A 72089-nucleotide genomic window follows, 5' to 3' on the forward strand; every position below is an offset into this window, starting at 1 on the left:
AAATTTGTCTTTAGAGGGCGCTTCATAATATATCGTCATTCAATGTATATGTGTGACGTGTTCTTCCGTACGCTGTGTCCATCGCCGGTGGTGGGGTCCGCCTTTCAAGACACTGATCCGCACTGTGCAATAAATAATCAGTTGCTTGTTAGGTCTACAAATGTGCTGGAAAAGTTTGAGAAGAGGGACGAGAGATCACTTTGCATTTGACCTATCTTAACGCTTTAGGAGCAGCGGGCAGCCACGGCACGGTGCCTGGGGACCAACTCCAGATGTAGAGCCAATCGGTGCCTTGGTCAAGGGCATCGGCGGGAGAGGGAACCTGACGTGCATTTACTTTAAGCAACTGTCGAAGCAACCCCACATAAACACGGGGAGAACACGCACTCCAACTCCAGACAGAAAGGCCGGGTCGGATTCAAACCAGCAACCTTCTTGCTGTGAGGCAATGCGGCTACACGCCAAGCCACCATGCAGCCATTTTGTCGTGAATATGAAGTGAGTGTAAGTACGACTGAAAAATCGACCGCACACGAAATTCATGAATGAGACCCATTGTGTCTATAAATCCACGAACCAGGGCGGTGCAATCATAGGATGTAGGTGCAGCCAAAGTTGGTGACGACAGCTTTTTGACGTAGGACACGAGTTAAAGAAACAGCAGCTGCAACCTTGCCAGTGGGCGGCAGCAGGTGGAGAGAGACAGATAGAGAGAGACGGAGACAGAACAAGAGAGAGACGCTTTGAAGAGGATCTCCGCTGAACTGCAAGCGCGCCTGTCCATTCACAGCCTCACCTACGACCCCCGAACCCTGGGACTTGGATGTACGCCCTCCACCGGGCCTTTGATGTCCCGACGGCAAAGAACACTCAGAGGCCGAGGGCGGAGGCACGGCACACGGACGCAAGCACAGTTTCAGCGATGATGATGAAAGTCCGAGCGTGCCTGGGGTTCGATGTCGAGTGAGGCGGGTATCTGGGAACGGCCGTTTTATGAATATCTCGGATCGGCGGCTTCCTTCCCCGGTGGTGTTTTTGCCGCTCATATACCTGCGGAGAAATCAGGCGCGGACAAGGAGGAAAGCAACAAAAGGCGGGCTGGGCGCGGAGACCGTTGAGTGGAATGAAGAAAGTTATGTTCCCCTAGCACATCCACGTTGGGATAAGCAGAGTTCTGTATATACACTGCTGACACTTCAACGCTGGGCTTTCACGTGAGACCAACAATATTTACACTACTCACAAAAAGTTAGGGATATTGGGCTTTCGGGTGAAATTTCAGGATGAACCTAAAATGCACTATAACCTTGACAGGTGAACTTAATTTGACCTTCTCTAACCTTTTGAATGCACATGTCCAACTGTTCAATGTTTCAGTACTTTTTGCACAACTTGCTGTTCTCTAACAAGGAGCTGAACGGCAAAATTCACAACAGGTGTTTGATCCATGAATCGACCAATACATTTCCTGGTTCAATTAGAATTGGTATTTAAACAGTCCTCTTCATCATGCTGTTCACATTTTGACATCATGAGACCGAGATGACACCTAACAACTGATCAACAGTACCTCGCATTGCGAGGCTTCAAACAGGATGTTCTCAGAGGGAAGTGACCATTAGAGTGTCACAGAGTGTCATCAGCAGGTTGCAACAGAGATACAGAGTGACTGGAGGAGTGACAGAAAGGCATAGACGTGGATGTCCTTTGGCCACATCCCACACTGATGAGCGCTTCATTGTGAACAGTGCCCTGCGGAACCGGATAATGAATGCCACTCAACTCCAGGCACATTTAGGGGAGGTGAGAGGCACCCAAGTGTCACGTCTGCTGGAGACTGGGGCACCTCAAATGGAGTGACCTGCACTTTCTCCAGACCTGAATCCCGTAGAAAACCTATGGGATCAGCTGAGTCGCCGTGTAGAGGCTCATAACTCTGTGCCCCAGAACCTCAATGACCTGAGGGCCGCCCTTCAAGAAGAGTGGGGGGCCACGCCTCAGCAGACAATAAGTCGACTTGTGAAAAATATGAGACGTGGTTGTCAAGCTGTAATTGATGCTCAAGGGCACATGACAAGTTATTGAGACATTGACATTTTTTGTTGTGGTAAACCCACCACTGTTGTTGGCTTTTGTTTCAATAAATTGTTTGAGATGAGGAAATCACCATTGCATGCTTCTACTTAAATGCCGGTAGTAGCGTGAACTTTTTACATTTTCCATAAATTTCACCCGGAAGCCAAAAATCCCTAACTTTTTGTGAGTAGTGTATATTTAGAAAGGGGGTAGCTGGACTGTAATACACACCTCATTCGTCTTAGATGGGTCTTCACCACGGCTGACGGCTCAACCCCATGGCTTTCTGTTTATTTATCTGTATGTTTACATATTTCTTTATTAAAGTGGTTATCCATAATATCGTCTGTGTTGGCCGGAGGGGGCAAGCGTATTTTTTTTCCATCCCGGGGGGCTGTTCATCCACATCAACAGTTGACTGACCACAGCTCGCCATGCTGGTTCATCACCACCGCCTTTCAGTTCTTGCGAGGGCCCAATCACCACATTCTTGCCGGGAAAGGCGGACCCCACCGCCAACAATGGATTGAGTGTATAGATAAGCACATGCATCACGCAAACACATTTCATGACTGACTGTTTCTTCAAATGTGCCAGCTAAAAAAAGTATCAACTATGGGATTTATTTTTACAAAATGTTCTCTTTATTCTCTTTAACCACTTAAAGTGCATTTTTTTTGTCTGATAATTATCAACATTATTATTGATTATGATGATTGTTGTTGTTGTTGTTATTGTTATTATTATTATTATTATTATTATTATTATTATTATTATTATTATTATTATTATTATTATTATATGAGCAATAACTGCGGGCTTGACCCCTAATAATAATAATAATAATAATAATTATTATTATTATTATTATTATTATTAGGGGTAGTCCACCCTTCGCCAAAGTTCAATGGACAAGTGTGCTTTAGTTCTCTGCAATGCTGCTTGGTGCATCATACTGCAAATGTCCAACTGTGCCCCGTGTATGTGAATCTACAACTGCATAACATGATCCCTGCGTAATAATTGCACACATATTGCCAGAAATTGTTAATAATCATCCATCATTATTAACCAGTGTTCTCTGAATGACTTTACCAATTGGCATGGCTATTTTCAGCACCAATACAGCCAGTCACCACTTCAGCGTACGTTGTTGTGCCAATGTTGTCTGTCTTCCAGAAGGTATGTTGCCTTGGCGATTCTGATATAAACTGTGTGTATTTCGGGAGTCTGTGTCTTAAATTCCCTTTTTTTTGGAAAACCCCGTTTCTTGGATTCGCATGACTAAACTTAACATTGACAAGAGGTTATTTTTAGAGCTTATACAGCTTATTGTGTGTAATCACCGGGTGTCATGACATTTCACTGCATATATGTATGACCGTATGTATATGTTTGTGACAAATAACCTCTTGAATCTTGAACCCTGAATGACATAAACAAAAACACACAAAAGGAAAAGGAGAACGTCAAGCCGGTGCCTCTATGCGCGGCGCCATCTTGATCAGATCACTAGTAATCCAATCAGTATTCTGCAGTGCTATCACGTGACCGTTTTGGAGATGAGAAAAACACAGGTTTTTATTAACTTCCCGCACAAAAATGGATAAAAAACTCGGACGACAGCGTGTCTGAACTGCCCCGAATACGTAAGTCCAAGCTTCGTCTCTCGGCGCTCATCTGCGTCTTGTCACTTGAGAGCGCGACACTTAGACAGACAACCTGAGTCGATGCTGCGTTTAAATGAAACTCGGAAAACTGTAACTCGCGCTGCGTTTTACAAAAGCCCGAAAAACAAAAATTGTTCAAAGGAGATGTTTTCAAATCGCAGAAAGTCCTAAAAACCTTTGGAGGAACGGAGCCTTTCTTACGTGTCCGCACTGTGTGATCCAGGAACGATTGTAATTGTTGAAAAAAAAATAAAAAAAACGTTCTGGAGGGTTATTAAAACTGAACGGCAGAAACGAAAGGTTCAGTGACGGAAGTGCACCCTGATTGGTAAGGAACGTTTTTAACTCGTGCTGCGTTTCACAGAACCCGGAAAACTGTAATACGTACAGTACCTAAAACGACTAATCTGGACTCTGTGTATTGCGCCTGCAGCTATATTTATTATTATTATTATTATTATTATTATTATTATTATGACTCATGGATTACCACTTTAAAAACATTTTGCTTGTTTGATTATGATGATGATTATTATTATTATTATCATTATTATTATTATTGATGATGATGGTTGTTGTGGTTATTATTTGTCTTCTAGTCGGAGTCGTATGTTCTTAACTCTAATGGAGTGTATATAATGTTTCCATGCGTAAATGTGGCGCAAAGGCGCTTTTATCTCGACGACAGGGAGCGCGCGCGCACGCGGCACCGTCCCGAAGTCACTTTCTCGTGAATGGGACCCGGTGACGTCACGATCTGTGGCGTAGAGCCGCGCCGCACGCGGCGCGAGGGAGACTGCGCGCGCGGGGATGGCGGCGGCAGGACGCACGGAGCGACGCCGCTCGTAACGGCGTCCTACCGGCTGACGGAGCGGCGCGCCGCCTGACCGATCGGGACACTTGTCATTTTTTTGGACGACGCGCGTTTTCCCTCCGCAAGTTTTAATTGAAGGAGGCGACTGGCCCATAACGTCGCACCGCCGCGGAGCGCTTCACCTTGCGACGAGAATGTGAGTATAACGCAAACTACAACCTGTGACGTGCATTTACCGTGCAGCCCCAGGTGGCGCATAAGAAAAGGAAAAAAAATTTTTCATTAGAATACAAATGTTTTATGATAAGTGCATCGTTGAGATCTGCGGCTGTCGCAGGTTTGCTTAAACAGGCGCAGGAAGATGGAATTTCTGAAAATGAATGTTTGAGAAATGAAAGAGAAGCAGAGTCCAAGTCAGTGTTGCTTTTTTTTTTTTTTGTTGTTTTTTTTTGTTTTTGTTTTTTTTTTTTGCTCCTCAGTGTTGCTGACGGAATCTGAAAAAGAAGACAGCGAATGGCTGATATAATGGACCTCTGGGATCCCGTGGAGTTGGTAAAGAGAACGAGCTATTTAAGTCGACCGCCCCATGGGGGGAAAAGTGCCACAATAACCCGTGCACTGCGGCTCAAAGGATGTCGGCGGAGATACACAAAGTGCACGAGACAATGAGCTGGCAAGAGAGGGTTTGCCTCCAACGACTACTGCTTCACCATTAATCCAAAAATACGGACATACATCATAGGAATTGTTTGCATGGATGGAGTTCGGAAGCTTCATAGATTGTCTGTTATGCAATCCTATGGCTTCACTGCAGCCTTATTTATCAGAATGACCTGAATGAACGACCACCCCCCCCCCCTCCCCACACGTGTGCAGGGATGGATCTGATGAACTTCACAACTGTCATCGACAACGGCTTTTTGGACGAAGCACCGCCGGGCCGGGTCCTAACCGGATGTTTCCTCTCCCTGCTCATCCTCATCACCTTGGTGGGAAACACGCTGGTCTGCGCCGCGGTCACCAAGTTTCGCAACCTGCGCTCCAAAGTCACCAACTTCTTCGTGATCTCGCTAGCCGTGTCGGACCTGCTGGTCGCCATTTTGGTCATGCCGTGGAAGGCGGTCGCAGAGATCGCCGGCTTCTGGCCGTTTGGCTCCTTCTGTGACACCTGGGTGGCCTTTGACATCATGTGCTCCACCGCATCCATCTTGAATCTGTGCGTGATAAGTGTGGACCGCTACTGGGCCATCTCCAGCCCCTTTCGCTATGAGAGAAAGATGACACCCCGAGTGGCGTATGTGATGATCAGCGTGGCCTGGACCCTGTCTGTCCTCATCTCCTTCATCCCCGTGCAGCTCAACTGGCACAAGGCCCACACTAAATCTTCTCCCTCTTTTATAGGCTTCTCTGGCTCCCTGGCACCCAATGCTACAGCCAGGGCTTACCGCAGCTCGGGGAACTGTGACTCTAGCCTAAACAGGACCTACGCTATCTCCACCTCTCTCATAAGTTTCTACATCCCGGTGGCCATCATGGTGGCCACCTACACCCAGATCTACCGCATTGCCCACAGGCAGATCAGGAGGATCTCTGCCCTGGAGAGAGCGGCGGAGAGTGCGAAGAACAGACACGACAGCATCGGCGCCGGCACCAGCATCACCGAGTCCGAGAGCTCTTTCAAAATGACTTACAAGAGGGAGACCAAGGTCCTTAAGACGCTGTCGGTGATAATGGGGGTCTTTGTTTGCTGCTGGCTTCCGTTCTTCATCCTCAACTGCATGGTTCCCTTCTGCGAGCAGTCCAGCGGAGGGAAGGCCTTCCCCTGCATCAGCCCCACCACGTTTGACGTGTTTGTGTGGTTCGGCTGGGCCAACTCCTCTCTCAACCCCATAATCTATGCCTTCAATCCAGATTTCCGCAAGGCCTTCTCCATCCTGCTCGGCTGCCACAGACTGTATCCGGGAGGCCACAGCATAGAGGCGCTCAGTCTAAACAAGAAGTGACTCGCTGCTCTCTCGCAGCTCTGACTCAGCCTGGATGCTACGAGTCCGTCATCCCTCGTGTAGGGCGGTCTGACTGACTGGAGGAAGCTGCTCTGCGCTCACCCTCTGTGCCTGAAGCATACAGTGACCCCATGTGGTACCCATGTCTGCAGAGACCCGGTGGCCGGCCTGTGTGTGAAGAGCCGGGGCTAGCGCGCCCGCCCTTGGTTTGGCCCGGTCGCGACAGTGTCTCCAGCTGAAGGATGCTCCAGAGGAGGGCGCGGAGGTGACCTGGGATTTAAGATTAGGACTCTCCTCTGCTGTGCCATGGAGTGGAAGAGGTGCAGTGCTGACGTGCCTTTGGGATTGATAATCCCAAGACTGGGCAGCACACACTCTAATGCTGTTGGACACTGCTCCCTTCAATACCATCACAAAACACATGCACACACGCACATACACACTTTTACTACACACACACACACAACATTTGACCACAATACAGCCACAAAACACTCTGGATAAAGCTGTAGAGTCTTATATACAGCTGTACACACACTGATCAGCCACAACAGTAAAACCACCTGCCTAATATTGTGTAGCCCCCCCTTGTGTCACCATAACAGCTCTGACCCGTGGAGGCATGGACTCTACAAGACCTCTGAGGGTGTCCTGTGGTATCTGGCACCAAGACGTTAGCAGCAGATCCTTTAAGCCCTGGAAGATACGAGGTGGGGCCCCCATGGATCGGCCTTGTTGTTCCAGCACATCCCACAGCTGCTCCATCGGATTGAGAACTGGGGAATTTGGAGGCTGAGTCAACACCTTGAGCTGTTTGTCAAGTTCCACAAACCATTCCTGAATGATTTTTGGAGTGTGGCAGGGCACATTATCTTGCTGCTGAAATAGGCCAGACAGGGAATACTGTTGCCATGAAGAGGTGTACTCAGTCTCCAACCATGTTTAGGTAGCTCGTACGTTTCAAAGTAACATCCACATGAATGCCAGGACCCAACGCTTCCAGCAGAACATTGCCCAGAGCATCACACTGCCTCTGCCGGCTTGCCCTCTTCACATAGTGCATCCTGGTGCCAGCTCTTCCCCAAGTAAACGATGCACACGCACCATCCACATGATGTACGAGAAAACGTGATTTCTCAGACCAGGCCACCTCCTTTTATTGCTCCATGGTCCAGTTCTGACGCTCATGTGTCCATTGTAGGTGCTGTTGGTGGTAGACAGGGGTCAGCATGGACACTCTGACCGGTCTGCGGCTACGCAGCCCCATACGCAGCAAGCTGTGATGCACTGTGTGTTCTGACACCTTTCTATCATAGCAGCATTAACTTTTTCAGCAATCAACTTCGAGAACTGACTGTTAACTTTCCACCTAATATATCTCACCCCTTGAGAGGTACCATTGGAATGAGATGAGCAATGTCATTCACTTCACCTGCCGGTGGTTTTAATGTTGTGGCTGATTGGTGTATACACTACATGAAAATAAGTTCAGCGTTCCCTGCTCTGCCAGGGTGAAAGCATCAAACCAAACCTACGTCAAATATTTCTACATGGTTAAATATGTAAGTGAAGTGAATCCACAAGTGGCTTAATATTGCAATTAGATTGAAAGTAGATTTCTTCCAGATGAATGCTCTGCTCAAAGATTACCTGTAATGTACAAAACGTAATGTGATATTTTATTTGACAATACAGCCATAACAGTAGAACAACAATATCCCAATATACTGTATGTCTCCTCTGTTGTGTTGAAAGCTCAGTCAAAGTGTCTGTGTGCTTTTATTTATTTATTTTTGTCGATATTGTATTGTCATTTTCAATGTAGCCTAGTTCACGCCCCAGGAGAAATTCAATGAGATTTTTTTTATTTTATTTTTTATTTTTTTAATCGAAATCAGATCAAATTTACGAGAGCGACACCCTATAAAAAAAAATATCTGTTCCAAGGGTGCGTTGAAAAGAAAAAAAAAAGTCGTTTTATGGATGAGCATCTCAGCTTACGTTATGTGCTCTGTGATTGTTCCAAAACAACAGCAGGTGGCTCGATCGCTGATACACAAATCTAAACGCGGGTCACGGTACAGTATTGTCCTGGAAAGGTATGGCTTCTGACTAACGTGATTAAAGTGAGGATGTCATTTATGAAACTATATTTCACGACACGATATGAATACTTGGGGGTATTGCCAACATAGTCAGCCCTTTTCCGTGGCGTACCTTCAAGTTGTCGTGCGGCGTCTCTTATCCAACATGCCTCACCGGGAGTCACGATGCAAATAATGGCGGATACCGCTCGTGGATATTTGTATCTTCCGCAACGCAGTCTATTTAAAGATCCGGAAGTTGCCGTAAAATGTGAGCCAGCGGATGCTGTATTACCACGTCAGTCGAGGCGCCCATGCAGTGTCTGCGTCGCTGTTGTGCAGATCTGTAAAAGTAAAATAAAAGTGTGTTTGTTCCTTGTCATGAAAAACTTGTGTTTTGTAGTTGAATTAGTCAATTCATTTTGGAAAGTCTTATCTTTCTGAAGCCCTTCTAAAAGGAAAAAAAAAAAAATCTGTTTCTGTGTGTGTGTGTGTGTGTGTGTGTGTGTGTGTGTGTGTTCTCTGGAGGGTTTCAGATAGTTAAAGCAAACTGATGTATGATATACAAGTCATTAGCAAAGTAAAGGTCCAATGTATGAACCAGAATTGTTGTACCTAGTGTCGTGCCACTCACAGCCCCAAAACTGTATTTATTTATGTGATTACAATTAAAATGAATTTGTACTTTCTATATGATGAATAGCATTCTTGATAGAATAGGTGATGTCTATCAGGCGTGGACATTGTTTGAGCTCATTTAGGGCCACGCACAGTCGGTCCTCGGGGCAACAGAACATGAGGATTTCCAGGATCATATTTCCAGAATATAGGTTGTTTCATGTAATGGGCTCTGAGCTCACTGCAGGAAGGGCTGAGCCTGCGCACACACACACACACACACACACACACACACACACACACACACACACACACACACACACACACACACACACACACACACGCGCACGAGCACACACACACACACGGACACACATACAACTTCTCCGAATGCCAATTCCACGGCGGGAACACAGAAGACAAGACGATTGGGGTTGAAAAACAATGCCTCCCAAAAAGAAGGCTCAGACAGGTCCTTATTTGTTAAGTGCAAAAAAAACAAAAAAACAACAACTTGGAAGCAAACTATGCAAAATAAAAAATAAAAACATGTCGACTTGGATCATTTGATGACCTACCTCCCTGGATCTTTGTGGGATTTACAGTGCAGTCCAGTCATTTCCTCTGTTTAATGAGGAGTAAGGTGGGAGGGGGGCGGTTAGGTTAAAACAGTTTCTTTGTGAAGTTAAATTCAGCATGAGCCCTAAATGTAAAGGAAATAATAACAGAGCCGTGATAACAGAGCTCTCGAAGTAAATGCCATTCAAATTGTGACTCTTATGTTTTGTCCGGACAAACATAGTCCCGCACAAAAACTCCCATCCTGCAGCACGTTTTCCCCCGACATTCGGAGGGGAGATCCTTTCATCGCCTTCATGCTCGTTACAAATGCAAAACACTTAAGGTGCTACTCATCAACACGTACCCACTGCATCAACGCAAACTGCCACCACCCAACACTTACACACACACACACACATACGTACGTACGTACACGCACGCACACGCAGATGCACACACACACACACACAGTTGCCCTTTAAAGCCTGTTTTCTGGGGACTCTGGACTGTCCTTGCCTCTACCAAACCTCCTCAAGCATGCCACAGGAAGGAAACAGCAATTAATTTGACTGACATCATTCGGAGTGATGGCTGAGGTGGTTGCAATGCAGGGTGTGTGTGACTGTGTGTGTATGTGTGTGTGTACACGCGCGCGTGTGTGTGTGTGTGTGTGTGTGTGTGTGTGTGAAGGGAGGAAGACTATTCACTATCACCTGCTCCAGAGACCAAAGCAGAAAACCCGCAATGTCATGGTCACACTGTAAACACGGAGAAATCGCTCCCATCCTCCCTTCTTCCCTTCCTTCCCTTCCTCGCTCCCTTCCTTCCTTCCTTGCTTAACGTCTCTCGGCCAGAGCCGGCGAGCTTCTCCGAGCAGCGCTGTCCTCTCGCATCAACGCATCAGAAATGCGATGTCAGACGTGGCAACTTCAGATGATGCTAATGACTGGCCGTGGGGAACCAGTTTACTGAGACACAGGGAGAGAGGAGGAGAGGGGCCGTTACATAAGTAGCCGGCGATGCGAAAAGAAAAAAAGTTCAAAGAGGATTTAACGGTTCGTCTAGATCGCGTTACCCTTTCAGACAACAAAGTCAGAGGGTCCACAAAGGCGGGAGCATTTGTTTTGAAGTCGGCGGCGGTGGGAGCCGAGGGTCCGTGGTGGACAGGTAAACTAAGCAGAGTGAGTTGATGAACGGTCGCTCCGCCTCCCTTTCTCTTCGGGGGCCAAATCTTTGGGAATTAAAATGTCATTAAAAGAGCTTGCGGCCATCAGTGGAACTCCCCACCAAATGTGTGCTATTCACAACCGGCAGAGCTATCATAATTGCTGCTGGGGCCCCGTTGCAGTAAGTAATTATTCGCACCACAACGCGATAAGGATGATGGAGAGCGAGCGCCGCGTGGACTTCCACGGAAATGCTGACAAACACAAACGTGGTCCGCGTCTCCCGCTGCTGTTTCCACCCCCGTCAGGTGGTCGCAGGAGACATTAAGATGGCAGTCGACAGGATGCCGGGGCAATTTGCAGGGAGAAAATTGCTCGGTTGGGGGCTGAGTGACCCATCGGCGGTGTACATTAGGAAATAAATTGAAAAGCGAAGATATCTTGAGTAGAAATATGATCTCTGGTGCTGTGAAGACGACCCCGGCGTCGGGCTTTTTTTTTCTTGCTGGTCGTCACGAAAAATGAATCTGTTGAATCGTGTCCCGGAGCACGATTGTTCGACTTTTTTTGTCGCGCTACATCGCGCCACATTTAAACCCATGGATTTCCATGGAGCATTTCTCAGACTTTTTTTTTTCATGCCGGATTGGCTATGGGAAGGAGGGGGTCGGCGCAGATACGCAGTCAGTCAGTGCACCCTCGTGCTATTTATACGTCAAATTTAACAGTATGTATAATATAAACAAATGCAATACAAGGGTAAATGCGGTGTGTTATGGATACTGTGATCGTTCTGATTTTTGCCCCAGGCCCTCTCAAAAATGAACTGACAACGTGCAGTTTCGGATATGGTGCAATTTGGACATGTGACACGTGTAATATCAATAAACTTTCAATGAAGAGCGAGCCAGGCTCTTTTCTTTTCTCTTTTTTTCTCTTCAGGGCTCTGCGACTGTGTCACCCTCTTTCCCCAGTGTGCGACTTTAACCGGCAGTTTCATCTTCCACGGTAGAAAACAGGACTGAATCGTTGACATTTTTGTGAAACTGTGCCGTTGAAACGTCTGAGAAAGTCCTTGATTTTGAACGGACGTGCACTAGTCGGTTTAAGTGTACTTGAGAAGCGCTCCCAAATTGAAATTGCATGGGTTTCAATTTCCTCCTGTGGAGCGCGAAAAAAGTCGGATAATCGTGCACCGGGGACATGATTCGAGAGATTAATGTTTGTGACCCTGGGCGGGAGGTAGCGTGACGCCGGGCTGCGTAGAGAAGGGCAGATCGGCCGCGGCCGTGGGTGGTCTCAGTGGCTGCTTGACCCTCCGGCTCTCGCTCGCCCTCTGGGTTTCTCCACCCCGCGCCATCTCCATCCTTTACTTTGGCTTTTCATTTCCTCTCTCTGACGGCGTACCTTCCACTGTCTTCCTCCTCGGTGCCTCTGTTTACTGCTTATGCTGTGGCTCCGGCTCGCTGCCGGCGCCGCCTTGTTCCCGTGCATCACTCAGACTCGCCGTCGTCGAGCGGACAGACGGCCGCGACCCCTCCCCGGCAAAGCGAGCGGGGACGGAGGGAGAGGGAGAGCGGGAGGGTGCGCCTCACTCTTAGACGGCGTGTGCGGGAGGGAAACCCTGTCGTCGCTCAAAATTCTTATTTCAACGCACAGCAACCGGATGATAATTACGGGAGCGAAACCTTGAGGAAAAGGGGGAAAAGGACACGTAGTGACCAGAAACACCATCATTCATCCACTTATTCACGCCCGTCGCACCCCACTGTGCAAAGATGTTATTTCTACTAATCCAGGTCTTTGTTGTTGTTTATCTCTCTTATCCTCCCCTGTCCTATCTTTCATTTGTCCTGCTGTTGTGTCTCAAAGGGTTGATTCTCCCCCCTTACAAAGAAAGCTCGTCAAAAACTGACGCATAGCTTCATAGCAATTGATGATCCGGTTAATTTTTTCAAATGTCAATATTTTATGGGCCGGTGAATATAAGACAGCCATTGCTTCCAGATAGAGACGCACGTTGTACTTTTCGCTGTGCCACGGTCCATAACCTTGACTGGTTAGAAGCCAAAAATGGAGATGAGATGACCTGAAAGCCGCTCAATCGTGCCCCCCCTGGGTGAAAGACAAATTTGATTTATTGTCTTCGTAATTGCTCATATTGGCCCATCAAAGAATGGCATTGGATCGGTCAGCAAAAAAAAAAAAAATGCCCTGGAGAAATGGCAAATGAATACTAAATCAATAACCACACATCTTACTATCCCATGAATAATGAGGCGAGTGCAAATGAGGTGGCCGCGATGAATAGAGCGGTCTCAACAGCGGACACAGCGGTGTGTCCACTTCAGATCCACTCCGCAGGACAGCCGGACAGAGGGGCTTGTCTGGCCGAGACGGCCCTGAGTGGAGATCATGCTAATGACGCTTATTGCCGGCAGGATGCCTGATGGGTAAATCTGCTAATGGTAATCAGCTACCCTGCAGGGGAGGCAGATGGGTCTTGTATATTTAAGCGCACTAAATCAGCAGAAGGTGCCGACACCGGGGACAGCTGATCGACAAGACAGAGTGACGGATAGACCGCCGGACTGTCAACCGCCCCGTCTGGGCCGCAGAGAGGTGGCGGCCTCCGCCCCTGCAACCCCGAGTAGGGGGCTGAACGGCGACCGACGTGACGGGTGACCTTGTGATTTCCGGCGCTCTTATTGAGCGCGCCGCTCCGCCAAATCTCACGGCGTCAGATTTACGGAGCGATCCCCGGCCAGGGCGTCGAAAATATTAAACGCCGCGGGACGGCACAAAGCACACGATGAGGGAGCGTGGAGCATCTTTGTCATCGGGGAAAGGGACAGAAAAATATAAATTTAACGCCCGCGAGGCCCAAAGTGCGGGCGCCCTCTGGCATGAATCAATGTCGCACGTCGATGTTTATCGCGGCGCGGTGCAGGGAGGAGCGGCGCCAACGAGAGAGGCAGACGCAACAAAAACAACAACATCAAGATGCAGCGCCGTCTAACAGGCTTCTGACCTCCCTCTGCTGTGCTTACATAACATTTTAGAAAGTAGGCTGAACACGCTCTAATTTTAGAAATAAGGAGATCACGATCGGGATAACGAGAGTATTATTTTGTGTGGCTTTTTTTTATTTATTTATTTTTTTTCCCCCCCCTTTAAACACCTGCATAAATAGACACCACATTCGACGTCCACGGTCCGCGTTTGCAGCCAAAATGCACCTCGCAGGTGTTGAGAGCTGGCCGGGGGCGACGAGGCAGCGCGGCGAGGTCGTGCGGGGTGGAATGCCCGCAAACCAGGAACCATATCTGGTTTGAACGCACTCCCCGGGAAATATGGAGAGAAAGGCTCACTTTAGGACGCGCTCGGTGCATCTGAAAGGGGGATTAACGGAGCGAGAGGACAACACAGAGGACCACTCGCACGCATCCCAAACCAGCGGCGGCACAGTGACAAGCTGAACAAACATCCCCAGCAGAGCGAGACGCTGAGAGAGAGAGGGAGAGAGCGCGGGGGGGGGGGGGTGAAAGGCGAAAAACAGGGGGAGAAGAAATGAGATGGATAAAGAATCCAGAGAGAAAGGGTTTGAGGGGGTTCTTTAGTGCAGTGGTGGCCAACGTGCGGGCTGGGGGCCGCACGTGGCCTGTAGACCATATGTCGGCGAAATAGGTTAATTAGGGATACTCGGGTTCCGCGTGTTAACTGCGTTAGCTCAGTGCAAGGAGGGGATCGACTGGCCTTGCTCCTGTGAAATTAGGGAAATACACCTCACAGCATTTCAAGAACTGAGTCATTTAGGCTATATATATATCGTAAAAATATATTTTAATGATATCTTATGATAAGGGGGATGTCACACTGCACAAAATCACGTTACGGGAGCGTGGAAGGCGCTGAAATTGGAGTAGCACGATTTCCAAGCGACAGGTCCAATATGTGTAATATAGAGCAGAGAAAAACCCTCCAAAACAAACATGAGTGTGTGTGTGTGTGTGTGTGTGTGTGTGTGTGTGTGTGTATGCGAGGCGGGGGGTGAGACAGGAGAGCAACAGCTCGGCTCGGATGGACCGGGAATAGGAGAGCAGGGGAGTAGGAGCAGACAGCAGACATGATTCGGGGGTCTATTTTAGGAAGAGCCTTGTCAAACACAAGCACCCGCCGGAGCGTCCGACCCCTTCTGGAAGAGGACGGGCTCGGACGGGGCTGAGCCCGGACACGCCGGGGACAACGCCGGCTCGTGCGCTCGTGCGTTTTTAGTTTCGCATTACTGTGGGAATCCGTTTCATAGCTCACGCTCGATAACACATTCACCCCTATGAAATATTTGGAATATTCCACAAGTCACAGTTCAACAAGAAGTTAAATCTGATGAATCCCCCCCCCCCCCCCCCCTGTATTTCCACTGATATTGTGATATCTACTGAGAAGGTCCCTCAAAGTGCAACCCTGTTACCAGAATTGTTTATTTTTGTGAAATACATTTTAGGTAAATCATTAGAATCTCCTTATTGTCGTCACGGCATCAGCACGAATGATAGTTAACCACATTTTGATGGTGTCACTATATGACACCATCTTCAGCCCAGAAACCCCCATTATAACATGGGATATTATTATCTGCGATGGGTAAACACATTTTTTCCCAATGGTTAAAAATGATTAAAAACAGAGTTACATTAGAGTTACAAGCGATAAATGGCAACCTAATCGTGGAATCGTCCCCAAGTACCAACGATGAAATATTGAGGAGATCACAATGGCGGGATGTGCGGTCGACGGGTAGACCCCTCACTTCCCCCCGGGGCATTGAGGGGCCCGTTCGCAGCTTCAGCGCCAACAGTTTTTAAAAAATGTTCTATGATCATGTTCTTTGAATTGAACTTGAAATTTCTTTAATTTTCTAATTTATTTATTTAATTGATTTATTTTGTTTTCATTTACAATTAATCATTATTGACTCTCTCTGAGGAGGATAATCAGAATCGGAAGAATGCGAATCACTTTATTCCGCCGGGTTTGGGTTAGGGTTAGGGTTCCGGTACTAGGAATTTGTTCTCATTTTGTTCTCATTTGTAATTTGTTCTATAATCACAGTAAATGAAATGTATAAAGCGCAAGAAGGGATTGACAAAAAATAAACATGATTAAATGGACAAAATGTTTTTCTTCCAGCTTGGAGTCACCTCCAGTTCATTTGGGAACTAACATCAAACGAGCGGCATCCACACGTATTTAATATAGAAATCTTTTTATTCCTAACCCTCCATTAATACTACTCCAGACCACGACTAAACATGGGACTTGATTCGTATGAACCGCTCGTACATCATGTACACCTGGCAGCATCCGATTTGTTCTGCATCGGCTGATGGTGCAAAGTGGAGAAACTCCATCGATTAATGACTCGGGTTATGGGTTCAAGTAGCAATGACGATGTCAGGACACTAGTCAGCGTTTTCCATACCTTCTAACCCCCCAAAACAATAGCACACGGGCCCAAACCCTTTGCTCCTGTTCCTAGCACCAAGACACGGCCAGGGGTCCGGAGTGTGCATCTTTGCATACATACTGTATGTCCTTACGAGGTAGATTTACTTATATGGCATATAGGGTTGGGCGATATTGAGTAAATGAAAAATCCCAATATCTTTTGACAAATACCTCAATATCGATAACTGACATGATCATTCTGGGGATGACTAACGGTGCTTTCATAAGATATTTACACACGAGAAATATCACGATGAGGTCATGACATTTAACAATATATCACGATTAATACTATATGCAAAATCTCATATCTGATACCCGATATCTAGTTTATATCACGTTATCGATATTATAACAATATATCGGCCAGCCTTGCATAACATGCGAGTAAATCAATCCATCACTGCCTCGCGTGTTTGCCTGTGACTCGTTTTGAAATGCTGTACTATTTACTTGACGCACGTGAAGGGCTCGGTCCCCTTCGGTACAATGGGGGCCGGGGGGGAGATTGATGAGTCACAGGATCTCAGGAGACAAGAGCGAGCGCCGCAGATCCGGCAGGAGACGGACAACGGCGAGGACTACAGATGGCACCGGAAAGGGCTCGAACGTGACGAGAAGGCTCCCACGGGGGGCGATGTGTGGACGTCGCCGCGAGACGCTAATGCGCTCCGCAACTGGCACGTATCCGCCGGAAGATTCATTGTGGAGCAACGATAAAAAAGACGTCTAATCTTAAGAAGGTAGGGCGCCCGCACGCACGCACGCACACACACACACACACACACACACACCCAGAGCCCCACTGTTGACTGTTTCTATGATGGATAAGCCGTTATAAGGCGGAGGTATGCTCTCATGCCACGCTAGGGTCCCGGAGGACGGCGGCGCGACTGGAGCCAGGTGTATTTATCCCTGGCTTTCATAAGGAACGCCGGGGTTCCGCAGCGAGCGCGTACGCAATCATCTCCACGTGCAAAACCCCGGGCGGCAGCCCGACCCCGGGGAAGATCGAAATCCACTGGAGGCGAGAGAGCGAGAGAGGGAAGGGAATCAAAGAGAAATGGAGTCAGAGAGTCGTTCCTAGGGTCAGCTTCTCTCGCCGGTCGGTTCTCCGAGATCTTCGTCTCCTCCTTCTCCCTTCTTTAAAAGGGGGCCTTTCTGCCGTATGGCTCCGCTAACACTGCGAGGCCTCCGGTGCGGGCGTGCCCCCCCCCTCTCGCTCTTTGAGTAGCTCTCTGTTTTATCCGTCGACCTGATTGAGAGAATGGGCAACGCTCAACACCGGTGACACCGGTGGCACCAGTGGGATACGATACCCAAGATTAAGCACTCAGTCCTGGTGGTACGAGGTCGGTAGTCTCCACAATACATGATGGTAAACAGTTTGTTCATGCAGACTCGAGAGGAGTTGAACGCCTTGTTGATCTGCAGCCTTCTTCAGTCACCGAGTGATTACTTAGCTGTTTTGCTGGAAACGGTGCGACAGTGGCGTTGGGTGTTGCCCTCCCTCCCTCCCAGTTTTTCGGCTCTCTGTGTATTCCGTGAGCCCTGGCTGGAGCCTCTCGCTCTCGCAAGTGAGCATTGTTGCACTTGTCCGGTCCATTATGTGGTTCTCTGGCTTAAAAATGACCCGAAACTACTCATTTAGAATTTCCGCGCTATGGTTATTGTTTCTTTGGGTTCTTTATGTATCTCCGTGTTCTTTTTGTCCGATACCAAAAGCTCTTTCATGCTTACCGATGTCTGTCTTGTTGCAGGAAGAAGCGTGGGAGCATGGGATCTGATATACTATGTTGTGTTTCTTCTCAGGCCCGGTCCTGCCTTTGGGATGGACCTGGAAACTGGTGCAGCTTCAAGTATGGCTTTTTACCAGAGTGTTTATTTGGGGTTTACTCATTCTCCTCTAATATGTGGCAATCAAAGGGCATACAGGCCGAATGCAGCTTTCACAGCCTGGTCATCCCACAAAATCCATTTTTTTTGTTGACTCAACTACAAAGCAATGAATGTACCATATTATGTTTCATATTATTATGCCATTATTACTATTACGTATTGTAAATAGGTTCTTCTGACTATAACCCAGAATTACGTATTTCTTGGGGGTTGTAGAAAAGCTTGGAAGAGGTGAAAGAATCTTCTTTAATTACAGCACTGGAGAAACATTTTGATCACATTTCTCTTCATCGCTGCCCCTGTGAGGAATGATCCTCAAATGTGTGTGTGTGTGTGTGTAAAATGTACTGTATTTGGGAGAGTGAGAGACATACATCTGGCCTCTCGGGTCTCACGAGTTGCTGAAGAATAAAAGATGGGAAGTTGCGACCTCTCGTGGATCTACTGCGACACTACAACAGGCAGGTTTGGAGCCTGGGGTTCAGAGTGTAGGGCTTCCTCATTCTGGAGAGAAAAACGTGGAGTCCAGACCAAAGTGTTACTGGGATTTTACAGTATTAATAAATCAACTGGTTAAATTAGCCAAAACATAAATAATAAATAGAATAAATATTGATGTTTTTTTTCCCCAGTCCAATATATCAGTCATTTTTATGTCATCTTTCTGTTGAATTAATTCAATGATTTGTCTTTTACATGTTTAATGTAAATTACCACTTCAATCATTCGGCTTTGCAACGGGAAATTTTTGCAACATATAATTATTAACAGCAGTATTAAGTCATGCTTCTCATTGCCTTCATACGTAGTCAACCCAGGGCAGCCACTTAAAAGCCCAACTACTCCGACTGTTGGCCAGGATTTTTCGAGCTATCTAAACCATCAGCTTAACGCTGGGTTTAATTTCAAAATGGAGCAGAGCAAATGGACTGTGAAATATGTGCTAATGGTAACAACTCTGAACCAAGTTAGGAGATGGGGGGTAGGAGCAAGAGAGTGAGAAAGACAGGGTGAGGCAAATGAAATAAAAGAAAAGGAAAGAAAGAGCGAGAGAGAGGGAGAGACGTCCGCACTCTTATCATTAAGCACACATAATTTCACAGCGTTTTGGAGTCAAAATCGGGAGGAAAAAACACAATTATCCCAGCGATCGCTCGGTATTTACCCTGACAATCTGCCATGAGAGAGAGAGAGAGAGAGAGGAAGAGAATTTAAAGTCTAAAGTTTTATGATAAGGCTTGAATCAAATAAAGCCGGCCTTGGTCACGCCGTGATACCCAAATATTATATGGAAACACATGTTTGCAATCTAGTCCCTCTGAGACGTGTTATTTTGCAAAAATGTCCTCTTCTTTCCTCGTGAACATAACGCGGGCTACTATCTTCACAGTGGACATTTGGCTCTTTAAATGTTGATTAGAGAGCACCGCACACTTGGCCACCCAGGCCACCCCTCGCACATGCTGTGTATCCTGGACCATTTGCATTTTCTACGCCTTTTCGAATTCGTAAACCTGTCACACTTTTGTCGTTGCTTAGTTTTCCAAACATTCTCGCCTTTATCCACAAATGAGCTCATGAAGCCAAACAGCTGGGCGAGATGGTCACACTGCGTGCGGCGGCGCCAAACCCAACCGCGGCAATTCGATACGTCTGCGAGGGACGACGGGCGTCGAGGCTTTCGATTCTTGTGTCCTTGTGTCCTTCACAGGTTAAATGATGTAACCGGGATGTAAACATGTTTCACTTGAGATGGGAGGGAACCTGAGCTCTGACTGCGAGTGGTTCGGCGGGACCATAAAAAAAATTTGTAGCTTGCCTTAATAAGTGCCGAGGGTATTTACGAGTCGTTTTAAAGATCACCAACTCTTATTGGTAGGCTTGGTTGTAGGCCGGTTGTTTGTCGTGTTCTACTGTGCACTAAATGTTTTTAATCAGGAAAGCACATGTAGATAATACACACTATTCATCTACATTGATGTGTTGTTTGTATTTTATTAAGTACACACAAATGCAATTGTTCACCATTTCTATGTTTTTCTTTGGAACCAATATGAGGGGGAAAAAAAAAAAATGAACGTATGGGTTTGAGAATTCAAGCTTTTTTTTATATGAAATTTCAAAACGTTCAACTTTAGGACGACTATCGTGATAAAATGCCAACAGATATGATAAACAGAGTAAGGAATCAGGCAGGATATACTGGGACCGAAGTAGGTGTGCATCCATCAGTAATACACATAAGAGAGGGATAACAAATTGTTATGGCCACATAAACATAATAATATGGTATTCATTTCTATAATGAAAAAATAGAGGTCAATGGGCTTGGCAAACAGGTTAAACTGCAAATTTGCAGCATGGGTAAAACACATTGATTGAAAAGGTAAGAAACACAAGAACGTTCTCCTGAAATAAATATCAGGGCAATTAGACAAAAGATTCAAACCCACTTCGGCCCTTTCCTGACAAGCAATTATTGCATTTGGGCTAAGGTGCATCAATTTAGGATATTGCAAATGCTGCCAACCCTCCCACCCCCACGCCTCATGAATACACAATGAAACCCAGGAGCTGCGGCACAGCTCCATCTGTGCAGACCAGCGTCTCTCAGGAGAGGTGAAACAGGCCGTAGCCCACCGGGATGGTGTACATGGCCAGGTGCGCGGGGAGGAACGGGCTGCGCCCGTAGGGGTAACCCTGTCCGTACTGCACCGAGGACCTGGGCTGGGGGCTAACGCCGAATGGGAAGGGAAAGGCGGAGAGGCCCGGCGCGAACACCGCTTTGGTTCCCACGCTTGCGCTCATTTTGAGTTTCTCGACCTCGGCCTCTTGAAGCCTCTTGGCTTTCGCCCGTCGGTTCTGGAACCAGATCTTCACCTGCGTCTCGGACAGCGCCAGCGTGGAGGAGAACTCCGCCCGCTCGGCAATCGACAGGTACTGTTTCTGTCGGAATTTCCGCTCCAGCGCCAGGAGCTGGCAGGTGGTGAAGGGCGTTCTGGGCTTACGGTTGGTCTTGTGTTTCCGCAGGGAGCACACTGCAGGACTCAGCTGCCCTAGACGTGCAGGGGAGAGCGCAACAAGCAAAGAAAAATGGGTTGCGGCTTTTTTGTGTCGGCATCTCATTTTCATACACAGCGCACGGGGTCACGGGAGAATATAATCAAAGATATGAACACGCAATGGAAAAATAATGAATGGCTTCGTTATGATAAAGTGGAAATCCATGAGATCCTCTGTGCTGGGTGACGCACTGCAAGTCCCAGAATTCCAGGCGAAAGGGCCGACTTTCGTTTTGCTTTTGCACTTCCGACATCTATCCTCGAGAGTTCGCCTTTTTTGATCGATGGATTTGTTTTTGTTTTTTCTTGGACACTTGCGGGAAAGGGGGCGGGATAGTCTTCCATCCGAGAATGCTGTTCTTTTTTGTCAGTGTTCATCCGTATTTACAGTTTACCGACGGCGACTATCTAAACTGGTTTACCAAATTGACAGCGGCTGTCATGCCCAATCGGTGCATTCTTGCTGGGAAAGGCGGACCCCCCCCCCCAACTACAAATTTAAACAGCACATAGCGGAGGGTATACATAATGAAAATACATTTAATGGCGGTGTGTGTAAAGTGCCATCTAAATAAATATGGAATTAATTTCAAATATGGGATTTAAAAAAATAATAATAATCGAATGGATTCCCACTTTAATCATTGATGCTTGACTGAAACATTTCTCAATATAAATTAAAAATATATATTTTATTCCTACTAATTACTTACGGGCTGGGGTGGACATCCAAGGCGCACAGCCCCCTGGGTGAGAAAGATGTGACTTGACAGCAAAACGCGGTGGAACCTCGTCCGGGCGGTGGCGCTGGCATCGTCCTTTATCCGAACACCGGCTTCCCCGCGGAGCCGGGACGCGACGCGAGGGCCCCTGGTCCGCAATCAGCGCCTCCACGCTGAAGGGCAGGCGGGACACCTGCGCGGCGGACGCCGTCACCCGGCGCCGGTCCTCGTCCGCCAGCCCGTCCCTGGAGTCCACGGAGGAAGTCATGCCGTTCCCGAAGGTGACATCTGTCAACGGGCGCACACAAACTCCCCGCAGGAACAAACTTTGCGGCAGTGGGAAAACTTTGTGCGGCGCCGCGACCTGGTGCGCGTCCGCCGTCGGCTCCGGGGAAGGCTTGTGATTGGACGGCTGGTCGGGGGAGGGGGCGGGGCCACGGCCGGTCACGCCCCCCCATCCTACGTCCCCCCCCCAACCGCACAGGTAAACATCAGCCTCATTTACCACCAATTAACTTTGATCTTTGCTCTAGTGCTGCCACTCCCTTCTCTGTTTTATTCTACTGTACATTCAGTTTTATTCTCTGTTTATTCCTTTCTTCTTTTTCCATCGAATTCTCTTCTTTTTCTTGTAACAAGGCAAGAAAATACATATATATTTGATATAAAACAATATGAGACATTGCTGAGCTCTCCTTGCCCGCTCCCACCTCCCGAACCCACTCTGGAAGGAAAACAGAGGCTGAAAAGGACTGATGATCCCGAGCTGTCCCTACAAGAACCAATTACTCCGTCTGACTAATTACCCAAAGAAAGCACTGTGCCCTATAATTGGGAATTAGGTGGATATTGTACCAATTAATTAATGATGATACACTCTAACCCACACTGGCTGGAACTATAACCAAAATTGTGATATTTTTCATACATAAATAAAATCACCCATGTAGCCATAAAGAATAGCAACATTGAACGAAGAACGGGGCCTTAAAAGACAACACAATCAACAATCAACCAAGAATCCAAGTGCGGTGGAAAAAACGTGCGCGTGAGCGGCGTCAGATGAGCCGTTTTTCCCGCGCACGGCAGGTTGTGCACAGTCAGAAAGGCCAAGCCGCAGCTCACTCCTGCCCTGACCCGTCGAACCTGGCACACTTGTTGTGGGAGTAATCACAATGGTAATCAATAAGACTTAGGGAGCCTTTAAAGTTTCGAAGCGAGCCGTGCACTTACCATGCACTTGGAGTTAGAGGCAGTTGGAAGATGGATTATGGTTTTGGGTAGGCTTTAAAATGACTGTCATTACATTGTTATTATTAACACCTTGTAATTAGGCCTGTGGAATCCGGTTCTTTTAAGCAGGATTTAACGGTAATGATGGAAAATTGCTACCTTCCTGAGGTGTGTGGCGCCCGCTGCGATTAGTCCAAGTCTCTGCTCTTTCTTAGTGGAGACAGAGGCTTCCTACGCCTGTTTGAAGCTCATACCTGTAGGGCTCTGCAGCATTAGGAAACATCATGAGAAAACGACAGGGACTCTCCTGTGCCTACTCAGCGCTTTTAATAACTGGGCACTCGCCAGCTGAGTGAAATCAAAGTTCAGAAGAGAAGGTAAAGAGTTCATCAAGCTATTAAAGTTTCATTTCAACTGACTATTATTGACCTATCCTCGTTGAGAGAAAAGATAGCCGGCGCGATACGTGCCTGGGCAAAACATCTGCATGTGGGTAAAGTAAGGTTCAGGGTGAAGTTGCCCAAACACATACAGTAAAGCTAATTGCCACTTTGGTCAATGTTTTCACTGACCGTCACTCCATTACTCCATGGATCCCTGATATTCTCTCTCTCTCGCTCTCTCTCACACACATAGGCGCACACGCACGCGCGCGCACACACACACGCACTCACACAAAGTACACATGTAAAGTGCCTGCTGAGAGCTTCGGCCAGTGCTCTGTGATCAGGCCCCAAAGCCCCAAAGAGGCGAAGGCTGTGTTCTCTGTAATCAACAGGATTACAGCGGTGTGAAGGCCCCCACCCGGCCCCCTCAGCATCATTAGGCTCCGTATAAAATGAGGTATTCACAGCATGGACTCGCTCTCCTGCAGGCACATGCAAATCAATTAGAGAGAATCTCCAGCATAAACTTGTAGCGGTCGTGGTCGTAGCGGTTCCTCGGTTCCTTTGGTTTCAATTAAGGCGTCGTAAATATGTAGAGAAGAAGATGTCGAGGGCGTCAAACGACCGTGGAAGTCATATAATCACAGGCTTTACCATAAGGATGTCCAGATGATTGACCAGTGACTTTGTGGCATGCTTGGCACAGTATAACAAATAAGTTGCTTCCCCCTCTCTTCCATCGCTGTATTCTTGGTTCAAAATGACAATTTTGTCATCGCTGGTGCCGTAAATACTTTTTTTTTAAGCAGCAGCATTCAAGACCGACGTTATATGATGCAGCATCCATTATTTAAGAGACGGTGTGCAGGATCTGGTATAAACAAGAAGATCCACCAATCCACAATTCTATAGACCCAGGGCCTTGGCTACTAGAGGGGCTCGTACATCTGCTTCTTAAGAAAAAGAAGGAAGACAATAATGAGTTTTAGAGTGCTATTATGACTCACGGCAACACATGGCTGCTATTTGGCAGAACAACATAGTGTAGGTTTGAAAAAAGAGAATAAAGGTTTTTGCTGGGCCAGTGAAAGTATTGGGGCCAGCAGAACACCAACAACAATGGCAGGCCTATACCTACTACCTCTTCTAGCCTACACTAGCCTACAATTTGTACATGAATGAGACCAATTAAACTATAATGATTATGCAATGTCAGCTCACGGTGAGGAACCTGCTGTTCAGCAAAGATTATACCAGGTGAGCGTCTCATGCATTGATGTCACCCCCCTATATCCATGCTCTGAGTACCTTACAGTGCGTGCAAATGCAACACCACCTATAATTTGCCTCCGCTGTAATTTGTGTGGTTGCTCTCACCATGGGGCCATTGAGCCCAATTAGCTTCTGACCTGTCTGTCCCATCCGCTGGTGTCAGTGTGGAGGTTTCCCTGCTGGGGCAGGCGGAGGCTCTGTCCAGGTTCACTGTGGGGAAGCGTTGGACAGCCCTGGTGCCCCTGCGCAATCCCCTCGAAAGGTTACAAGCTGAAGATCTGTAACTCAGCAGATCTTCAGCTTGTGCCGATTACCCCAAACACCAATTAGCTCAGCTCTCTTCTCTTCTGCCCTGTTTCATCCAGAACAGATCTGCTGGCGACAAGCACGAGACTACAGAGGCCGCTGCAAGAGGGTTGGATACTCGAAAATGGCTGTTGTTGATGATCTTGAAACAAAGCTGCTATTAAGGGAACCCTTACAGTCCCACTTTTACCTTAGCATCTACATTAACTTAAACATGCCACAAGCCAGGCTTCCTTTTGGGGAAAACTCCTTGTGGAATAAAATATCTAAAGGCGTTATTTTGACTTTAACTTGCAAGGGCACAAGAGAGGCTAGAATTGGATCTTCTTAGGCTTATCCCATTGTGCTGTGTTCCACTGGCCATCCACCCATCCTTCCATTTTATTCACCTGCTAATCGTGTTCCAGTGGATTTCACAAAAGGTCCTATAATTATAATAATAATAGTCATCATGCAGTACGGACACAAAAGAAAAGGACGGTTCCTCCAAAGGTTCTGTGGTGCGTAGACGTCTTCTGTGACCGATAATAGTCTTCGGGGTTTGGTACGAGTCAGCACAGAATGAGTTACAGTTTTCCGAGTTTCCTTTAAACACAGCATCGGCTCATGTTATTTGTCTACGTGTCGCAAATGGCTGGATGCGAATGAGTTCTGAGAGATGAAGCTTGGACTTATATAACTTCCCGGCAATAACAATAGGGAAGCTTAACTATTTGAGTAGAACGTTTTTGGGGGTTCATAAAATAATTTAGCAGCCAATCTAAAGCAAAAATACTGTACATTAAGTAAAACATTTTGAAACACCACATAAATTGGCAAGTATAGTAGTAGTGTATTATATAAGTGAAATGCATAAAAAACTGTATTATAAGGATAAGATAAAGTGTCTAAATATTAAATGAAGTTCTAAATGGGTTTAAACCTCAGCAACCCATAGTTTTTTTTACTGTAGCCATAACAAGCCAATCAAGACACGAAGGCTCAATATTTCATCTCTCGACAGTCAAAATAAACCTGCTAAAAAGGCTCATTAAAGAAGGGCTTCAACATAACCAAAGTTTGATGCAGTTTTAAGTACAGGCTCGCATGGATTAAAGCTAAAAGTAAAATGAGTTCTGAGGGTTTTTTTTTCCCAAATCCAAAGCCACTGAGAGAAAGAAAGGATTCTGAGTAATACGGAAGCACAGATGAGATTCGTGCGTTTGAAGGTAAATTAATGTAAACTGGAGAGCCTGGCTGTCCTGGATGAGGATAACCCAAATTTCATTACACTCCCCTGAGGCTCATTTAAATGGATTTAGGCCTATTTTGCAGTATCCATAATGAGTATATTTAGAGTTCACCACATATTAAAATTAAAACTTCAAATGTCAAAATCCAGGAGCAAAAGATAAGCGACAGGACCACAATGGAACTATGAGTAATGATAATGTCAAATATAAATGGTTTAATCTCAAATCAAAACACTCTGCTGTCCAGGGTAGATTTCTGAAATACTGAGGATGCTGTCATGGCTTCATTGTTTGTTGCTGGATCTTTTCATTGCATTTTCTTGCTTTTATATTGCAATTTGTTGCACTTGCTTGCAATCCCTAATGTTAAATACCAAAACAAAATAAATCCCTTGAACGACAAAGGCATTACAGTTAAATCCCTGCCTTATCGCCACTTTTTTTTTTTCATGTTTAATGTCTAATAGATATATGGCATATTTACTGACAGGCTCTTCTACTGTAAAAAACTAAGGATGTTATATCCAGCAATACTCACTACTCATACTGTATGTATAATGTAAAGGTCACACCCATATAGTTGTGGAATCCATTCCCACCCTCCATATAGTGTTGGGATTAAAATTAGGACACAATTCAGACCCGCTGCTCTGGAGCTCCAAGCGAACTCCGTGTGTGAAGACACAAACACGGAATACGTTTTAGACTGTATTTGACTCCTTCAGTTTGTGTGTTAGGAGGGCTGCCTCGACTGTCGCAGGAGGTACACGGTTAGATGCAACAGACCGTGTTTATATTTACAAAGGGCGGGAGAATAAAATATCAAACGAAACGCCCCGCCAAGGTTAAGCAGATAAGACAATATACACACACACAGGCTCACACACACCCACGCACACACACACACACACACACACACACACAGTTTGCAAACAAATTGGATGATGTCACAAAGTGTCTTACACCACAAACTCATCTCACTCCACCACCCGACCGGAAGATTTAGAACGTTGGCGTGTGGGCGACGCGCAAACATTTGGCTACTCCCGGTCCGATTTTGTTGGTTTTCCCACCATTTCCTTCTGCGCATGTGGATCGATTTGTGTGAAACTTGAACCACGAGATGTCAGCGACGTACCGGTTCTAACGACACCTCAACCGTGTCCGCAGCTGCAGCTGTTGTTCCGTTCCAGACAGTTTTAGCCCGAAAAGTGCCAGGGGGAATAAAAATAATAATAATCCAAACAATAACAATAGCGGTCCATCCCTACAGGATGGACCAATAATAATAATAATAATAATAATAATAATTTTCCCTTTTTCCTCTCTATTCTGTAGACCCATGCAGCCATACCGCTTTTTAATCTGAAGTAACCCAACTCAAGGCCCTTGTTGGTGAACTTGTGCTCTGCTGTACTCCGTGTTCCCTCGCTCTGCTTAAAAGTAAACCCCATGGCCCTGAGCTTGCTTTTCTCTTCTATTTTTACGTTTTTCCCTCCTCTCCCCCTCTCGCAGACACACACGGAGGCACCATCTGCAGTGAGTGAGAGCGGCGCCTTCCGCATGGCTGTGCCGGCTCCTCCAGGCGCATGATTACACACCGTAGAGCTGCTGGATCCAGGTGACCTCCGCCAAGCTGCTCCGCTCACATCACGGGAAGTATTTATTTGAACGCTCAGACATTCCGACACTGTAAAAAATTTTAATTCAATGATAAAAAAAACGAAAACAACACAACATAATGACAATTATGGCGTCTTTCCACAAAAATGGTGGTGTAGACTTAAGTCCCTTTCTCTCTTCACTTTTGTAGAAAACCCAACTGTCTGTTGAATAAACCTTATTCATCTGCCAAATAATACATTTTACAAATATATCACATTCACATGGGTCCCTAGACTAGATTGAATTCCCGGTAATAGCAGTGCAGATGTACTCTATGTGCATGCAGGCTGATAAGAATGAATGAATGTAGAGTGTATTTTGTTTTTTCTTACTTGTTTGTATTGTGTTAAAAACTAAAAACCATAATGAACTATAAATCATAAAATAAAAAACGAAAAAACTAAATAAGGCACAGCCTTCTCTGTTCTTCTCCTGTTTGGCTGCAAGTGAGAGATTAGTCTCAACAGTTTGTTTGTGGCTGGAGATAAGGTTTTCCACATGTTGACCTAATTAGGACCAATAAATGTGCATGACATCATGAAACTGATTGCAGGCTCATCTGGGATCGACACCTACGTAAAAAAATAAAATAATAATTACCGGGCAATTCACCCACGCTGTTGTTTAAAAAGTGCAGTTTGTTTTTGTGCCCCTAAATATGCGTTTAGAATTCTCCGAGGGCAGATATGGAGGAGTGTGAAGACGCTGTCAAGACGTGTTACTTTAATGACGCTAATGAAAGCGGTGATCAGGATCGCTGCAGTAAGGTCATCAAATAACCTTTATGGAAACCTGTTTAAACATTTCATCCATAGGACGAACAAGCCATTTTTTTTAAGTTACTAGTACTTATAGTTTAGTTACTAGTTGCTTTTCCAACAGTTACGAGTAACTACAAACCCCAATTCCAATAAAGTTGGGACGCGGTGTAAAATGTAAATAAAAACAGAATACAATGATTTGCAAATCCTTTTCAACCTATATTCAATTGAATACACTACAAAGACAAGATATTTAATGTTCAAACTGATAAACTGTATTGTTGTTTTGCAAATATTCACTCATTTTGAATTTCATGCCTGCAAACACGTTCCAAAAGAGCTGGGACAGGGGCATGTTTACCACTGTGTTACATCATCTTTCCTTTTAAGCACGCTCAATAAGCGTTTGGGAACTGAGGACACTGATCGTTGAAGCTTTGGAGTTGGAATTCCTTCCCGTTCTTAATGTACGACTTCAGTTGCTCAACAGTCCAGGGTCTCCGTTGTCGTGTTTTGCACTTCATAATGCGCCACACATTTTCAATGGGAGACATGCAGGCAGGCCACTCTTTTACTACGAAGCCACGCTGTCGTAACGCATGCAGAATGTGGCTTGGCCTCGTCTTGCCGAAATAAGCAGGGACGTCCCTTTCTGGGTGTTGTTGATATGTGGCTTTCGCTTCGCATGGTAGAGTTTTTACTTGTACTTGTAGATATAGCGACGAACTGCGTTAACTGACAATGGTTTTCCGAAGTGTTCCTGAGCCCACGTGGCAATATCCTTTACAGAATGTCGGTTTTTAACGCAGTGCCGCCTGAGGGATCGAAGGTCACGGGCATTCAGTGTTGGTTTTCGGCCTTGCCGCTTACGTGCAGAGATTTCTCCAGATTCCCTGAATCTTTTGATGATATTATGGACTGTAGCTGATGCAATCCCTAAATTCCTTGCAATTGTACGTTGAGAAACGTTGTTCTTAAACTGTTGGACAATTTGCTCACGCGGTTGTTCACATAGTGGTGAACCTCGCCCCATCCTCGCTTGTGAACGACTGAGCCGTTCGGGGATGCTCCTTTTATACCCAATCATGACACTCACCTGTTTCCAATGAACCTGTTCACCTGTGGAATGTGTGGTGTTTTTTGAGCATTCCTCAACTTTCCCAGTCTTTTGTTGCCCCTGTCCCAGCTTTTTTCTGGACGTGTTGCAGGCATGAAATTCAAAATGAGTGAATATTTGCAAAAAAAACAATACAGTTTATCAGTTTGAACATTAAATATCTTGTCTTTGCAGTGTATTCAATTGAATATAGGTTGAAAAGGATTTGCAAATAATTGTATTGTTTTTATTTACGTTTTACAAAACGTCCCAGCTTCATTGGAATTGGGGTTTGTATTTTTGTTGTACTAGTCCAAATGTATAAGGTATTAGTACTTATTTATTAGATACTAGTAACAATTCCAATGTTACTAATAACTTAGACAATTTGGACAATTTTGTCATTGAATCCTATGGGGCTCCATGTTTGAAATATTAAACATTTGCCTCTGACTAGTATCTATTCTGATTGTTACCAGTATCTTTTCCAATTTTAATTGATTCATTTTACTCTATCACTATTAATTGAGTACTCGTACTTATTCATTAGGGAGTAGTGCCTTTTCTTGCTGTTGCAATTAACACATTTTGTTTTAGCAGTAACATTTTAAATTCAACTATCAACAAGCTGTTTTGTCTTGTCATTTCTCATGACGGGTAAAAAATACATTGTTACTGGTACAACAAAAAATGTTCCTAGTAACAGCAGGAAAAGTCATTAATGAATAAGTACTAGTGCTCAATTAATAGTGACTCGTAAAATTTGAATAGTTACTATTATCTAATAAATAAGTTACAGTACCTAATACATTTTGACTAATAAAACTAAAATAGTTACTAGTAACTGTTGGAATAGCAACTAAAATATAAGTACTAGGGACTTTTAAAAAGTGATAGTTAGTCCTATGGATTAAATGTTTAAATGGCTTGCCACAGCCATTGCAGCTACGCTGTTTTCAGGGCCTATAAATTGATGCTCCCCCCATAAACCTCCGTGTGCACTTTGCATATATTTTGCATATATCAGTCATTTGACTGACCAAGTGTCCTACCCTTCTCTAACATGGAGGACAGTGACATGATGGGGAGGTGCTGCGTATTATTATAATTATGAATTATATTATTCAGTGTTCTGGATCTCAAGATTTACTTTGGGGTTAGGTCAACAATAACAAAAAAATATATAACACATATACATATATAAGAAGTTAATAACGCATGAATTAGGTAGCAAATAGGTAATATAAACATTTGCAACCTCGATAACATAGAAAGACAGGTTGATGAACATTTTGTTTCAGGTCTGCCTGGGTATGCGCAAGGTATACTGCTATGTTGTGGTCATATCTAATTCTCTCAGTTGAAGATGGAGTTCATAAAACAAAAAGAAAAGCTAAAAATCATGGGAACAAGTCAATCACTATTGGATATGCAGGTAGAAATTACTTCATACACAATACCATTTATTTAGGCTAGGCTAGATACGTTATTCATCCCAGAAGATAAATAATAATAATAATAATAATAATAAATAATAATAATAATAAACCATCTTAAACACAAGAGCATCAGAAGCGTAATTCACTATTTTGGGTTCAGACTTATTTTCATGGCCTCCGGTATACCCAATCTCTTCGCGGACCACTTTATTTTCAGAACAACAAAACCAAACAACAGTGACTTTTTCATTTTGTTGAAATGTTGCCCCTGGCGCCATTCTCTCTCTCTCGCTCTCTCTCTCTCTCTCTCTCTCTCTCTCCCTCCCTCCCTCGCTCCGTCTCTCCATGTAAACAACGCAGCAAGCCGCAGATCCAGGGGCCCGGCAGCGCTGTGGTGGCGAGGTGGAGGCGCCACCACAGCGCTGATTAAAAGGCCTGTTGCTCTCCATGCTTAAAAAACACTCAATACGCCACATGTTCAGTGGTTTGTACTGGGTACGCAGGATGGCTGCTGCAGATCTTGTAACGGTGAATTTCCGTCCAATGTTTTTGTTGCCACCATATGAGGTGTTGGAAAACATAGGCCAACAATTGAACTTTAACTAACTGATATCCTCAGCTGCATTTCCCGCGGCTAAAAAGGCTCGGGAAGCGGAGGGTGTTATCAACGACATCATTTTAAAACCACATCATTCGCACCGACATACATGTACAGTTTGAGAACATACTTGAACGTGGAGAGAGCGATTAGTAGGACGGCGGGTCTTGTCATCAGACGTTTAAAGATTACAGGTTGTAATTCGACACGTTTGAGGGTTTATGGGCGGAGAAAAACATGTGGTCAGGTGTGTGCTGAGGCCGGTGAATCGGTTGTCTTTTTTTTTTTTATCCCGTTTTTGCTTTTTATTTTTATTATTTTATTTCTAAACAAAATGTAACCCAGCCCGAAAAAAAACCTACAAATGAACGGAACATTTTTATACGAACGGAAAATTACTTTTTATGGAAGCCGTTGCCGACGCTGCGATTTCCCTCCGTCAATCTATCCATCCATCAATCCGTTAATCCCTCTGTCTATCTATCCATCCATCACCTCTGTTTTTATTCTTCTTTGTTTTTATGTCTTTTACGCCTCACGGGAAGCACTTCGCACTGCCCCCGTGTATGAACTGTACTATACAAATAAACTTGAATGTACCTTCTAAACACCTTTAAACCATTTTCCCAGCATTGTGAGTTATCAAACACTGTTCCGTTCAGCTCGATGTCACAGGAAATAGTGCGAAGCGACAGTTTGCTGAGCTGGGATTGGTCCGCCGCTATGTCAGTCACCTGCACATTTTCCTTTTTCTTTTTCTCTTTGATGGGACTTGTGCGAAGTCTGGGCAACGTACCCGTCGTCCTGAGAGAAAGATGGACCATGAAAGGCTGAAACAACTGGAGTGTGAACCCATAGGCAATGAGGCCGATCCATCACAACATTAAGAGAGTGGAGAACAATTAAACTAAATTGTCCATGGTTTAACAGCAATTATTTCACTGTTAAAATAACTACACCCACATGTTTCACTCAAGTTAATTTATAAACATAAACCCTGATAAGAGGAACCTTCCAGTCATGGGGAGACGTTCTCCATTAAAAGCCTAAAGTAAGCCGGTTTAAGTCACTTTCCAAAAATATTAAAGTTTTGAGAAAAAAAAAAAAAAAAGTATATCCATTTGAAGCTGGAATCTATAAAATGATCCCTGTGTTTAAAGATCAACTACCATAATTAAATGTTGCTATTATAATCTGTCTTTGGTGACATGTTTCACAGGTCACTGACTTATTCACGTTAAACGGGTGAGAAGACAGAGTTAACAATTTTTCAACTTTTCTGTGAAAGAAAGTTGAGTCATTCAATTGCTTTTTAAATCGTTGTCGACCTAGATGCGAAGTAACCGTCATGCAATAATAATATTTGTGTGTGATTGTGAAATGAATCGGATTATGCATTCTAGCCATTCTGACATGCCTCTAAATCCCTCGCGTTCCTCACGCTCTGTTTAAGTGGGAGGGGCCACGCTTCTCTGAGCCAATGGGGTTTGAGCAAAAGCTCCGGGTTCTTTTTTTCTTCTGCTCATTTCACCTCATCAGTCCATTAAAATCTGTTTCTGATCAAAGTTGAGGTGAGAAATAAGCAATCCAGTTGTTGAATCTTCACTGGTTATTAGATCCACAGGTCCAAACTTAAAATTTCGCTCCGACTTTCATTGGCGTTCTGCAAGCTTTTCGGAGACACAACCGGGACACCGTGGGGAATTTTTTGTTTCATGTAAATGTCAGAAGATAAAATAAATACATGTACAATAAAGACACACTACTTTTACTGATTTTGTTTGGAGAAACGTACAGCGGACTGTGCGCCGCAGCCTCCAGTCTATCTACCGCATACTTCTTTCTTTTTTTCTTTTTTCTAGAAAGAAACGCAGAATTATTTTCAAATACAGTGGTACCTTGATTTACAAGTGCCCTAACATACGAGTTTTCCAAGTAACGAGCCGTCGTTCCATAGATTGTTTTGTACTGATTTGCGAGCAAAAATGTTGGTTAGGAGGAGCGAGCTTCAGGTACGCCGCCGCTAGTTGGAGTGGCGAGCAAATCTGGCCAGCGTCCCGCGTCTCACTCGTTCACTTCACGTGGTTACCTGACCGTGGGAGCATCTCTTTTGTGTTTTGTGCTTTTCGTGCAGTTATTTTGCCAATTTTTTTTTTCTTCTAACCATGGGTCCTAATAGATTAAGTGCTGAGAAGAAGAAGCGGATGATGTCGATTGAATTAAAGTATGAAATCATAGAAAAACATGAGCAAATTCTCTTCGACACTCTTTTATTATGTTTTTATACAATATTTGTTATTTATAAATACATTTTTCTTATTTAAAAACACGTAACAACGTTTTTTGGGGGCTGGAACGGATTAATGGCATTTCAATTAATTTCAATGGGGAAAATTGATTTGCTATATGAGCAGATTGAATTACGAGCTCTGTCACGGAACGAATTAAACTCGTAAGTCAAAGTACCACTGTACTTACATTTCCATCGTCTGCAGTTTCTTCACGGACAGTCTGTATTAATTCCTATTTCTTTCAAAAGATTTGTGCTGGTCTTTCCCAGCGCCGCTTGTTATTCTCCGTGTTATTTCTACAACGGTGGGTGGAGTTGCCCTCCGACGCGGGGCAGGTCCCATTCTACTGTGTCTCAAAATGACGTAGGACTGAAACACGAATCTGAGCGGCTCGCTGAATCCCATGTTTTCTGACAAAGGCAGCAAAAAATAAAAATAAACGGACTGGGTGCTTATTGCACAGTTTTCTGCTCGTAGGTCCACCAGAGACCAAAATGTGTGTGCACAAGCACTGAAAAAGTGAGCTTTTCATAATAGGTCCCCTTTAAAACCAGATAGAGAAGGAGGTGGCGCCATCTAGTGGGGAAAGACAAGAAGTTGTCTCGTTCCCTTTAAACAGAAGACCTTATTTCATCCCTAAACTTGTATTTTTAAAGCCAGAATATGGGTTGTGTGGATATAATAACATTTAATATCATTTGATAACATAACATTCCTTCTGATGAACACAACGTGCGCCTACACACCAGTGAGGGGCTCATTTAACTCCGGACATGTTAGTCTTGCTACGAACTCAGTGAACGGAAATAAACACAACCTCATCCCCTGGGGATAATGTCCGCCTCCGTACAACAGATAAGGGAATTTGCCTTGAGCGAGGTGAAGCGAGTGAACGCTCTCGCCGTGTGACGCGCCCCGGGGCGGGGGTGGTGGGCCCTCTGGTCAGTCAAGACGGCGGCTCCCCCGGGCGAGGGCGGCCAGCCGCTCTCTGATCCGCGCGTTCTCACTCAGCATCCTGGAGATGGTTCTGAGGGCAGCGAGCTTGAAGTTGATGAAGACCCGGGGAGAGACGAAGAGATTAGGAGGGAGGCTGCGGGGAAGGTCCTGCGCGGTGGCCTAATCAGGGCGGATTAAAGGGGCGATTTCATACGCGCGCGCTGATGCCAGATCGGAGTGTCCCTCTATACGAGCCGGTTAAGACGGGACTCTGATCTCACGGTCGGTAGATTGTCGTCATTAAGGTGTGGGGGGACAAAAACAAAACAAAAACAAGGTTTCACTCCATAGTGGGTGAGCACGCCGGCTTGGATTTTAACATACGACTGTACATTTTCCTTCTGGTGCTATGTGTCAAAAATGTACGGCGGTGGTAGTGGCATCACTGTATCGCAGCAGGGACCGTCATAGGAAGGCGTGATTTATGTAAGAAAAAAAAAAAGAACCAGCACCGGGAAACCCGAACATTTCTCAACTCGGAGGCAAAAATAAATAAAAATAATAATCCTCCAATTTCTCCAATCCGCACGTACTTGTTGGGTTGCCCCTGCGACAAAAGCCGATGCTCGACTGGGGGTAGACCATGCTTCCCGTTGCAGCAAGTCAAAGTGAAATTAATTCTGCCTCTTTAAATATGAGGACGAATAGCATCTCCTACACTTAGCCCCGTAGTATTATTTACTATTACTAATATCCCTTCTCCCGATCAGTTGACATTAATATTCACCCATTTTGAGCCAGGTGTGAGCGCGGCCCCAGTGTGACACGGTGCCTTTACCTTTTTAGTCGATGTTTTCTGCCGTGCGGTCCTTGCAGAAAAAGTGAACATGTCTCCACGCACTTGGCCAGGCAAAGCTGAAATGACAACGACTGAGCGTTGAACAAGAAGTGGGACGTAAGATAGTTTTGTCGAAATCACTTGCTACGGCCGATCGGTGCGTTCCTACCGGGGGGAGAGGCGGACCCCGCCACATAAAAATGGATGTATGCGTAATGTAATGTAAATAAATCGATTCTTCTCGAGTGCCTGCTATATAAATATGGGAGGAATATAAAATATTGGGGATTTGTTTTGGGGTTTTTTTCCAAAACAAAATAATGTCACGGATTACCACTTTAAACTAGGACTGAACTAGAGGGAAACGTTACAGGGGCCGGTCGGGTGGGTGCCCTCCTCTTCCTCCCGGGCGGCCCTCTTCATTCTGGAGCCTCTGAGCTGACTCGCGGGGGGTCTGGTGGATTTGTTACAGACTTTTCCTCCGTCCTCCTCCTTCCCTCTCCCGAGTTTGTCCTCCTTGTTGGACGGCCGACCCTCGCCGCCAGCCGGGGGAAGCTCCACCTGATATTCCGTCGGCCTGTCGTTCCTTCGACCGCCGTCTGGCTGCGAGCCGAAGCGAGGGACATAAACGGCCTTCACACCACGAGGCATCCCTCCCCGTCTCCGTCGCTGGCGTGTCGAAGTGCCTGTAGAAACGTGTAGAAACGTGTAGAAACGTGTAGAAACGTGTGGAAATGGCGGTTCGCCTGAAGTGAAGGCTTGTCGGCCGGGCGCGTGTCAGTTCCGCTCCCGGCCAGCAGGGGGGGAGCGATGTCTCTGACGTCACTAGTACTAGGGCCGCTCCGCGACTGCGTGTTGTGCCGGGGGCCACATTTCCACTACCTTGTTTAGGGGTCCAACTCTTTCATTTTATTTATATATATATATATATATATTTTTTTTTTTTTAGTTGAAACAGTGATGCTAATTGTGAAACAACGAAAAGGGAAATGCGGCAACCTCACATGCAGAGTGTATTTTTTTGAACGTTACTCTCATATTGATTTATACAGCTTCTGCATAACCATGTGTGTTGCTGTATGCGTGTATTGTGAGGCATTACATTCATCTATGAACTATGAACATGAAGCATTCTTTAAATTTACCTATCAAGTTGTTGATCCGGTGTTTGATAATATGCAAATGCAGTATATGCAAACAACATTAAGACTACAAAAACATACACACATTATATATGTATATACAGTATATAATGTTTAGTTGTTTGCCTAGGCTGTAGCTTAGTCCTCAGTGTGTGCTTGTGAGATGGTTTTATTTAAAAAAAATTTTTGACCAAAACCACCTGCCTAGCTCCCCCTCATGCGGCCAAAACAGCTCTGACCCATCAAGGCATGGACTCCACAAGACCTCTGAAGGTGTCCTGTGGTATCTGGCACCAAGTTGTTAGCAGCAGATCCTTTAAGTGCTGGATGTTGGAAAGTGGGGCCCCCATGGATCCGGCTTGTTGTTCCAGCACATCCCACAGATGCTCCGTCGGATTGACATCTGGGGAATTTGGAGGCTGAGTCAACACCTTGAACTCTTCGTCATGTTCAAACCATTCCTGAATAATTTTTGCAGTGTGCCAAGGCACATTATCCTGCGGTTATCAGGGAACACGGTTGCCATGAAGGGGCGTACTTTGTCTGCAACAAGTGTTTAGGTAGGTGGAGCGTGTCAAAGTAACATCCACATAAAAGCCAGGACCCCAGGTTCCCCAGCAGAACATTGCCCAGAGCATCACACTGCCTCCAGGTAAACAACGCGCACACACACGACCATCCACATATTGTAAACGAAGAAAACGTGATTCATCAGACCAGGCCACCTTTTTCCATTGTTCCATGGTCCAGTTTGGACGCTCACGTGCCCATTGTAGGTGCTTTCGGCGGTGGACAGGGGTCAGCATGGACACTGACTGATCGGCGGCTACACGGCCCCATACGCAGCAAGCTGTGATGCACTGTCTTCTGACATCTATCATAGCAGAATGAACTTTTTCAGTAATTTGTGCTGTAGTATCTCTTCCGTGGGATCGGACCAGGGGGGCCCATGACCCGGTGGCCAGTTCACCGGTTGTCCTTCCTTGGACCACATTTGATAGGGCCTAACAACCGCACCCCACACCACCTGCCGATTTGGAGATGCTCTGACCCAGTCGTCTAGCCATCACAATTTGGTCTTTGTCAAAGTGGTTCAGATCCTTACGCTTGCCCATTTTTCCTGCTTCCAGCACATAAACTTCAAGAACTGACTGTTCACTTGCTGCCTCATATATCCCACCCCTTGACAGGTGCCAGTGGAACGATATGATCCATGTTATTCACTTCCCCTGTCAGTGGTTTTAATGTTGTGGCTGATCGGTGGATGTTCAGCTCATGTTTGGCGAGTGATCAGAAGCAATGCCTGACACAATCTTGAGCCTGTAAATACTTCAGACCCAATGTCATTTAGATTTTTTAGTTGTTTTTTTTTAAACTAGGTATACACACAGACTAAAGATTCTCTAAGCCCTCATTTGGAATTGAAATTAAAAAAGATGTAATTCCATCTACTTTGACATCGTTGCGCAAATTCTTTTGTCACAGTTATTTTATTCATTCAACATCTCACATTACAAATACTTCAAATGTATGCATACAGTTATAAATAGTTGGCTGCAAATGAATATATGACAATAGATCTTCCATCTTACTTCAATACTACGAGCCAACCATAAAAACTGACGTCTGTATTTTAGCACAACTTAATCAGAAGGAAAATATAAAAATCAGAAATTATAAATGTGAAATGACTTAATAAAAATCAAAAGAGTAAAAAAAAAGTTAATAAATAAAACATTGCCAGCATACAATTAAAAACTATTGAAAATTTGCAATCAAGTAATACTAGCAAACATATCAATATTATTTTTCATCCGAAAATGTGGAGCACAATACAGCAATTAGAAAACTAGACACGAGAGGTTTAACACATCACCCCAAAAAGAAGAAGAAAAAAAAAAAAATAGATAACAAATCTGATCAAAATTAAAGATATACATTTCAATTGAAAATATAGCAAATGCTAAATACATTATCGACCTAGTATTTACAATGTTTTCAATCACAGTAGCATGGTAGTAGCAAAATAAGTAAATAAAAGCACAAAAAACAACTAAATGTTTAAAAATAAAATTCAGGTATAAATTAAAAAGAACTTTTTTTTTTGTTTATTTTTTTTTCCCCTCTTACAGACACCAGCATGATTTATTTAATTTTTTTTTCTCATAAAACAAATAACGTGTGAACGATCGAATGATCCGTCGTGGATTAATGACTTTGCACTGCAGCGACTTCTTTCTGGAAAGAATAAGTATTGCACATAATGGCTCAAAGTTAACTTGCAACATTAATCACATTCAGGTCGTGTTTTCCTGAAGCATGCCACATCACAAAGGGAAGGGGAAGGGGGGTGTCAAGTGATCCACTCTCTCCACTTAAAAAAAACAACAAAAAAAACAAAAACAAAAAAAACAATCGTTCCTAGCGAGTGTCCTGCACGTTTCACAAAACTCCTCCACGTGTTGTCGCCATGCGTGTGTATATATATGTGTGTGTGTGAGAGAGAGGCGTGTGAAGAGACAAAAGAAGTCATCGACGGGGAGAGAGAGGGGCTGTGTGTGTGTGTGTGGGGGGGGGGGGGGGGGGTATAAGGGCGATCTAGTGCATTGCAATAGGTCCTGCGGTTAACACTAGCCATGTTATTTTGTTTTTCATAATCATGCATGCCAAGAATAACTAGAACTCAGAAGCAGCCCCAGAAAGAAGATCTAAATATTTAAACAGCCGTCATTCATCCCGGTGATACGAGGGAAGATTTCACGTCCACTCGAAAGCCAAAAAAACATTTACCTTATGATATTGTCATTGACTACAACTACAAGCAAAATATCAGAATATATCTTCAGAGACTATCAAAATCCATTTAGAAAGGTCTTTCCATGCCTTAGGATCCTGTAATAATGTTGATTAGGACTGAGAATAAGTTGTATAATGGGTTTTCTTTTTTTCCCCTCTTTTTTCCCTCCCCTCTACAGAATCACACCAACGCACCAAACAATTGAGATTTATTAGCACTTAAATATATAAAAAGCTAAATCGAAAATTATATTAATATTTTTTTTATTTTAAATTAAGGTTTACCATAAATGCAGATCTCTTAGTAACAAAAGGTACAAAAATTATTTTTCACCAAGTGAAAAAAAATGAGGTATTGCAAAAGGAGTTCTCCCATCTGTGAAAAATGTGCCTAAAATGACTATTGAAAAAAATATTTAGAAAAGTAGTGCATAATAAATGTATATATGTTCATGACAAAATAATCGGCTATAAAACACTGTACAAAAATCAGCAGGCCATGTATAAAATAATATATTTATCTCTGTGACAGCAAGTTTCTTCAAAGTGTCCAGCTACGACTGTTTTCCCCACCCACGACGCCAGTGACGGGGGCTCCAGTGGCGGTGGAGCGTGGACAGCGCAGGGAGACCGGACCGAGCCTTCCCACTGGTTTACACTACATTAGCATGTTCACTTCCAGTGCTAATATCCCTGACAAGATAAAGTGAGCAAACACCACTGCCAATACCTGAGCCCTGCGGGGCCGTTTCTCAACGCTCCGAAACCTGTAACCCCCAAACTCAAGACAACGTCAGCCTCCTCCTCCTCCTCCTCCTCCTCCCGCCTTCCTCTCTGGTCAACATCTGCATTTGATAAGTTTTTTTTTTTTTTAGGCCAATCTTTGGTTTTGCAATTTACTGGTCACAAAGTGTAGTTTCTTTTTTTTTTCTCCTCTTTTTTTTTTTTTCTCCTCCTCCTTTTTTTTTTTTTTGGACGTTTTCATTCTTTTTCTTCAAACCGAAAACATAAAAACTCTTTGCCGCCATCTCAAAGTTTAAATAAAAAATAAAAAAAAATAAAAAATAAAAAAAAAGACCGAGCAGAGGTTTTCGTCGCCATACCTTCGATGCTAGAATCTGAACGTCCGGAAAAGTTTAATTGTCAAACCATGTTAAATTGTGTTCCTACTCTGTTCAACTCAGTTGTGTTTTTGTCCCCCCCCCCCACCCCCGCTCAACCTTTGGTAAGTTGTACAGCTGTTCTCTAGTCCTGCATGCATAAAATAAAAAGTAACAAAATGCACCCTTCTTTAACCCAACTCCTGTAGTCATACTGATTTCGGTACCGCACACCACTCAAATCTCATGTTATCGACAACAAATGTAAGCAGCTTCGCCAGCTAATGCAAGAAAAGAAATTACAGTCAAGTCAGAAAAACATCTAATTCCAAATCTAATGCATCCATAAACTCATGCACTTAACTTAAAATTCTAAACATAAATGGGATTTTACTTTTTTCTTTTAAGCAATTACTTCTTTTAGAAGGCCCAATTAAAAAATAAAAAAATAAATTAAGTAGTTGTTTTTTTTTCTTCTTTTAAAGGAACCAGCAAAAAGAAAAGTGCATTTATTTTCTATAGAATAGCCCCAAGACCCTCCCTAAATGAATCCCCCCCCCACCCCGTCGGCCCCCTCTTTCGCCCCCCTCCCCCACCGCTCCACCTTCAGTTCCAGCGGAAGGAGATGTGACGCGGCCGGTCCCCGCCCTCCTTCACCAGCGGCTTGTGGAACTCGCGGCCGGCCCGGGAGTGGATGGCCGCCCAGCAGTACTCGCAGTAGTACTGCAGGCAGGTGACATTGGCGCAGAAGAAGGGGGCGAACTTCCCTCCGCAGCGCGTTCCCTGGCACTCGTCACACAGCTGGTCGTCCAGGACGTATGGCTTCACTTCCACCTGGAGGGAGGGGAGGACAGGACAGCGGATTAGATGGATAGTGTCACAGCAGCACAGTAATAAAATGGCAATATGCTATAAAACAGGGTTCATTCTGGCGATACTGTACAAAATGAAATTCAAGGACTCTCAAGTACTATGTTTTCAATTTTCAAGGACGCAAAACGCAATGTTTCAATGTAACCTTTATTAATTACAATGAAATCTTGATCTCATTGTCTGTCTATATATCCATCTATCTATATACACAGATCAGCCACAACATTAAAACCACCGACAGGTGAAGTGAATAACATTGATCATCTCGTTCCAATGGCACCTGTCAAGGGGTGGGATATATCAGGCAGCAAGTGAACGGTGAAGTTGATGTGTTGGAAGCAGGAAAAATGGGCAAGCGTAAGGATCTGAGCCACTTTGACAAGAACCAAATTGTGATGGCTAGAGGACTGGGTCAGAGCATCTCCAAATCGGCAGGTCTTGTGGAGTGTTCAATGGATGCAGTGGTTAGTACCTACCAAAAGTGGTCCAAGGAAGGACAACCGGTGACAGGGTCATGGGCGCCCAAGGCTCATTGATGCGCGTGGGGAACGAATTCTAGACCGTCTGGTCCGATACGATCCCACAGAAGAGCTACTGTAGCACAAAATACTGAAAAAGTTAATGCTGCTATGATGGAAAGGTGTGAGAACACACAGTGCATCACAGCTTGCTGTGTATGGGGCTGCGTAGCCACAGACCAGTCAGAGTGTCCATGCTGACCCCTGTCCACCACCAAAAGTGCCTACAATGGACACATGTGCGTAACAATTGGACCATGGAGTAATGGAAGAAGGTGGCCTGGTCTGATGAATCACATTTCTTCTTCATCATGTGGATGCCGGGTGCGTGTGCATTGTTTACCTGAGGAAGAGATGGCACCAGGATGCACTATGGGAAGAACGCAAGCCGGCAGAGGCAGTGTGATACTCTGGGCAATGTTCTGCTGGAAACGTTGGGTCCTGGCATTCATGTGGATGTTACTTTGAAACGTATGACCAAGCTAAACATGGTTGCAGACAGTACACCTCTTCATGGCAACAGTATTGCCTGATGGCAGTGGCCTCTTTCAGCATGCAGCAATGCTTCCTGCCACACTGCTTTTGCAAATTATTCAGGAATGGTTTGAGGAACATGACATGAAAGAGTTCAAGGTGTTCAAATTCCCCAGATCTTCATCCGATTGAGCATTTGTGGGATGTGCTGGAACAATAAGCCCGATCCATGGGGGCCCAACTTTGCTTGATTAAATTTACCTGGCATTTCATGGTTACAACCCAACATCAGTAGAAAAGGTTTCATGCTTTTAAATATTTTTCACAAGATTTTCAAACTTATTTTTTTTTAAAGGGGTTAATTTGACCAACATAACTGCAGAGTTAAGCTTGTGGGCTCATTCCACTTTATACTTTTCATCCGTTTTGGTTTCTGCACTTATAGTCTTCTTTGCTTTAACATAATGAATTTTATGCTTCATGCGAAGCACTTGGAACTACCCTTGTGTATGAAAGGTGCTGTACAAATAACCCTGTCTTGCCTTCACATCAGATATCAGGAGCCAATAAAAGTTATGATGGCGTCTCATGGAGGACAGGGTGACTCACCCGTTTATCAATCTCCCCGTGCTGCAGCTGCACAAAGCGAGCACTGATCGCCGCGATGTAACTCTGTTGGTTGGAGAAGGCGACTCTCCCGGCGCCTTTGGGATACTTCAGCTCGGGGTCCGTGTCGATCCCGGCATAGCACACTCCGCCGTAGAGACGGTCCATGATCATAGCAAGCTCCACTAGAAGGACCAGACATGGACACAAGTGGTTTGTATAGACAAACGACTTTGGCTGAAACGTTATTTACCAACGCCTTGTACGTACCTGCACGCAGCGGGCGTGGCACTCCCCCGACAAAAATGGTCTTTCTCGGGTCAAGCGGTTGAGAGCCATCCATCACAAAGTCACTGTCGTTGAGGTTCCAAGGCCTGATTTGGACCTAGAAATAAATTTAATGATTTAGTCACCAAGCATCTCCAGAAAGCAGATGATCAGTTTTATAGATCAGTATGAAAGTATATTCTGCAATTTATTTATTTAATATATTTTAATATATATGTATTTAATATATTCATGTTATTCTTGTTAGTCAATTCCATCCTGCCTTCAGTAGATCTCAAGCATTCAAAATAATATTTATAACACACACACACACACACACACACACACACACACACACACACACACACACACACACACACACACACACACACACACACACACACACACACACACACACACACACACACACACACACACACACACACACACACACACACGACACATATTAAAGGAATAAATAAAAACGCTGGTGCAGCACATGAAACCCAGCCTCATCCGGGAGGCATCCCAGGTTACCATGGCCACCGAGACTCTGCTAAACCTCAGAATAGCAGATGAGCATTCCCGCTTGTCGAGTCTCCTGCAGCATCTGTACTCACAACAAAGCTAATTTGCATAGCAGAATAGACAATTAGTTGGCAGCCATTTTGCATGCGGCGAGGTATATCGCTTGGCGCATCTCAGCCCGGCATACGTTTCTGCCACCAGTTCCGTGATTTGAACATTCATCGTGAGGATTACTACCACAGACAGAGACAGACACTCACAGGCTTATCCTTGATAGTGGGGCTGGAGACGCACAGGTACAGCTTGCCGTCCTCCTCGATGCAGGCGTCGATAAGTGCCTGGACAGAGCTCTCGTCCTGGAAGAGCAGGAACGCATATCCTAAAACCGGCAGAGAGGGGGGAATATGCCGCAAGTCATGCACATATAATGACATTAATATTTGAAATGTACAGAAAACACGCAAAGAAGAAATACTACACATTCTTAACTCACCCTTTGGTGGGAAGTAGGACTTGCTCTCTGCCTTGTGGGGCCAGTCCACAAACAAGTGGCCGAATCGACGGAAACTGGCGGTGATCTCATCTGAGAGACAATGGAGTCAGGAGGTCGCAAAGGTAAGATAGAGAAACGGCCTCTCAGTCGTAGTTTAAAATGGTCTCAGACTTGTCCTCGTCTTGGTTAAAAAAAAAAAACAACAACTGATTTTCAGAGCTAATCTATGTCTAAGTGAAGTCTTAAATTAACCCTGGCCAGAGGCAGGCTTATCTTTGGATTAATGGACATGGGCCTCTAGGTCGATAAGGTTGATGTGGACTAAGACCAGCACCAAGACCAGAAGGAAGGAGGTGACTAGTCCTTCATTACCTTAGTCTAGGACTTCCTAGTCTCGAACAAATTCATCTTAAATTAAGCAACGTCTCAGAAAGGCATTTTTAAATTCTGAATTAATTTAAGTAGGGTTAGTGTCGTCCTGGTTTAGATTAAGAACAAACCCTGTCGACAAAACCCTCCCATAACATAATAAGGGGGTGGGGGTTTAGTGTCCTCTTATACCTTCGTCTATATCTGGGGGCAATCCTCCTACGAACACCTTGCGTGAGTAGCGCTCCACGCGTTCCCCATTGAGGTGGGGGAAGCAGTGCGCGGGGCCAAGGCCGGCAAGCCCCTGGTCCCCTGACTCCTCTTCTCCAAAGGAGCGCTCATCCTCCATGGGAAACAGGGAGGAATGGCCTATGGGGACGAGGTGAAAGAATGACTTGAAATGATCTGGTCTGCACATTACGGCTCATGGTTCAACCGTGAGAAGAACTTGTTAGATTTGGAAACTATCACAATGGGGAATGATTCAATTTTGACAACAAATAATCATCATCACAAGCTTGTGGCAAACAAGCCAAGGAGGACATTGAGGCCCAGCTGCAAAAAGGGCCCCCAAAAAAGGGAACATTTCAAGATGGAAGAAGCAGCAACACATAAGAGTCTGCAGACAAAACACACAGGCAAAACAGTGGCAGCAGGCGAACCGCCCGGCCTATTTTTAAGATAGCGTTTAGCAAAAACAGAGACGGACACATTCACACTTTACCTCGTCGTCTGCCATAACTCCTGGCTGCATGTAAGACAATACAGAGCACTATTGACAACTGTTTTGTTTTCCAAGGGGCATACAAAATGACTACAAATCAATACAGGTCCCTTAAAACAGATTTGCATGCATATGATTAACATACCATTAATCGGTAGAGGCCCGTCCCCAGCCTGGTGAGAGAAGCCGTAGCGGCCTACAAGACACAAAACAGGCCATTTCCAATGTGTCTCCAATAGGTCATTAGCTAATGTAGGATCATGTTGGAACAAATTGTGTGCAGTGCTCTGGTCAGCGTAACTGCGACAAATCGAGGAAAGTTGAATACTGAATTGAGGCTAGGGAAACCTGCAGAGTTGCTCTGCATATACAGTAACACAGTGCAAGAGACAGAACACGATTCAAGGTTAATCAGGATTTTCTCTCTTTTCTCATAAAATCTGTGTTATTGATTTGATATAATTTTTTTCCTTCAGCCTAACTGACAGAAAAAACTAAGAATATCATCACATTTAATGGGGGATAAAAGAAAAAAAAAAAAAAAAAACCTAATGGAAGCACATTGCAAAAACAATTTGGAGTGGGCATGGAGCGATGAAAGTGCTTGCTTTGACTGGCCTACATTAGCATAATTTAAAACGTCCTGCAGGTTCTTTCCCTACGATGAGAGCGCTTTCCTGGAGAAGGAATGTGACAAAACGGAGGCACAGTGTTTAATTTATGACAGGATTTGTCAGGCAGAGTTCCAAGTATAGCCACAGCACAAATATTGCATGTGTGTCCAACATTAGTTCAACAGGGAACACAGTACACATTTACACCACAGACAGATCAACTACAATTTGACTTGTGTGTGCAATGAAGAAAACGTATAGACGCAGTGACTCAATTTCCCCTTCTACCTGCTATCAATCGCATGAGATAAACGCTCCTAAATACCATTAAATATTCCCTAATGCAGGCAAAAAACTCAATTTTGTCAGTGTGGGAACCAACCTTTCAAGGAATCCTGCTCAGCCCTCATAATGTCAATCAGAGAGTTCTCGAGAGAGTGCATACTGAAGCCATCAAAGGAGCGTGTTCTCTCCTGCTGTAAAAAAAACAACAAAAAAAACAACGTCATGCACCGATCACCGAACAGCCCAGAAGGCAAGAATCCTAAAAGTCGATTTGAAAATTGATCAAAAGGCAGAGTCAAATGAAAACCAGGCCCGGATTATGTTTCACTGCTCGACTAAATGAATATGAATCATAATTAAATCTCACAATATCAAAAGTTGACATCAGTCCAAAATTAGCGGGGAGCTAATTAACAGGAGAACTGAGAGAAGTTTGTGCCCTCTGGCATATCTTCACAAGTTACAGATAATCATGGCTTTTTCTGTATAAAATTAATACATCTCATTAGATCTCCTTATAAATTGAATATACCAAGTGTAAGATTCAAACTGAGGATTGTCATGTTGAACTAGAGTGGTATTAAAAGCCCAAATAAACGTATTTGTAGATCCAAATGTCGCACACAAACTCCCCGAAATATTTCAGACTACTGAGGCATGACAATATGAAATCACAAAAAATATATATACACATGATGAATCATCAGCCAGTCATACTCCGCATTTGAAAGAAATCCAGAGAATGAGTCATATTACCTGAAAAGGGTAGACACTGTCAGTGCGGCTCATAGTGTCCTCCATCCAGGCTTTGTGGTTGAACCCAGAGCTGTTTCTGGGATACTTCTGTGAGGGGATCTGAAAATACAGTTTGATCATTTAACGCAATTCATATCAGTTGACTGTATTGTATACAATGCCAAATAAAGATGTCATGTACCTGGCTGTTAGGAAAGGACTTCTTTAGTGGAGAAATTGAGTTGAGGGCCGTCATCCCCCCATTAAGCCCCCTACGATATTCCCGCACCCCCTGTGTGCCTCCCCAACCACTGTAGCCCCCACTAGGGCTCCAGGAAGTGGATGTCGGGGTGGAGGGGTTCTGGTAGCTCCCCCAAGGTGAGGGGGGTTTGCTTTGAGCCGGGGCGAGGTGGGGCAACTGGGTGAAGGCTCCGGCACGATGGGGGTGTGGAGGGAAGGAGGGCTGCGGTGGGTGAGGGCTTGCCGGGGAGCGTCGGTGCTGTTGCGCAACGCCTTGATTATGGGGATGGTAGTGCTGGGGGTGAGGTGGAGGAGGAGCAGGATGGTGCTGGGAGACCGGTCCTATCTGAGGGGAGAAACTGCCCCCAGCCCCAAAGCTTGGCCCGGCGTGATGAGAGAAGTTCTGGAACAGAAGTGGCGGTCCGTTGGCGTTAGAGCCAGCAGGGCCAAAGAACCCGCCGACGTCCTCCCCGACCACCGAGGACGGGTTGGACGGGACGGCAGGGGACCAGTTGTTGAAGCTGGTCAAGGACGAAGACGAGGAAGCAGACTGTGCACAGCTGGTGCCCATTCCCAGGGAGTCCTGGTAGTCAAAACCACCGAGCACGGGCGACTCCATCCTCAGCTTTTCCTTCCCGGTGCTGCTCTCCAGTGAGCCCTTCTCTGGCGGATCCTCCGTCAGGGATCCATCAAGCTCCCCTAGGCCGCCGCTCACCTCCTGCTGGGCCGGGGAGAGAGCCCGAGGCTGGCCTTGAGACTTGTCTGGCACGTCCTGGAGGTCCAGACCTTTGGCCTTGTCCGACTCCAGAATCTCATCTTGCATGTTCGCGTGCTGTGCTACTGCGGGGAACAGCCAAGCGCTGCCCCCATTGGAAGAGCAAGCGCTGTTGACGAAGGCGGAGGAGGGGCTGGGGGGGTTGGAGGGATGGTGGTGGTGGTGGTGTTGGAGCTGGGGCTGGGGCTGGAGGTGTGGAGGGATCCTCACGGGGAAAGCAGACTTGTTACCACTGCTGTTCTTCACCAGGACTCCGAACCCGTAGTCCCCCATTTAGAAAACCAAAGAAATCCTCACTTTTTTTTTTTGGGTGGGGTTGGGGTGGGGAGGGTGGGGTGGGGGGGGTTGTCTTTGACTATCTTCTTTATTCTGAAACATTAATAGAAAGAAAGGCTGTGAGAAGAGGGTGGCCAGGGCAAAGGGGTTGTTGGTTTCATCCCACCAAAATAAGCAAGAGATGGGGTGTTTTAAACACTACGAGTACAAAGCTTTCGTTTTCTAGCTAATCTGATGATATTGTCTATATATATCTGAAAGGGGTATTATTTTCATATGCTGCTGTTGGGAGCAAATTTAATCATAGTATACGTTCACTGCAATCATTAACATAAACACACCAATACTAGTCCCCCTATTTACACAAGCAAAGAAGTCCTCAATCCTATTTTATTCCTTTTATGACACATTAACAACCAACAAATAAGGGTGTGAGATGGGGGGGGCGACAAAGGCAAATGTTTTATTGGTGGAACAAACCCAACATTTTAGGTTTTTGCAGCAAAAAAAAAAAAAAAAAAAAAGCCCCACAAAACAGTGGCGGCAGCCCCCCTCCTTGGTCTTGTGATCTGATCAATGCGACTGGAATCACTGAGTGCTTCAGCAACTGGAGGCCTGTGGATGAGCCCCCACCATTGGGAAAACACCCAGTCTGACCAGCCAGTGGAGCTGACGTCTCCAAAGGTCGTTAGCTAACAGCTGCTACCTTCCATGTGCCCCCATTAATAATTCGCATTGCGAGCGGTCAATGCGACCCGCGGGCGAGCCGGCGCGCCGGAGATCCCGCACGGACAGCCCACGACCCCCGTCGCGGCGACGCAGGAAAACCCCGATCGGTGTCAAGCTAGGATGACATTATAACCGACGGGACGGGTCGCAAACCTCGTCGTCGCCGCCGCCGCCGCCGCCGCCGCCGTCGTCGTCGTCGACACGGAGCCTAGAGTCTTTATGCTGGTTGAATAAATTGGTGCCAACGAGGTGTTTCCACGACCCGGGTCGCGGAACGGAGCCCGGCTCTTTAAACGACCTCCTCGGTTCAATGTCACGCAGCCTGCCGATCCCTTTTCCTTTTTTTTTTTTTCCTCCCCCTTTTTTTTTTCCTCTCTCTCTCTCTCTCTCTCTCTTTTTTTTTTCCCACCCGCCTTTCGGGGGGTTTAACCTTCAACCTCCCTTGGATTATCACCGCCGCCCCCCCGGGTGGCGTCGACGCGACACGCAACTCACCTTCAGCTCGGCGTCATGACCCTACCGCTCGGCCGTCGCCATTCTCGGGCTTCTTTCCTCCCCTCGCTGCATTTCTTCCCAGGCGAGCCGGCGTTAAATGGTCTCCTCTCCTCTCGGTGACAGCCGGGCCAGTCGGGAGACACTTCCGGTTGCTTGGCCCCGCCCCCCCCTCGCCGCTTCTCGACGCCGGCCGGGCCAGTCCGCGGGCGCTTCCGGTCGGCGAGCCCCGCCCCCTCCCCAGCCCCCGCCCACTGTTACAGATGGCCGCCGTTTGATTGGACGTTTCGTTTGGAGGCCACGCCTCCCGCCGCAACTATCCTTTTTTTTTTTTTTTTTTTTTTTAATGAACGACAAATGCGTCGAGGACGTTACGCTCCCAAATATGGAGGCCTGGCTCCATGGGCGCTCGGGAGAGGGTGTTTTAAGGTGTTTTGCGGAGCAGTTTTTTTTTTTTTTTTTTTTTTTTTTAAACAATAAATCTGCGGAGAAAAAAAAAGAGAGGGAAAAAAAAAAGTGATATTATATAGTCCGCAAAGACAGAATCTCAGACAGAGACAGAATCTGACCTCACCAGGGGGTCCCAACTGAGCCATACACTAGGCTCCACTACCTACTGTACTCTATGTAGCATACTGTACCGCATACTGTGTCACTGTTCAGGGTTGTTCGTGATGCCGTATTGCTGCGCCGTACTGTTGTATACTGTGCTGTATTATCCCAAACGCTACCTCACTCTATTCACATTCACATTCACATGCCACTTTAATTCACATTCACATGCCACTTTAAATGCACATATCTGTATATAAATAGGCATATTCCTTCTATCTATTCCATTTATTTCAATGTATTTTTATTGTATTTTATTCTATATATTTTTATCTTATTTATCTTAAACCGTTCATCAACAAATAATCATGAGGGATGGATTGGTACATATAGGCCTACAGACAGACAACGGATTGATTGATTGATTGATTGATACGCTGATAGATAGATAGAGTCTCTAGTCTCAAGTTCTCGAGTCGGCGCCCGATCAAAGTCATTTTTGAGTGTCTGGGCCGAGCAGGCCTGTCCCCTAGCTCCAAATTGAGCCCACTGCAAAGCGTCGCATTGCAATCTCATTAAAATAAGCTGCTGCTATTTTCAGCCCGTAATCAAGCTTGATAGCTCGATGTATTTTGCCTTGCTATCCCATCTCCATGCCCGTCCCGCGTGTGCACACACTCGCACACGTAATACAGCCTGCGCTTAAATGTATAGACCGCTGACATTTGCACACATGCAAATACTGAGGACGGCAAACGTTGAGGCCTCAGCGTCCTCACAACCAACCTGCAACGGCAGGAGCAGATATTCATGTGCAGAGAGAGGTTCCACAATACGAGCTGCGGAGACAGTAGATGCCTTTTAAAAGGGGGATATCAGTCAGTGGGGAGAGTGATCATGTGAGACACCACACATCTTCAAAAGAAGACTTTTCTATATTCTGTAGCCTGCGACACCCCGCCCCATCCCCCCATGCTGCAGGGCCAGTCAGGGTAGTTTAACCACACAATGATATGTCTCAGCCACAAGTTTCCATTTTCCTTTTTTCTTTTTTCTTCTGCATAACAGGCTCCAGTTCTAGGAGGAACTGTCGTGCTGTGTAGCATTAAAGGACACGTGTAGTTTCTTTCAAACCGTGCACAACACATACATTTCCCGAATCCCGCTCACAAAAGCACAACTGGAGCCCAGAAGATCTACCAACAACATTTTGTTTTGACAAGCCTTCCCTCTTTGCCTTTTTCTCGTTCGCGATACTTCCCAAATAGAGAAGTGGCGCTTTGCCAATGTCACATGCACACACTCTATTTAACAATTCTGTGGCCTCCGTCAGGCTCTGTGTGTGTGTGTGTGTGCTACAGAATTCTCTAATCTGGTGAACATAATAGAATAATAAAAATAAAAATGTGTCTGAACGTAACTTTGCTTGAGCAAAGCTGTGTCAGCAGGTTTCTTCAACAGTGCAACACCCTGCGCTTCCCCGGGGGAAACCAGGCTGCAGTGGAGGTTCCTGTTTGACGAGTTGCACCAATAGGCAGCGGGGCCGTATGGGGGGGGGGGGGGGGGGGGGGGTAGGACGATTCAAAGGGAATGCTACTGACGGGGGCCCTTAAAATTATTAGAACAGTTGGTACGTTTTTATGGCGCAAACTTTGTCCGCGAGCTCTGGCTCGAGCTGTGAGCTCTGGCTTAAATGGGGCAGCACCGACACATATTTTCTCCGCTGCACGTCCCCGTCTCCAAATACAACAAACACAATTTGTGTGTTTTTATTTTAGATATATTTATTTTTCTCCGTTTCCTAATTGAACGAAACAAAAAAAGCGCCACAAAATCCTTATGGGGCTCAAAATCCCAGGCGGCAGCGGCACCCCTGCCAACAGGTTGACGTGATCAGTGAAACACTGTATATGGTTTCTTTTTTATTTTTTTTTTAATTTGAACTATAGTTAATAATCCATCCAGTCGTCCATGGACCTAACAATCGCTAACAGGGCCAAGGAGAAACGGAGGTGCGGGCCCTTTTCTACCAAAGCTTCTTAAATGATTCATCCACGGAACCTCATGCGCCGACTCATTTATTCATTAGTTCACACTAGGACACCTCAGTGGCTATTCACAAACCACCCCAACACCCGTCTCAGGTTCCTCCCCTCCTGCTGCCCCTTGACCCTCTCTCCGGACCTGATCACATGTTTTCCACTGCAACCTGCATACTATGATTAAAATGACTATTTCAATAGTAATACAAAGCTCTACGTTGGTGTTTATATGTATAGAGGGAGCTGGCTTGATATTGGCTCTCGAGTGGATGATAAAGAGCAGCTTTCTAAGTAGACTATTCATATAAATAAGGGTGATGTATTATCATAAACTAGGCTGGTAGATTTGAGTTTTCTACCTGCCACTGTGGTTGGTTGACCTCTGACCCTGCTTACCTACCGACCTAATATCCAAATATATGTATGGTACTATGAAACCATCTCTCAGCTGATCTTTTATCCTATCGGACACATATTTGTTTATTGCATTTATATTGCATTTATATTACATTTATTATTATTACTTTATTATATTGACGCTTGTTTTGATGTGAGTTGATCTATCTATCTATCTATCTATCTATCTATCAATATATATGTCTGTCTGTCTGTCTATCTATCTATCTTTCTCTCTGTCTGTCTGTCTGTCTGTCTATCTCTCGGTTTCTTGCCTTCATAGCAATTAGCTGAGAGATGTCGCCACCTAGTGGTAATTTGATATTACTACACGAAAATGCAAAATTCTGGACCTGCTCTCGTTCAATAGAATAGTGCACCAGCAATAGGTATTTATAATCATTATCCCTGTAACACTATCAATCGAATACAGATTTTGAGAAAATCCGTGTTATAGAGCCCTATATTTGGACACCAAATATGACCTTAAAAAACCTAAGAATGAGTTAAAGAGTCTAAGTGTTGTCTAAATGTTTATTGAGGAGATAAACAGTGTTTTTTTGCAACTCATAAAACCGGGCACCCCTTGACAGACCCGACGCGTCGCACGCAGTCCGGAGCCGCCGATGGAAATGCTCAGGCCTGTCAATGGGGTGAATAGTTTCAATCCATGAGACTTAAAACACAGCCTGTACCTCAGTGTCAGAACGGAGGGAGAACGTCAAATGAAGATTTTTGACCTCTAGGAATCGGCGACAACCACGGTGAGAGAAACAAAATACGGACAACAATGTTTTAATGATAAGAAGATACATCTATATTCAGAAGCCCATAGGGGTTATAGTAATGTAGGCCCTGTGGCTTTCATAATCTTTACGACCCCACATACCATGTTCTTCGTTGACTGGTGAAAGTTCTCGACGCATAATAAAAGAGGGAACAAAATAATGCAGCGAGGGATCGACCACTACATAACAGAGACATTGTTAGTTTATTTTCCACTTAAAACAAAAGAAAGCAAAAACTCATTCAAGATACTGCAATATAACAAGAGCCATATCAAATCTGCAGACTCAAAAAGATTGTCCATTTACAAACTTACAGTACATTCTTATCAGGATTAGCTTATGCCTTGTAAATTGTACTGGGAATTCATAGAAATCCCAACTTCCAACGTTAAAACTGGACAGAAAAGGTGGTCAACAGAAGCCGTAAAGCCTTGGTGATGAATTTCACCCCTGTTGCTCAGAACAGTCTTTGATTGATCTGGGGTAAAACGTAGTCAAATCTTACGACACTGTGTATAATTTTTTTTTTCTCTCGACAAAATACAATTAAAACCCATTTGACAAGCTACAACATGTAAACCTCTGATTTCGTGAAGCAGTGAGTGCTCTACAGTACAACATGTGATGAAAGATATGCCATCGATGTCATTTTGTGCAAGCTTGGGACTGCCCTGAAACGGTCACATGGTGGTAAAGTGTCCTTTAACCTGAAAGGGGGATGGGGGGTGAAATAACCCCAGGAGGAGAAGAGGAGGTAAGTCGCCACAAAATCAAATCATAATAAAACCATAAACAGTGGGCGAAGCTCTCTGCCCCATCTGGTCTACTGTGCTTTCCTATGCGGCTGCCTGCTGGCCGAGGCCCAGAGGAATTCTCTGGTGGCCTTGGTAAATATAACATTTAGAATAACAGCGCCAAGGCCCCTACGTGTGGATTTAACCCAGTTCCTGGGTCCTCGCTGCGCTGCCTGCGGTTCTAAAGGGGACAAAAGCATGCCTCCATGTCTCCCTTGACCTCAGCCGGGCTTGCAGAGGAATAAAGGCTAATTTGGAGAAGCCGGAGAAGCGCTCCTCTGTCTGGGCTTCTCCCGGCCGGGTGGATCACCAGAATAGATTAATAAGGCCAAAGAAAAAAAAAGTTACATTTGGTCTCACGGAGTAAGCGGAGGGAGCGGGGGATTGTGTTCCGGCGAAGTACAAACAGGAAAAAAATAAAATAAAATAAAATAAAGTCGTTGCAATTATTTGTTTGCTGGGGCGAGGAGAGGGCTGCAAGGCGGAACCACCAGCGAAACGCAAAAAAGATAATCATACAAAGTGCAAGTTGTACATCTTTTGTGGTGCGATGTAGACCCCAAAAAAAGTTCTGAGTCTACCGAAACATCTGAGTCCCAAAATAATCCGTTCATTTGAAAATCACAGGGAGGAGGTCGACGGAGGCACCTTGATGCAACGGGAGTTTGAACCGACACAAGTTTGTACTCGTTCTGCTTCCTGCCATTTGGTGATGGCGACCGACGTAAGGATAAGGCCGACACTTAAAACACAATGAATACTCTTGACCGTCAAGTTAGGGGAACACCGACACTTATATTGCAATGTCATCAAATGGTTTCTGAAGCTACTCCACTGACAAAGACCGTCCAGTCGACCGTAGACTTCTAGTAATCATAGTTTGTTAATCTTATAACCAAGTATTCTATATTTTTTAGTAGCACTAACAGGAAAAACATTGCATTCAAATATGTCACTGTTACTGTAATGAGTTGGTTTCCTATGCATTGACTTTAGAGCAGCTACAGAAAGTGGTGTTTGATGAAATCACAGTTAACAGCGTATTTTTTTTTTTATTTTCCAGCTTTTGTGAGATCCCGTCCGGAGTCGTAGGACGATGTCTGATGTGATTCCTTCCTGTCTGGAGTGACGTGTACAAAGTGTACAAATCCTCTGGCTTGTTGGGCCGGTAAACCTCCCGCACAGCAAATAATATGTGCCAGAACTGGACTTCAAACCTGTACAATTTGTATTTAATCATCAAGTATCTACTGTATAATTACAATACACATTCCCATTTTGAAACAACAAATGGTGTATGTTACATATCTACAGACTAATGTGGGACGGGCGCAATACCGAGAGGACACCGACAGAAGGTACACTATATACTAGTTTGTATATAGTGTACTAGTATTGCATATGGTAACTGTATTTATACAGGTTTATATAAATATAGATAAGTATATTTCTATGTACATTTTCATATTTCAACATTGCATAAAGGATAAAATAAATAATACAAATTTGATCAAACCTTACAGTAAGTATGATTTGAAACTGCTATACTCGAGCCAAAACTTTCTTAACAACTGAAATAATCATGATAATAACAATAATTATTCAATAATAAACAAAAAAAACAAAAAAAAAAAAACAACAAACAAACAAACAAAAACAAAAAAATGTGGCCTACAATCTGGCATAACGACATAAGCTACACCACAATTACCCTGCAAGTTTCTTTTACCATTTGGGGGCTACTGGAATGACTGGAGAGGGAGGAATCAGGACAGAAGAGGTGAGTTTGTTTCCTTTTTGCTCAGCCTGTTCAAGAAATTTCCGTGTAGTGCACGAGTGTGTGTGTGTGTGTGTGTGTGTGTGTGTATGTGTGTGTGTGTTTGTGTGTATGATCATGTAGATGTCAGCGAGGGTTTTCCGTGATTTCCGGGTCAGGCGTCGGGGCAGTCACCTGCGGTTTCACCTCCGGATGTCGGCGGCCTCGGGGTCCTCCTGCTCCGCCGCCACTCCGGCCTCCGGGCTCTGGCGGCGGCTTCCCTGGCTGCGGTTGCGGGGGTGCGCGTTGAAGCCCCCCTTGCTGGGCTTGTCGCCTTGCCGCGGCGGGCGGGGGTGCTCCGGTTCGGGGTGGGACGGCGCCGGGCGGCGGTGCTCGGAGGCCGAGGGGCCGGCGGGGGCCGGGGTGAGGGACGAGCAGAGGCTCAGGCTGTCGCACAGGGCGCCCCAGTTCTGCTCACACTGCAGCCGGACGCTCCGTGTCAGGGCCTCCTTCACCTCCTCTCCACAGCCCAGGAGGATGTTCACCAGTTCCACGTAGGGACTGGGAAGAGGGGGGGGGGGTCACACAGACAAAACATGAGAAACCAGAGAAATACAAGGTGGACCCAAGTTCCAGGGATACAGCCGGAGAGGCCGTCAGAAGGGGAGGCAGCGCCAACGACTCACCCCTTGGGGAAGAGGTCTTGAAAATGGATCATCTCCACCATGACGGCAACGTTCTCCTTAGCGGCGGAGCAGAGGTTGTGCCTCATGTAGCACTCTCTCTGAAGCTGAAACACCATCTCTTTAATGGACCCGCACTTCCTGCTGATGCAGCTGAACTTGTGGCGGAGGCCGTGGGCCATGCACTTCAGAGCATCTTTGATGAAGGACTTCCCCTGCTCACGCGACCCCCAAAAATACATGTAGACACACATCAGCGCACATGTGGAGTCAAGCAAAGGCAAGAAAACATTTTTGTAATAGCTACTGCATTATTCTAACTCCTGTATTATAACATGGCTTTGCAACTGAGGCATGGCAATGCATTTCTTTGGCTGTAATGTGAATTGGTGAAATAGGGTGTATTGATCTGTCCCTGGCCGTGACAAAACAGCTTCCAGTCCTACGTGACGGGACCATCAGATTCTCAGTATTAACGATTGTGCTTTTTTCAAAAACCCGTATTTGCCGGGTGGAGAATGTGTCGCGCGAATGTGTGTTCGCATGACTTTTCTGAGGAGGGAAGCGACGTGACTTGGCGGACACGCCTCAAATCAAGTTCATTTATTTACCTGAGAATCAAACTTTCCGGCATTGTGCAGGAAGGTCATGCAGATTTCTTGCAGCCCTCGGATTTCACAGGAGTTATTCTCAAAGCATTCAAACACGCCGCAGCCAACGTCCCCTGCGTTAACCAGGCAGTGCTGGATCTCAGCTGGAGAGAGCGAGAGAGAGAGGGAGAGCGAGAGCGAGAGAGCAAGAGAGAGGGAGGAATGGTTCCATAAGGGACCTTGTCATCCTTTCTGTGCACAGGCTTATTATCTTTTTTTTCTGTTTACCAGTGTATGTGTGTGTGTGTGTGTGTGTGTGTGTGTGTGTGCATGCGTGCGTGCATTCATGTGTGTGTGTGTGTGTGTGTGTGTGTGCTCATGAAGGTGGGGGGGGGGGGGGGTACGTGCATAAGGGGGAGGAGTGGATCCGGAGGTCGGGAGAGAACTATGATTTCCAGAGCTGAGGGGGTTCCTGCAGAGCAACACTTGGTGACAGAGCTATTACTGTGTCATTCTGCACCAGAATCCATCTGCTCTACCAAATAATATTGAGATAGGATGGTGCATTGCAGAGGCAGGTACAGCCCTGACTTCGGGCGTAGGTAAAACAAACATTTTCATTTTCCGTGTATAAATTGTGTATCAACACAAGGCTGTCGCATCACGGAAACGGTTGAAAAGGGGTTTTAATGCACAGCTGTATATCGACGACAACGCTTCAACAGAGCTTTTACATTACTTCATATTCTTCCATAGATAAGATGCTGCTAAACCGCTTCTCTTCTTTTAGAATAGTTAAATCCGCAGGTGTAAAAGCCTGGATATGGTCAGTGAGAGAAAAATGTATTGCGATTGGGACATAAATGAAAACATTGACTCTGGCTCGCCTTATAGATTTTCATACAACGGGCTTTCCCCTAAGTGTCCTTCTGCCTTTTAGGGTAGCTCTGGAGGACAGGAATAAAACAAATGATAGTGGACAGGAATCATGATGAAAAGAGAGGGAAAGGCTGTTGCAACCCCAAATTGCAGTCTGACAGTGTACATTAGGAAACACGAAATCTGACTTCATGCAGAGGAGCTCTCTAACCGAGTGTCGTGGAGTTAGTGTCACGTCGTCTAGACAACGTTGAAGCGAACACACACGTTTTTATATTGCACGTTTAATATTGCGAGGTTATGCCAAATCCCCCTGATGACAAACTGTTGACTTAAGCCTAATATAATTACACGAGTGATTTCACCTCAGAGCTACTAACTGATGGGCGTGAGAAAACGTCCTTATAGGTTGATTGATTGGATTTGGTCACAGCCACTGCGTATTAAGTGTGATTTATTGGGGAGGTTATGATGATCAACAAAGAGCATCTGTTGGTGTTGCAAAGGGGAGGGAGTGTGTGTAGGCACTGGGTTGAACTTTAGGGGAGCAGGAAAAGTGAGCTGCTGCAGGCAGTGCTTGTGTTGGCATCATGGGAATGTGCTTGGATCGTGGGCCTACGAGCTGGCCGCAACGTGCATTGAATTACACAGTGGTGTTACCATGGAGTCTCCTGTGGAAACCTGCTGTGGATTTGTCTCCACTTTTTTTTTGTCTGGGATGGAAACATAATTTAATTCTCACTTAATTATTTAATGCAGGTTTCAGATTAAAAGCAGTCCCGTGTGTATGATGTGTGATGTCTGGAGTGGTGCACAAAGCACATGTGCTTTGTGCATGCTTTGGAAAGGTTGATCAGATGGTGATCAATGAATAAACGGCAATTTGTGATCGCTAGAGCAAATACTGTACAATGGATTGACTTATTGGACTTATACAATGGATTGACCCCTCTCCAACAAGATGGAGCCACCGTTTCTTTTTGATATGTGTCTTTTGCTGTCTTATGTCTATCTGCACGAGATGTTTTGTACTGCAAGCAGCATTTCCCCAAGGGGAAAAGTCGATCAATCAATCAATCATTCATTCAAACAATCAATCATTAAATTCTCTGCTTACCTGCACAAGTCACTTATATTTGCATTCGTGTCACTACGTAATTCAGTAGTATTGTGCATGTACATCCAGTACTCTATTATTCACACAATCTACCGAGCGGTGTTCTATACTACACCCAAACGCGCACAGCCGCGCGCGTGCGCGTGCACACACGCACACACACCCGCACACGGGCACACACGCACCTACGTGCTGCTGCCGTATTCATTACCTTGTGCCTTATCTATTAATAGTTTACTAACATATTGAATTCCCATCCGCCTGTATTTACAAGATATCCAGTTTCTTCGTTATTAGAAAGGGGAGAATATTGTATATAATAAGGTCCCAAGTTTTTTCTTTTTTTTTTTTTTTTTTTTTTTTTTTTTTTTTTAACAGAATGGCCGAGAAAGGCGGACCACGCCACCAAACCGGCTGCCCCCACATGCATGCCTCCATTTACTGCCACAGAAACACGTGCGGAGACCAACTCGACCCCATTCTCTCCGGTTCTCTCCGCAGACCAGCCCTAGTCCCAATCAGGGAAAAAAAAAAAAAAGCCCCGGTTCCTCACCTGTGTTCTGGAGGGACAGGCGTCCCTTCTGGCTGGCGGGCTTCTCCAGGGGGGCGTCGTGGTGAATGTCCATATTATCCGACCCAAAAACTGACACGACCAGCAGCGCAGTGAGCAGCTTCACCCACATTGTGTTTCCAGCGATCCGGGTCCCCCCTCGCGGCTCGGATCGGATCGGGGTGCCGTGGCGCGGTGCGTCCGTGTCCGTGTACGTGGGAGCGCAGAGTGTGCGTGGGGAGGGATGCTGCCTGTATTTCTGCCCGGGTGTCACTCCAGATGAAGGAGTTAAGCAGGTGTTGTCGGCTCGCGCCGCTCGACCAATCAGGGGGCCGGACATCCCGCGGCCCCGGGGCCGAGGGGGCGTGGCCAGCGGAAAGTGTGGAGCTATGTGAGCCGAAGTATTCATGATGAATTTCAAGTCAGTTGCGACAAACTCTTCATTTGTTAGAGATTAGTCAAGCTGTTGTGTTGCAGGGAAACCCCCCCCCCCACCACACCCGCCGCCGCCCCCACCCCTACAGAAAAAAAAATGAAATAAAAATAAAATCTTCCAAGTGCAAAGGTAAAAATCTTACAAAAAGGAAATACAATTCCTTAGCAAGGGCGAGTTTATATACCGTGTGAAAAATAATGATATATATATATATATATATATATATATATATATATATTACAATCTAAAAAGATAATCATTTGGCTGCGGACCCCCCATGCAATAGCTCCACAGACCCCCAGGGGGACACGGAGTTTGGGAACCCCTGGCTTAACGTCTTCAACTTGGCGGACAATAAAGTGCAGATCTTGCAAGAAAAAAACCCAGAACATTTCGTCCAAACTTCCACCCGTCGTATACTTTAGTTAGGGTGGTGACATTTAAACTATAATCAAAACACTCGTGATATAATGTGATAATGGTTAAGTTAAACTATTCATCTTTTTTTTTTTTTTTTTTTGCCGAGGGACCCCCTGGAAACTTTCCACGGACCCGTAGGGGGGGTCCCCGGACCAGGAGTCGAGAACCACTGTACAGTCGTCGTTAAGATGAAGATCTATGGAGGGGGAAAAAAAAAATGTAGGAAGTTAAGACTATAGATTGTGTTTAGTCTGCAGGGAAAAATCTGATCCTGCAGACTTGATTCAGTCAATTGCAATCAGGCATCGAGTCTCGCCGGGATTAACCCACTCGCTCCTGGGCAAAAGGAGCCGGCCGTGCCCGCCACGAACTGGAATCTCCGGCTCAATTCACGTCTGTTAAAAGCTACCCACGCTGCGGACACACCCTCGACGCGGCCCAATCGGCGCTGCGCGCTGCACCGCAGGCTGGTAAGTCACTTCAGCGAACGCCAAGGGATTGGAAACGGCAAGGATGCAGCCACGTTTATTTCTGCAGCTCCTCCAGACGCCGCCTCAAAATAACCAGATGGAGGACCAGCGCTCACGCAATGCATTGTTCCGAGGCGAGGCGCATGCACCGTTTAAAGTGGTAATCCGTGAGATTATTTCGTCGTGAAATATCATGTTCGACACTTCATTTAGATGCCACTTTTATAAGAAGCAGCAATTCAATGTTTTCGTGTGTTATGCATGTGCTCCTCTATACGCCGTGTCAATTTGCCGGTGGCGGGGTCCACCACGGGCACATACAAGAATTACAAGGTAGCCGCTGTGGTCACTGAACGTTCACAAAAAAAGGGCATATGTGATCGATCAGAAGAAGGCATACTTACGAGAAAATTATTTGAACCTAGTGTGAGGATGAGAATAAACGTGGATGTTGGAAAAAAACAAAACAAACAAAAAACAAAACGTTGCAGTTTGTAAAGGAATTCTGGTGCCTTGCTGTGATCCACGCAACGCCGACGATCTTATGGACTGCCGCTTTCGGCGTTCCACTGGGTTCTAATTTGGAGGTGGCTTGTGTGTGCCGAATGAAACAGGATTTTATTGGTCGTTCATAGGCCGAGGGGTTAATATTTCTAGCATTACAGGAAGATCATTTATAATTAATGGTCATCTAGACCACACCACCAAGACATCTGCCTCATTTCTAAACACACTGCAAAGATGTCTCTGAGATTATGACGCTCTCCAGAAAATAGACAAGTATGAATTGACAGCAGTAACATTCATTCTCCTTGACTGGTGTATTGTAAACATACAGAAAGCAGACATATGTTCTGAGTTGGGCCGCCCAGGGCTCTGGCGAGTGGTAAACGAATAAAATGACTCTGAACTCTGGCGCTTTTCCCACCGCATGGAACCGGCTCCACTCGCCTCGACTCTGCTCGCCTTTTTCGGTTTTTCCATCGGGCAAAAGTTGCGGAGAGTACCTGGTACCCGGTGTTTTATTTATTTATTTATTTGTATATTCTTTTTGGTATCGCCTCCTGTGGAGTTTCCGAGCGAGCTGAGGCGATGCCAAAAGGTCACGTGAAAACGCCGCAGATGGGTCGGAGAGAATCGTCACGGCGACTTCGCGCGGCCGTGTCATCATCGCGCGACGAAGGGTAAGAAAGCGGCCCCTTCTCAATCTGCGTTCTTGTCCGTACTTGTGTTCTTGTGGACATGTGAAACGTCATCAGTCGCAGCCCAAGTACTGTTCCAATTCAAAGTACGCATCAAGCCAAGTCCAGTCCAAATGCCCGGATGTGGACTTGCTCCGCCCATTTTATCGAGGATGCATCGGTGGTGACTTGTGTGGACTTGGGACAGCCAAGTATCCCACAATGCATTTCGCAGAATGACCGTCCTGCGTCCTCCCGTCCCCGGGAGTCTGTACTCCCGAGTCGAACTTGCCAAGTCTGAACTACCAAGTCTGCAAGTCCGGACTTCGCCTACTTGGTATTGAGAAGTGGCTAGTGACTGAGTCTCCCCCGTTCATCCAATAAGGAAAATAAATACATCTGCGATTATAAAAGAAAAGCACACTGTTATTATAGGTTTTTTCGTCTGGAGAAACGGGGATCGCAGCAGAGAGTTCGTAGAGTGAGGATTTATTTTTCATTTTTTTTAGAAAGCTTAGAAATAAGAAAAAAAAAAAAAAAAAAAGGATGCCGAGAAAACCAGAAATGCTGATATGGCCGGACACCGAGAATCGAGAACACGGCCACGTTCGACAGCCTCCATTGTTCCTGTGCGTGGCGCGAGGGGTTACTGTCTGCAGCGGAGAACGGAGTACCTGGTACCAAATGGAGCCGAGTCGAGTCGAGTCGGTTCGGTTCCGCGCGGTGGAAAAGCGCCTGAGTGGGCGGGGAAGGTCACTTTTCAGGACAGGAGGCCTCTTTAAAATCAGTTAATGTTGCCAGTTTACACACATTCCCGAAACATGCCAAGCCGCTCTGCATGAAGAGCCTTGACCCGAGCTGGGACGTGACTCTGACAACAAAATTTGGATACTGAGGAACGGCTGACCTCGAAAAAAAAACCAATATGGTTGGAGGCTTACGGTATATCATACTACACAGTCACATGCCGGCTGGTCATGTGACCGGTGATCGTGAAAGACCTGAGGATGAGAGGCGACGAGGAAACTGGAGCTGTTCTTAGGAGTGTGTGAGCAAGCACGTCGAGAATGTGCGTGTCCATGTGTAGACGCACGCACACACACACACACACACACACAGAAGGAACCTATCTTGTTGTTGCTGTCTCAGCAAACCCTGGTTAGGTTGTGTTTGTGTGCGTATGGGACCTTACTTGTACGGTACTTTGTGTATTTAATTCAGGACGGTTGCCAGTAGTCTTCAGATGCAATACTTTATTGCGATCTCGCGATTTCTTGCGATCTCCTCCGACCGATAGACCCACACACACACACACACACACACACGCACACACACACACGCACACACAAACACACATGTGCGCGTGTACACACACACACACACACACACACACACACACACACACACACACACACACACACACACACTTGTTTGTTTTTTTTAATGCTGTCTCTGGTCTGTTAACTCACCTGACTCATTAAAAGAGAAGTTTTACAGGCTCAGTTTGGCCAGCCAGCTCTGAGCTCTGCTTTGAAACGGTGTGGGAGCACTACCTCTTAGACCCTGACTTAAATTGCCACAAACAATGTGCTATTATAGGATTTGCTGCGTATGAATTATATTGCCACGGCGCTGGCAGATAACAAAGTCCACCATCTCATTACTGTCTATATAAGCCCGCGGGCCTAGCCAAGCACAAAGAAGTGATTGAGTGATAAGAGGAGAAAGAGACGAGCCAAAGCCGCCCATGTGAGGCCTTACCTTGGCTGCTTTCGGCTCCGATGAGGGTAGAAGTGATGTCATCCTGGCCACAGACACGGGGGTCGACCCCGCCGGTAGGTGGGCACGCTGGGACAAAAGCGAGCAGCTCGGACACAAAAGCCCCATTTAATGAGTGCGAGACATGAGGCCACATTGGGCTCCGTGGGTGGCACATAGTGTCATGGTCGGGGAAAGGGGTGGCGAGCAATTAATCATTCTCATTTGAATTGAATCGGGCAAGGGGCTTATTATGTAAGGGCCGGTATCAACGAGGCAAACGGGGCTTTTCTGGGTTATGCTTATTTCTACTCGATCCCTTAATATTGGAGCCTGGGATGCTATATTTATCACGATTGGGCAGACCCGACAATCGCAACAACATAATATGACACACTTACCCCTCATTAGAGATGAAGGGTCCTTTGTGGTGCCCTGGCGATCATTAAAACTTCTCCCCCGGCTTGGCTTGTTTATTCTATAGTAATTACCAGGTGATGGCCCGTGACCCACATTCACTCAGGTCAGCCACGACATGGGGGGATAATTGACAGTTTTCAGCGAAGTGCACGTAGAGAGGGAAAGTGTTAGAGTGGATATTCGTTTGTCCCTGCCTCATTAAGAGTGCGCTAGAGGGCAAGCCACCGCGCGGTGTTCCCGCGACTTCCCCTTCCACCGCCGGGGCAACATGTGAGCCGCCGTGTGTCGAAGGCTTGACTCCTCTGCGCGTCCGTTGGATACTTATGTCCGCCCCGTGCGAAGCGAATGAATAAAAAAAAAGTCGCAGGACGCGCCCTCGGCCCCTCGCAGATGGAACAAAGTCGGCCCTCGGCTGTCGTTTGGTTCCTAAACCCCGTCAATCGTCTCTCTCTCTCTCTCTCTCTCTCTCTCTCTCTCTCTCTCTCTCTCTCTCTCTCTCTCGCCCTCTCACGCTACCTCCCAGGGGTGAAGGTGGGCCCGGGGTGGTCAGCATTGTGCGTTTCGAGTTCGGGGATCAAATGCTTTCCTACTCGCTTCCTCCATCCTGTCCTTTCTACCTTTGTCGGAGCACATTTTTTTCTCAGATGGAGGTCAGAGGTCGTCCCCCGTATCAGCCCTCGAATATACAGTACGGTGTTCAATATCCAACGTACAGTCTTTTGGGTTTACCCGCCCACCCCACACCCCGGCCCGGTCTGCGATTCATTAGTTAATATCTTGGACCGTGCGAGACCACGTTTCGGTGAACAATGATCGTCCTGTTTGGTCACTCGTTAGAAATGTGTTCTTTGACACGATTCGGTTTTTCGGAGGCATTGTTTCCAGTCTGGCACCCGGGTCTCTACAGTGGTTCTGGACTCTCAGATGTAAGAAAGTCTACCTGTCTGCAACGAATAAAGGGCTTTATTGTATTTTCTTTTTTTTTTTTTCCATTTGGAAAAAAAAATCGTGGGAACGGGGGCGACGGGGAACAATTCTCAACTTTTCTATAAATAAAGGCATTGCAATATATTTGGGAATCGTTCAGGGTAATTAGCCAGCTCGTGAATTAGCGGCCGGCTCCCAGATCAAACAAACATGTCAGAAATACTTTGTGTGCCTTGTTGCCATGAGGTTACAATTGTAGGATGTTTTTGGATATTTGTTGTTTACGATGTGTGTTCCACAGTTAGGGGTAATTGATTGCTGTGATGGTGTGTGTTGGAACATGTTGTATTTTTCCGTACGGCTGGCGGCTGGGGTGTGTGTGTGTGTGAGTGTGTGTGTGTGTGTGTGGGTGGGGGAGGGTTGCTGGGGGGGGGCTGAGCCGAGCCAAGCTGCTCCAGCAGATGAAAAGCCTTCTAGGAGCGTCCAACCTTCCCAGGAATTCCCGGAATGCAGGCTCCTAATTATGACATCCGTGGAGTAGAGACTCTCGACACCCCCCACCCACCCCCACCCCACCTCGATCACAAAAACAGACACACGCACGCACGCACACACACACACACACACACACACACACACGCGCGCGCACACACTCAAATACCTACACGTACATAGATGCTGCGGACACACACTCCCTTATAGACACAGAGACGCACACAAACACAAACAGATACAGCGCATACTTCCTCTAACTGACAAGCGTCACATTAGAGGGGCGGAAAAAGGTGTTGCGGAAACGAAGGGGAGAAAGAGGAAGGAGAGGAGAGAGGAAGGGCACCGTGGCAGGGGAAGACGAGCGCGGAGGAGGGGGGCGGCGGTAGATAAAAGGAGGGCCTTATAGAACTTACGTAAAAACCACGAAATGCACAACACCGCGCATAGACGTCCCTCATCCTGTTCCTAATCACATCCATCTCCCCCGCCGCGCACCGGCAGCGTCTGAAAGCACGCCGGAGGAAGGCTTTCTGGTGTGAAGAGCGGGAGGCGGAAAATAAACACGACAAAACGCTTTCGTTTTTTCGCTCTGCACATTTTGTCCTGGGAAGGCACGTTCAAAAAACTCACTAATTAAGTGGTATAATTTGGTCAATATGGTCAACGTGCGGTGGCTGATGATGGATTTATGTGCCGGGCTGCTTTGGAAAACACCACTGCTGACCAATGTGTTCTCAATCCCGCCTTTTTTTTTTTTTTTTTTTTAATACGGCCCCAAAAAAACAAGGTTTGAGTGTTACATTCAAGATGTGTCGAATGACTTCGATTCGGACCTATCAACCACGCAAATTATCTTTTTTTTTCATTCTCATTCAAGTCTCACCCGAAAGGTTTTTCAGCCGGTCGGTATATGGAAGTCTACAATAACCCCCCCCCCCCCCAAAAAAAGAGAAAAAAAAGACACCGATTCCTCAAATGCAGATGTATGTGTTGCTTATTTTTAGATCTCGGCTGCTGCTGAGTTGCCGTGGGTGTAAAAGGGTCCTTTATTGGAGATGGCACACAGGGGGCCTTCATACGGCCCTCATGGGCACTTCATAACATCTGACATAAGCATTTATGAGTGTGGTGAGCAGCGCTTGTGGTTTCATCACTGCGGCTGCACGGCTTATGGGGTCTAGTCCAATCAGTGTTGGAAGGCACCCGGTCTCACCGTGCCATCTCTCCTCGACCAGTGGTGGCAAAAGAAGGAGGGAAAGACGGAGCGCAAGAAAGAGAGAAAGAGAGCGTAAAAATAGAACCAGAAGTTGAAGGAAAGCAAAAAAAAAAAAAAAAAATTGCAGTGATGTGGGGAAGAAAAACAGAAAGAATCAGTTGGATTGAACACTGAGATTTTACATAAAAGCTCTTGGGAGGCTTTGGCTCGCATAAAGCAAACACACAACGTTCCCCCAACGATAGCACATGGTTCCCCTTTGGGCCGTTTTGTAACGTTCTGATAAGCTCCTATCAAAGTTAACCACATTTCCCGGAAACATTGCGGCAATTTGAAAAGATAATGTTCTGTTATGGTTCCATGAAAATTTTTGAGGAAACGTTTGCATTTCTTCAGCTATGCTTTATGCCACTGTGAAAACACCGACATAACACTCACTTTTGTCCGCACCTCATCAAGTCCCTGTAGCAACTGTTGACTGGGAACCATTTTTGACTCACGGTCAAGTGTGCGGGGATTGATTGGTTTGCCTGAATTGTTTACTGTATTTTTTTTTTTGCAACGATACATTTGCATTGAGTTCTCAACTCGTCAATTGAATTCCACATCTTCTTCTTCTTCTTCTTCTTCTTGTTCTTCTTCTTCTTCTTCAATTGGTGTCGTACAGTCACCGCTGCCGACGCCTTTCAATGTTGCAGGTTGCCATTGGAAACGACTGACTTCAAATCATCCCTTTCTTCCCTATGAAACTAGAATTTAAACAAATTAGGCTTTTTTTTTTTTTTTTTGGGATTGCTGTTGGGATAAATAGGAGTACCGAATAGGGTTAGGAGGTGCGCATGCACAGATGCATGCACACTTGCATGTATAGCGGAACAGAGTCTTTCACTATACGCTTTCCACTAGGTAGCAGTATGCACCTATTTAGTTGGTTTTTCCATTTGACACAAAGTAGAAGAAAAAGAGCGACAATTAAAGTTATAAGCTCACTCCGCTATGATATTTCTGTGAAAACAACCATCACCCACTTAGCCTAAATTTTTAGAAGAGGGAAAAAAAAATATACTAACCCTACTAAAACCAACCCTAACCTGAGGAAAGAAGGAGAGAGAATGAAGCTTAGCCCATCCAGTCAACGATAGCCATCATCAGGGCCAGTCGAGTGTGAGGCCAAACACACAATAACTGTGGGCAAACTTTTGAGCTCGCTGTTCAATCAGATCAGACATGAGTCAAAACTCAATGAATCCCATCACTCAAAAATATTCTAAGAAAGAGATTTCATAGCAATTACTCACTAGATACATTCACTGATAAGCCACAACATTAAAACCACCACTTATCGCCACTAATATTGTGGAGCTGCCGCCAAATCAGCTCTGACCCGTGGAGGCATGGACTCCACAAGGCCTCTGAAGGTGTCCTGTGGTATCTGGCACCAAGACGTTAGCAGCAGATCCTTTAGGTCCTGGAAGTTGTGATGTGGGGCCCCCGTGGATCGAGCTCGTTGTTCCAGCACATCCCACAGATGCTCCATCGGATGGGACTCTGACCCCAGCCATCCACGTGATGTAGAGGAAAACCACCAATGGAAGAGGCCACCTTCTTCCGCTGTTCCATGGTCCACTTCTGATGCTCACGTGTCGATGGTAGGTGCTTTCAGCGGTGGACACCAGCATGGCCACCCTGACCGGTCTGCGGCTACGCAGCCCCATACACAGCAAGCTGCGATGCACTGTGTGTTCTGACACCTTTCTATCATAGCCTGTATTCGATTTTTCACCAGTTTGTGCTACAGTAGCTCTTCTGTGAGATCGGACCACACGGGCTAGACTTCACTCCCCACGTGAATCAATGAGCCATGGGCGTCATAACCCTGTCGCCCGTTCGCCGGTTGTCCTTCCTTGAAGCACTTAGTAGTAGGTACTAACCACTGTATACCGGGAAGACCCCACAAGACCTGCCGATTTGGAGATGCTCTGACCCAGTTGTCTAGCCACAGTTTGGGCCTTGTCAAAGTGGCTCAGATCCTGACGCTTGCCCATTTTTCCTGCTTCCAACACACCGACTTCAAGAACTGACTGTTCACTTGCTGCCTCATATATCCCACCCCTTGACAGGTGCCATCGGAACGATCAATGTTATTCACTTCACCTGTCAGTGGTTTTAATGTTGTGGCTGATCGGTGTATCAGTAATTGACGGCCTTAAAGTCGGACAATAGTGCTCACACGATTCAATAAAACATTTTTCATGACTGTGAGCATGAAAAAGCGTGAGACGGGGTTGGCTCTACCCCTTTAAGGCCGTTAGTTATTCTAATATGTAGCACACAGTGTTTGTGAAGTACTGAGTGAGTTCAGGTGATGGATGGCTGGCTACCTGTTGAGTGTTTGTGTCTGAGTGTGTGAGCATTCCTTGAATGTCTAAACATTGCAGCTAAATTCGGCAAAGGGGGGGGTAATCTGAGTGCTTGTGCTCTAACTCAGTGAAGCCTGGAAGGCAGATTCATCTCAGTTCATTACCCTGTGTTGAAAGATCCCAGTTGAGAGAGTACGCAGGCAGGCTTTGCTAACGTGGCCGCCGGTAGCATTGCCAAACCTTTTTTTTTTTTTTTTTTATTAATCTTCCAATGAGATTATTTTTTATCAATTGCTTCATTGCATAACTCAATAATTCGATTACACAATGAACCATGAATATGCCACTGCCACGGCGCCTTTCGGCCAAGTCTATTGGATGACAGGATGTTGTGAAGGTTCCAGTCAATCCCGTTGCTTTACAGTACATCGGGTTCGTGGAAAATCCGTCTGGGTCATTCCAAGTGAATTCCTCAAAATGAATAAAACCTTTCCAAACTTTGACCGAGTCCTCGGGTTTTTTTGCGAGGCGAAGCCCACAACGGAGGTAATGAAACGATCCAAAATTTAACAGAATTCAAAAGGTACGTATAATAGGGCCTTATTGTCTGCTAACCATTCACAACTGAATATGCTTTGAGAGAACATTTCGTTCCGAAACCGCACCTCAGATCGTGGGAATTTTTTTTTACGTTAAAACACTCAAAGCTCCCTGTCGACTGATCGTGCGTACGAAGACTTTCCTCTCTCGACACAGAGGGCTTTGGCTTCATACCGACTTCTTCCAGCTATCGATGAGTTTGAGCGAATCTCTGATGTTTGTGGCTCCTGGGGTTCATTGAGTCCTGCAGGTTTTTTGGGTGTTTTTTTTCTTTCTTTTTTCTTTTTGTTGTGGCGCTTGAAGTTCATGCAGATTTGTTCAAAGCATTTCTCATTTACAATGTATCGCATTTACGCGGAAGGCCAGGAGTTCTGACCGGACTCGGAGGGATTCAGCCGAAGCGCCTCGAACCACATGAGGCTTGGGACGGAGCGAGCCAGGCGCACAGAGTTGGAATCGCGGGAACGACAAACTGGCCCGACCAACATTTTTCACCCTTCCCGAGGCTCAAACGACAGAGCCGTGTTGCATATTCTCGCTCCCTTGGCTGCTCAGTGTGCAGCATTATCAAACTCCTCAGGTTGACAGACTGCACGGTCAGGGTTGCCAGCTTCGGGCCGCTGGACGGAGTGATATTTTGACAGGCTGTTATTTTGGTCGGATTTTTTCATGATTGCAACTATGATTGAACAGAGAATAAAATTTTACATTGAGAATATGACATCAACTGGTCATTTCCTTAAAGCAAATGGGGTAGACTAACGTAATGGTCACATAAACGCTGCATGGAGCTGCTGTCTCATACACCCGTGGTTTTCAGCTCCAGACCTCAGGATGCCCAGCTCAAAAGTTCCACACTTGCACTCCCGATCCAAATAAATCGACGCGTTTTCAGTTGTATTGTATTATGTTGAATATATAGGGTGTGTGATTGTGGCAAAGACTTGCAGGACAGGGGGTCCCTGAAGACTGGAGTCAGAAAGCACCACCATTTCCAACGGCACAATGACACTTGCTCAGACCAAAGGTGGGACAAGTACTGGAGGAACACTGATATTTAATAGGTTATCGAAAATGCCCAACATTTCAAAAGGTCACAGAGCTTCATTCTGAGGAGCGCTCTTTGTTGTATCGCGTTGCAGCAAATGTTGAGTTTTTTAATCCTCTCCGCAGGTGGCTCATATTTGTAACAGGGTTCCATCTGGGTCATTTTATTGCACATTAAAGAGGACCGTGTGCCCTCAAGTGAGAGTCTGTTTCTTGTCTCGGTTTCGGAGTCAGCCCCCGCACCCTTTCCTCTTCTTTATGTCCACACCTTCTGCTCCTTGGAAACTCTGAACACAAGCTAAAGCACGTTGGAATAAAGTTATTTGTTATTTTAGAATAC

General features: G+C 45.7%; 4 protein-coding genes across 6 annotated transcripts; 1 reads left to right on the top strand and 3 right to left on the bottom strand.

The window, feature by feature from the left end:
* Positions 1-5438: 5438 nt before the first annotated feature.
* On the top strand, positions 5439-6563 carry drd1a (dopamine receptor D1a; the record flags this gene model as incomplete). The annotated part of the gene is made up of 1 exon (XM_080007783.1): positions 5439-6563. One exon carries the CDS (start codon positions 5439-5441, stop codon positions 6561-6563), a length of 1125 nt encoding a protein of 374 aa, XP_079863909.1.
* Positions 6564-21009: 14446 nt separating this feature from the next.
* Positions 21010-22451, bottom strand: LOC307235931 (homeobox protein MSX-2-like; the record flags this gene model as incomplete). Its single annotated transcript, XM_080008190.1, has 2 exons — positions 21010-21455; positions 22175-22451. The coding sequence occupies 2 exons, from the start codon at positions 22449-22451 to the stop codon at positions 21010-21012; spliced, it is 723 nt and encodes a 240-aa protein (XP_079864316.1).
* Positions 22452-41880: 19429 nt separating this feature from the next.
* LOC307236221 (cytoplasmic polyadenylation element-binding protein 4-like) lies at positions 41881-50392 on the bottom strand (the record flags this gene model as incomplete). 3 transcript variants are annotated; one of them, XM_080008560.1, is made up of 11 exons in its annotated part: positions 50276-50392; positions 47963-49144; positions 47782-47880; positions 47123-47213; positions 46272-46322; positions 45595-45771; positions 45034-45123; positions 44801-44919; positions 44016-44130; positions 43749-43930; positions 41881-42108 (listed from the first exon to the last, which is right to left on the bottom strand). In XM_080008560.1, the coding sequence occupies exons 2-11, from the start codon at positions 49046-49048 to the stop codon at positions 41881-41883; spliced, it is 2238 nt and encodes a 745-aa protein (XP_079864686.1). In that variant the 5' UTR covers positions 49049-49144; positions 50276-50392. The 3 variants fall into 3 exon arrangements, with proteins under 3 accessions (XP_079864686.1, XP_079864684.1, XP_079864685.1); XM_080008558.1 differs by having other exon boundaries at positions 47123-47216; XM_080008559.1 differs by lacking the exon at positions 50276-50392 and adding an exon at positions 49934-50030 and having other exon boundaries at positions 47123-47216.
* A 3516-nt stretch (positions 50393-53908) lies between these two features.
* Positions 53909-60567, bottom strand: LOC307236064 (stanniocalcin-2-like). Its single transcript, XM_080008346.1, has 4 exons — positions 60423-60567; positions 57895-58037; positions 57287-57498; positions 53909-57161 (listed from the first exon to the last, which is right to left on the bottom strand). Exons 1-4 carry the CDS (start codon positions 60550-60552, stop codon positions 56804-56806), a joined length of 843 nt encoding a protein of 280 aa, XP_079864472.1. The 5' UTR covers positions 60553-60567; the 3' UTR covers positions 53909-56803.
* Positions 60568-72089: the final 11522 nt, after the last annotated feature.

This window comes from Zeus faber, assembly GCF_960531495.2.
Source record: "Zeus faber genome assembly, chromosome: 10".
NCBI lineage: Eukaryota > Metazoa > Chordata > Actinopteri > Zeiformes > Zeidae > Zeus > Zeus faber.

Coding starts and splice junctions, on each gene's coding strand:
- LOC307236064 (XM_080008346.1), bottom strand. CDS start 60,552: ATGTGGGTGAAGCTGCTCACTGCGCTGCTGGTCGTGTCAGTTTTTGGG. Junction 57,499..57,894: donor CCGGAAAGTTTGATTCTCAG/GTAAATAAATGA, acceptor TCGCGTGAGCAG/GGGAAGTCCTTCATCAAAGA. Junction 57,162..57,286: donor CAAGACCTCTTCCCCAAGGG/GTGAGTCGTTGG, acceptor CCCTCTTCCCAG/TCCCTACGTGGAACTGGTGA.